The sequence below is a fragment of the Opisthocomus hoazin genome, chromosome 4, assembly GCF_030867145.1.
Source record: "Opisthocomus hoazin isolate bOpiHoa1 chromosome 4, bOpiHoa1.hap1, whole genome shotgun sequence".
Taxonomy (NCBI): domain Eukaryota; kingdom Metazoa; phylum Chordata; class Aves; order Opisthocomiformes; family Opisthocomidae; genus Opisthocomus; species Opisthocomus hoazin.
Genome location: NC_134417.1, coordinates 17,384,233 through 17,441,465, shown reverse-complemented (window position 1 = coordinate 17,441,465; position 57,233 = coordinate 17,384,233). Strand labels below are relative to the sequence as shown.

The following is a 57,233-nucleotide window of genomic DNA, read 5'->3' as shown; positions in this document are numbered from 1 at the left end:
TCCATTGCCTTCTGGAAAAGCGCCCACCAACTTGACCAAAGCCCTAGAAGTTCAGAACACAACAAGTCAAGTCAGGCTGTTCCCCTGCCACTACATAAGATGTCCAAGATCAGTCACTGCCACTAGTGCAACACCTGCCCATGGATTTTACGTGTATGCTTCTATCCAAGTCACAGTGCTGGTGAACCTACATCAACCTTGAATGCAGCCTAGAAGTTCACATAATCCTACTGTAAACATAAGTTCTGATGAACAAACTGACACTTCCTATTGAACTCCGGTGATCGTGTGTGTGTATAAGTGAGGAATACAGTCTCAAACAGCCAATTTCAGCCAAGGGTATTATTTAGTGTAGGGCCACCTCCACTCAGGGAGCACTGGCAGGAGACACTTGCTCAACTGCGACAAAGGACACCACATATCTCAGGTTCCTGGGATCCATCCCAACAACAGGATGGAGACAGGGCTCCGACTGGTAGCCAGAAGCGGCAGAATGCCAGAAGGCAAAGCAGCACAAACTCCTGCCCTGCCAAAACACTTCCAGTCGCAACAGCTATATTCTTTACCACTTTAGGAAGGCAATTTTGGACAGTCTCCCAGAGCAGCCAAGAGCAACCCTCCAAATGAATTTCAGTAACTTTTCCAGTTTGGATTTCTCTAGACAGCAAGCTTATCTGACAGGTAAACCGCAACTGATTTACTTGAGCATTTCTTCCTGAAAATATGCTTGAAAAAGCTTTGCAAGTCAGCGACTAGTCGGCCCGGGCTGGGAGAGGCGCTGAGGCCCGGAGCACGCAACCCGAGTGTGCCCTCGCGCAGCGCTGCCAGGAACCCGCTGGGAACAGGTCCCTGGGCAAAGCCTTTCACCCGGCCCCCAGGGCCACGCCGAGCCGCTTCACAGCTGGGATCTCGGCAGCATGAGCGGATTTTATTTGGAGATCAAACGTTAACAGCGGCCATCCTCTCACTTCGCCTCTCCTTTAGAACAGGAGTACCCGCAGGCGAACCCCTGCAGCTCCAGAAGCTTTTTCCCAGGGACAGCCCGGGGCCCATGCTCCCCGCGGCAGGCGGACAGGCGCATGGCGGCTCTCCCAGCAGCCAGAGCAGCCAGCCCCGGGGCAGCGCCAGCGCGGCGACCCCGCAGCTCGCAGGGTCCCCCCACCCCCTTACGGCCCGCACCCCCCCCAGCCCGCGGGGAGAGCCCGCGCTCCCGGCGCCTCACGTGGAGGGGACTTCCCCTCCTCCCGCCCGCCAGGCGGCCAGCAACCCCCCATCCCTCAAAAAGAAGGTGAAGAGAGGGGAAAAATATTGAAACAACAGGATAAAGGAGCATAGGGTAGCCACGCGAGGGGTCGAGCTGCCCCGGTACGGCGGGCAGGGCCCGGCTGCGGGCCGCCAGATAAGCGGGCCGGGCGATAGGCGGCCCGCCGAGCGCACGTCTCCCCTCAGCCCGGGCCTGCAGCCGCATCGCCGCCCGCCCCGCCGGGCTGCCCCCGCGGCGCAGTCCTACCCGCACTCAAGGTCAGGCGGTCATGGCAGCCTGCGCCGCGGGCGTGCGTGCGGGCGTGCGTGCGTGCGCGCCAACCGGGGCGGCGGCTGCTGCTGCTGCTGGCGGTGCTACTGCTGGTGCTGCTCCTGCTGCTGCGCCGGCAGCGCAGCGCGGCCCGCCCGGCGCCTGCGCCCCCCATCCCACGCGCGCGCGGCCGCCTCGCCTCAGGGCGGCGCTCCCGCCCTCACGCGCCCCGCGCCGCTCACCCGCCGCGCCTCCTCTCGCCGCGCCGGCGCCCGACTGCCGCCCCGGCAGCCGCAGCGCCGTTCTACCTCGCCTCGCCCCGCCCCGCCGCGGCCGCAGCCAATGGCCCGCGGGGGGGGGGCGGGGCGGAGGGGCCTGGCGCCGCCGGGCGTGCGGACGGGGGCCCGTCGGGGGCGCGGGGCGGTTGCGGGTCCCGGGAAGGAGCGATCCCGGCATCACCGTCGCCACCCTCTCAGCGTTTTGAGGGAAGAGGGCAGGGTAAATATTTTCCTCCCCGGGTGGCGCAGGCCGGACACAGGGCTCGCTCTGGCCGCGCTGGGCACCTTCAGGTCCCTGCAAGTCGTGTGTGGTCGCGGCTGCCGGTGGAGTTGAGCGAGCGGCGGCACCGGGACGCCTGTCCTGCGTGTTGGGCTGCTCCAGGTGGCCGCTTGATCTGTACCATGAGAAGCATGGCAGGCCCCAACAAGAGCCAGCCCCAGCAGTGCATAAACGCAAGAAGCACGGATGGCCCGCGTCAGGCCGCAGGCTGCTCGTGGCCCGCAGAGCAGTGTCTGTGGCCACCCAGGCTGTGCCAGCGGAAGATCTGTCTGATGGACACTGTGGGATCGCTCCAGCTCTGAACTACCTGGTCCTCAGCCCAGCCACCTCCATGGGGCAGGTGGAGTGGCCCCATGGCGCGGTGGGAGCTGCTCGGATGAAGGGCTCGGTTGCTAAAAGCCAGCAGGTGCAGGGCACTGAGGTTCCCTGTTCTGTTTCTCAGGAGCTTGAAGGAGAAGTAGGACATACTTGACGAAACAAAGTTCTAACACGCAGCTTTCACTATGCTTCATGAGATGAGGGAACGTGTAAGGACGCAGCTCAGTGGGTTTAGAGTGAAGGTGCTGATGTACTGGGAGGGCACTCAGGGAATCCATAAGCCACCCATGCCCTTGGCAGGTCTCCCTGCAGTTGTCAGTGTGATGCCAGACACCGGGTGGGGTTGCGAAGGGAGCTCCCCCGCTGTGCCACCGCTTCCCAAGAAGTGCCGGGGCTGCGGTGTTTGCTCCGCTTCCTCTGAGCTGATGGCTAATCTCATACAGACCCCAGCTGCGTGGACCCTGCAGAACACCTCACCCTCCTCGAGCACCTGCTGATGTTTGCTGTCCCCAGAATTGCCCACACTCATGAGTGGGCCCTGCCTGCGGCCGCAGCCTCCTCCGCACTGCTGCTCTGGGCTCCAGTGCGAGCCAGCCTCAGTACTTCAGCTCGGGGCATCCCTCAAAGGCGTGCCAGAACCAGGGAATGCTTCCAGGTTTGGGTGTGCGCAGGTTCTACAGTGCTGTGCTCTTTTGTCCCTTGCTCATTAAATAAATAAATTGGTAGGCCTGGATTATTGCCTCAAATCCTCTCCCGGGAAAGAAGGACAGGAGCAGAAAGTTTGTAGTTTGGCAGAACACATGATTGCAAAGAGGATTACGTTTTGTGAAAAGCAATACATTCCTGCGCTGATAAAGGGGGGATTAACGAGAACTGAAACCCGCCGCAGCTGTCGGGAGGCAAGCCTCCTGCAACGCGGCTCCCAGGCAGGGAGTGCTGGTGGACACGCCGGCTCCGTGAGCTGGAGAAGGTCTGAGCCGGGCTCCAGTGCCGAGGCTCTCCGTTCTCCAGCTCCATCCGTCTCCGGGTGTGGTGATGCCAGTCATGGGGGGACACCGCTGTCACTCGGGGATGCACTGCTGCCGGGTGCCGCGGTGGGAGCCGAAGGAGTGAGAGGGTTCAGAAAAGGATCAGATCGGTCCTGTGGGCTGGATCGTCCCATCGTTTCCCAACGCAATGGTCTGGATGCAGCCTGCAGCTCAGGAAAGTATAACACAGGGAAAACAGTCCTGCCCTGGTTTTTGTGTTCCTCCTGGGCTCCCCGCTCCAAGCCTTCTCCTCCCGGCAGTGCTGGTGCCGGTGCATGCTGGCTGAGCACGCCGTGCCGGGCACAGGGCTGCGGTCACCGCCGCCGAGCAGCGCAGTGTGTCCTCACCAAAGTCCCGCCGGAGGAGGGACACCTGCAACAGGGCTCCGACTCGGGACGTTCCCGTGAGCGATGCCGAAATGCGAGCCAGGAAAGGGCCAGTCTGGTTTATTTCTCCCTGTGGCGTCCGTGCTCTGTGCCTCCCTTCCAGCTAGCAGAGGAGGTGCCGTGCGCCCCGCGTGCCAGCCCCGACGTGCCCTGGCAGATGCTCACTCCAGCTGTCTGCTGTTCCCTCTCTCAACACATTGGACCATGTGCTGAGCAGTTCCCCATTTCTACAGCTGCCAGGAAAAAGAGAAGAAAGCTGACATTTTAGAAACTCAGATATTTTTTGCAGCCAGCATTGGCAGTGAAATACCTTGAAATGAGGGTTCTTCAAGTGCAGGGTGGTACCTGCGTGCAGTTGAGGGCCCTTTAGCTTGCACTGGGTGTGGGCGGGGAGCAGGATTCGGCTGCTACCGGCCGTCAACCACCTCCCCCAGGCATGGCACCTGCGTTGTTCGCCCAGCGGTGCCTGTACTGCCGGTGATGCTGAGCCCTGGTGCTCAGGCTGCCCAGCTCAGACAAAAATTTTTGCAAGAAGCCAAAATAGCCAAAACTGGGAAATGGCTAAAGAGTGAAGGGGATGTAGGATTGGTGACTGCTGACTTCTGATCCCTCGTCCCAGCAAGATGGATGGTGTCTGCGTGCATGATTTTTGCATGGTCCAGGTCCATAAAAATCAAGAGCCATCGCCATCCACCTGGAGATCTCCGTCTGGTTCCCACTGACCAGGAGCATTTGAGCTCTGGAGCTGGCTGCAGCTGACTGCTGTTGGAGCCCTGCTGCGCCACGCTGTAGGTATCTGCAGCTTGCACCAAGCTCCTGCTTGCTTCTGCCCGCCCTGCTCCCTGCCTGGCCCCGCTCCCTCCTGCGGTTCGGTGCAGGAGCCTGCGTGCTTGTCCAGACACCTCGCTTTAGCCTGGCTTCCACCGGGGCGTTCCTCCTTGTTGCAGCTTGGCCCTGGTATTTTAGGAGATGTTTGTCCCCGTTCCCTCTGAAGTCCCGAGGGGCTGGTGAGTCCCCTGACGCAGACTCAGATGACCCCGCATTCCTTTGTGCGATACCCCATGATGTGACAGTGTACCTCCAGCAGGATTAATGCCAAAACATGAGACCAAAATTTGGGAAGGAAAATACAGTTTCACTTCAATTTTGCAGCATGGCTGACCCTCGCATGACTGGCTGTCCTACCCACATTTTGGGAAGGCAGTTAAAAGCAGAGGGAAAACAAGAGCTGCAGATATAAACAGGCTGGGAAAGATGCCCCGTGCTTTGTGAGCAGCTTATCAAAAACAACATTGGGAGGTGACTTCAGCGCTTTTATGGCAAGACGTGCTGGGACTAACATGACTCTTCAGTCTGGGAGGGATGGAAAAGCCAGGAACCGAGTGCTGGAGCGTGGTGCCCAGTCAGAGGTGCCACAGCCAAATGCACGCTGTCGGGCTGAGGCTGAAGGTCGCAGGAGATGCCATGGCTCATGGGGAGGGAGGTTGGACGGGGTGGTCAAAGGGCTCCCGCAGGCTATGAGCTCTGCAAAACACGGGTTCCTCTAGCTGTGAGGCACCCCATAGCGCAGGGTCGGGCAGAGAACAGGCACCTGGGGACAAACGGAAGGCTTTGGTCTTCTGCCCTGTGCGTCAGCCGCTCCCTCTGCATCGCAGCCACTCGGAGAAGCGGCAGTGCCAGCTCCTGCCTTCCTGGCCTGGCTCTCCTCTTTGTCCACAGCCAGCCCGGTGCTCCCGGCTGTCAGCTGCAGAGGAGCCGGAAAGCACCGAGCACCAGGGGGAGAGGTGTGGGGCTGGAGACGGCACGGTTGCTCTTTCCTATGAACGTGCAGACCTGGGTTATCCCATGTACCCCCTTCTCAGAGACCTCTGGGGGAGTTTTGAGGACGCTCATCTTCCCACCTCGCCCACCACACCAGGAGAGAAGTGGACGTGGTGGTGCTCGTCACCACTGCTGTGCTTGCCAGGGACTGGCACTGAGGTCCAGCAGAGACGCTCACACTTGGACACTGTGGGGTTAAAGCAGCCTGGCTCTTTTAACAGAGCTTGCTTGCTTGCAAAGACTGGGTTTCACTATGATTTTAACCCCCAAAGCCCTGGGGACCCCTCTGTGCTCCTTGCACCACAGGACCCTGCCAGCAGGGATGTGGCAGGCGGTTATCCCTGGTCTATCCCTGGTCTATCCCTGCTCGGAGGAGGCAGGGAGACGAGGCGATGATCAAAGAGCAAGGCTTGACCCTTGCTTCCCGCCTGGCAGTTACATCTCTTGGCAAGACACTGGCCCTCCCCAGGCGTGGCGGGGGGGGAGAGCAGCAGCACGGGGACAAATCCTCAGCGTGCGCGGGGCTGGTACGGCTCCTGCCAACAGACCAAGCGCCCTGGCAGCCGGGGCTGGTGGAGATCTAGCAAGAGCTGTTGTTGACCCTGGAGCCTTTAGCTGTGCGGGGTCAGCCCGGTAAAGCTCCCGCTATCTCAGCGGCTGCACCGCAGGACTGTGCCGCTTGTCGTTGCTCTGATAGCAACGCTGCCCAGTGAGCCTGGCTGCTTTTATCTGGCGGTCGGGGCGGCTGTCGCTGCGGCAGGGGGGCTGCGGGGCTGGGGGCCTCGGAGTAGTGTACAAACAAGCTCAGGATGCGAGCACAATAGCCAAGGACGGGCCTTTGAAAAGCAGGGGGACGCAGCGCGGCCACCCTGGGGCACATCAAATGTCCATCTCCCAAAAAAGCCGGTGCGTGTGATGGCTACCTGTGGACCTGTCCCCAGCATTGCGGCGGAACGAGGGGCAGAGGGTTTGGGCTGTGGGAAGTGGAAAGGGAAAAGACGGCAGCAGGGAGAGGGCCCACGCGGGAGCTGGGACGCAGCCCCGAGGGTCTCTGCCTCCGGATCATGGGTTGCTCACGAGCTCCTCGGACCTGCTTTGTTCTGGCCCTCGCTGATCTGTATCTGGAGCGCAGCACACAGCCCCTCTCTTTGCTCCTTCAGTGCACCTCCAGGCAGGCATTTCAGACCATTTTTGCAAAGTGATTTGTGTGCAGTTTTTCAAGCGCTTTTCTTGAATCATGAATTGCTACAGCTGGGGTCGGTTGGGACTTTTCCCTTCCAGACTTGGCAGTCTGAATCCTAGAAAGCCGGGGGTGCCACCCACCATTCGTGGTGTTTCGCTCGAGAAGCCCATGTAGCTGGAAGGAAAGTGACTGTTACCCAACAGCGTCGGAAAGCCGAGCTCTGAGCGATGCCTGGGTGGAGGCACGAAAGGACATGAAGAGGTGATGCGAGGGGTCTGCTTTCTGCACTGGACACGCACCTGCCCTGCGAGGTCCTGCAGTACCTGCTGGGCCTCTCCAGCAGGACCAGTCATGCGAGAATCCCTCTCTGCTCACTCCTCTGCTCCCAAAAGGGCCTGGGAAGCCTGGGAAGGGCCTGGAAAGCCCGGGAAAGTTTTGCCTCTGATTTGCTCTGCAGCACGTGCACACGCTGCAGCCTTTGGATGAAGAACAGTCCAAGCCTGCTTGGTGGGAACCACCCTCCACGATAAAGGCACATGTTGACTCAGGAGATTAGACCTGTCCACTGCGTGGTGTTTTTATAAAGTGCATTTATTGGCAAAGGAGCAGCCCAAAGGACAAAGGGGAAAAAAAATCTAAATACCAACATAAAGAAGCAGCCAGCACCCTGTGCAGCATTGCAGGCTCTGCAGGAAAAAAGTGTCCCCGGGAGGGCTGGATGGTGGTTCTGCTTGTGGGAGATGGTTGAAACCTGCAGGCGCTGGCCCCAGGCTCCCAGGAGCAGCAGGCTGAGCCAGTGCCTCCTCTGTGGGTTTTTGATTGCAGGGTTCTGCTGGACTCGGTGGCTTTTCTGCTTTTGAAGCCATTGTCAGGGTAATTGAAAGCTCCCAGGCAGGTGCCGGAGCCTTTTGCAACCCAAGATTTGGCTTTGTCTCGTCCGCCTGCTGGAAATGCCTTGTTTTATGGCGGATTAATCTCTCACAGCAATATCTGAAAGCAAAGAGGGGCCTTTAATTGGAGTGGGATTAACGCAGCCGGCCTGAGCAGGGAGAGCAGGGAGCTTTCTCCCTACCTGCTAATTGCCCCTTATCTGTGCTGGCAGCGGCTGGGACACCTGCCCCTGGGTGCCTGCATGCCAGCTTTGTGCCAGCTTCGTGCCGTGGGGGCCCAGGCGATGTCGTGGGGCCCCAGGCAGTGCCATGTGCCTTGCAGGTTTAGTCCCAGGGCGGAGGGCGAGGTGTGGTGCTCAGACCAGGGCAGCTCGGTCCGGCTCCGGCAGCCAGAGGGCTCGGGATGCTTTTGGCACTCTGGTGCCTGGCGTGGCCCTGGGGTCCCTTGGGCTGTCACAGGGTCCCGGGGGGTGAGCTGAAACCCACGGGGTGCAGTGTGCAGCCACCCCTGCTCCCTGGCACAGGTAGGCAGCAGGCACAGATGGTTTCAACCTGAGCCCGTAACCACGTGAGCCCCTGGTGCGGTTTTCCCTGGGGACACATGAAGCAGGTCAGCGCCTCAAGGGTAAATCTCCCCGGATGCCTGTGTGCCCGGAGAAGGGCTATGACTCTCCCAGCTCTCGGAAACAAGAGATAAGCAGCCCCGTGCCTCAGCCAAATTGCTGGCCTTCCCATCCCTGCTGGTCTGCCCTGCGGCAGCCTCCCGCCCCGGGCAGGCACCGTCCCCACGTGTCCCCTTCCAAGGGATGGGGTGCCAAAGGCACGTTAGTCTGTGGTGGACTGTGTGGAGGCACAATCTTGCCTGTCCCCCCTGTTTCGGCAGGTGTCACAGAATCACAGAATCACAGAATGGTGGGGGTAGGAAGGGACCTCTGTGGGTCACCCAGTCCAACCACCCTGCTGAAGCAGGGTCACCTACAGCAGGCTGCACAGGATCTTGTCCAGGCGGGTCTTGAATATCTCTAGAGAAGGAGACTCCACAGCCTCCCTGGGCAGCCTGTTCCAGTGCTCCATCACCCTCAGAGGGAAGAAGTTCTTCCTCATGTTCAGACGGGACTTCCTGTGCTTCAGTTTGTGCCCATTGCCCCTTGTCCTGTCACTGGGCACCACTGAAAAGAGTCTGGCCCCATCCTCCTGACACCCACCCTTCAGATATTTATAAGCATTTATAAAGTTTCAGAAGTCCTTTGGGATGCACGCATGGCAGGGCCGGGCCTGTGCTTGGTGGGAAAACTGACTTTATCCTTGAGGAAAAAATAATGTCAGTTTGTATTTTTGTCTCGATGTGGCCTGAAAGCTGAAGTCTTTCCTGCAGCTAAAAAAACCTCGCTGGTCAAGCCAATGGAAACATCCTCTCCTGCTCGCTTCCCCACTTCCCCAGTGAAGAGCAGGCTAGTGTTTGGTCTTACCTCCTGACTTTTAGTCATCCTTGGTCTGTAAAGGACTGGTCAGCAGGGACCGTTTCCAGCACCAGCCTCTCCTTTAGCTCTGCTTGGCTCAGCCTGCCCACAAGAACTGCCCGGGGGGCTGCTGAGCCCACTGTGCCGGCGCAGGCACCTGCCCTGGCTCCCTCCTTGGCCGGGTGCAGGCGTGGGTTTTGTTGGGTGCTATTACCCCTCTGGAGAAAGCGCCTTTCTTTGCGTGTGCATGTCCCAGTGGCTTTTACGGCTTCCTCCAGATGTGAATTTGGAGGTTTTATTTCTTACCTCATGATGCAAAGGGGCACAGGGATGTGTGGTGATGCGCACCTCTCCAGAGGAACTGGTGCTGCCCCAGCCTTCCCTCCCCTTCTCCTCCTCCCCATTGGGGCCTGGGTGTGAAACGCCTCGTCGCTTCCCTTCAGCAGGGACCTGGGAGCAGAAGTGAGACCCAGGAAAGCGGCTTGGCCAGGGCTGAGCGCTGCTTTGGTGTCGTTGAACACAAGCTGGTGACGCTGGGACCCTGCCACGCTCTGCCCCGGCTCCCCGCATGCCGTGGGGTGCCAGGCTCGCAGGCGCGGATGTCGGCCGAAACCACACGCACCCACACACCTGCGTTCTGCAAGCGCGGGCGCACACATGCACGTACGTCCATGCGTCTGCCCCTATGCACACACACCTCCGACATGGGCACCCACGCGGGCACCCACACCTCTCCAGGCACATCCCCCCCTCCTGCCCCTCTGCCTGCCTGCCAAAGCGAGAGGGAGCGGGTGGCTTGCCCGACGCCCTGGCGTGGGTCCGGCACCGACGGAGGTAGCTGGAGGGGAAGGGAGGTGTTTTTCTTGGTTCCCGCTATGCTGCACTCGGGATGCTTTCCACCTCCCACCTGCGATGGGAAGCAGCATCACCCAAGGGCAGCCTTGACCTGCTGAAGAAGACCCACCAAGGGCCGCTTTCCCCCGGGACTGCTCCCCGTGCCCGACCCACAGCAGGTGTCCCCGTGGGGTGGCCGAGGCCGGCGGGTGGGTGTCATGGAGCCGGGAGGGCTTGGGGCCGTCAGGGAAGCAGCACCCCCCTTCTGCAAACCTCCGGCGTCTCTGCTGCTCTCTGCAAAAATATTTGTCGGTCTGAGGCCGGGCTTTTTAAAAGTCTCAGCATTTTCACCTGCGAGCTTCTGGAGGAGGCAGACGAGTACGAAAACAAAACTCCCCACCAAAGCAAATGCCTGCAGCCCACACCGAGTGTGTTTTTACCTCCTCATTCTCAAAAAAGCAAACATCAGCAGTGACGTGCAATATTTTAGGTGGCCGTGGCAGAAAAAAGCCCCTCTGTTTTTCAGACAAGGTGCCTTTTCATTCGGAGGTTGGCGGCGGCTCTCAGAAACCGTCGGCGTTTCACCGGGATGCCCGCTGGCAGTGCCGGCATTGCCTTACGGCAGCGCAGCGCTGCTTTGCCCCCGACGCCTGGGCGCAGGGAGGGAGCGGCGGCCGAGGGTGTTGACGGCGGTGTTTCCGCAGGATCCCCCCAGCCGGGCTGGAGACCGCCGGCCGTTTGTTCGTCCCCTTTGAAGGAGACAAAGGCCCCGCCACGCCGAGCCCCACGGCATGGTGGCTTCCGCTCCGGCTGAGCGCAGCACCATCGGACGTGGAGCTGCTGGGGAGGAAAAGCAAACAGAGAGGAGGCCAGAAAAGCTGGGGAGAAGATGGAGGTGTTATCGGGTGCCCCAGCTGCGAGGCTCTGTTCAAGAGGGAGGAGAAGGCTGGAGGCATCAAAGCTGCTCCGATGGCCTCAGTCCAGACAGGGGAAGGGTTTCATCCAGCTTCTGCTGGGTTTCTTCCTGCTCACGGTGGGCTCGCCTTCCTCCCATGCCAGGGTCAAGCCCCACCATCCTCCTCCTCTCCTCCAGCTGGGAGATAGACCCTCGGCGTGACAATAACGGGATAGTGGGCATGGCGAAGGGCAGCACCCTGCCCTGGGCATCCCCTCCGGTCACCTTTGGGGCCGGGGGGACCCTTGGGCAGGAGCAGCAGGGCCAATCCCCTGGGGGCACTGGTTTGGAAGCCTGATTGGGGCTGTGGCTCGGGCGATACGCAAGCCCGTAAGGGCGAGATGTTCCACTCCTGAGGGCACACCCTTCCCAGCTCATTGCCACTTATATACACCATGTAAGATCCTATACAATATATAAAATCATAAACACACATATGTGCTTGTGTGTATACGTGTGTGTGGCTTTTCCATGAATATATCTATATATGGTCAAACAGTCTCAGCAGTTTTGGGAAAAGGTATTTTGCTGACATGAATTGCAGGTCTTGTCCTGCTGTCGCTGCCCCATGGCCACCCCACGCCTGTGGCCGGGCAGGGGGCTCGGGGCTGCAGAGGGGGCTTGCCTGGGGTGTCTGGTGGGAATGATCCTTACCCCTCGTGCTGGGAGAAGGGGGATTTTTCCTGTCCAGGAGGGGAGGCTGAGGTCAGCGTTTGTCCCGGTGACCTTGAGGCGGAGGCTGGAGGCAGCCGGCTGGCTCCAAGGGCAGCGTGTCCCCGTCTGAAATGCCAGCTCGGTCTATAAATAACAGCTGGCACGGGTCTCTCCCTGGGCATCGGAGCGATGAGAGCCCTCGCGCCGCAGGGCTCTTGCCCCATTGTACAGAAATTAAACAGGAAACTGAGGCATGGTGGGGTCCTTGACCTGGCCTCGCAGCGAGCCCGTGGTGCAGCCCTGTGGGTTTGTGGGGCACTGGGAGATGTTTCCCAGCGGCAGAGGAACTGCTCCTCGCTGGGAAGGAGAGGGTCTGAGGGGGGCTATTGCTTTGCCAGGGGGTCCGCACCTTCTGCCACCTCAACAGTGCTCCCAGGGGAGCCAGGGAGCCTTCCCCTGCCCGGAGAAGGGCACACCCCTGCAGCAGCCCCCTGCCCGCCTGGCTCGCTGCTCCCTCCCGGCCATATCTCCCACGGATGGCGGCTCCCGCCCCACCGGCTGCCTCCCGGGGCAATCAGTGGGGAGCACCGGCCCTTATCGGTGGGCCAGCCACGGGCAGGGCTCCCTGCCATCCCTATCGGCTCCAGACCCGCGGCCGAGGGGAGCCAGCCCCGTCCCTGCCACACTGGGGCCAGGGCTGGGGGCACTGCCACGGCCCCGCGCTGACCGCTGCAGGGGGATGCTCAAGGGACCCCCACTCCAGTCACACTGCCGGATTCGCAGGGGTCCAGCCGAGGCCATCGCGCTGGTCGGTTGTGTGTCGTGGTGGGGCGTGTGAGAGCGGATGCTGGCGGCGGCCCTGAGTGACCGCCAGCAGGATCCGGCCCCCCCCGTCCACTTCCACCCAACTCTCAGCAGTGGTTTCCTCACTGGGGCGATGCTTGCGGGGGCCAGACGGGGCCAGCGCCCTGGGAAAGGCTTTCCTGTCCTTTCACAAGTCTGATTGACCTCCGTGTTTTATTTGTTTCTGTTGAGTTGTGCCTACCCTGCTGCTTCCAGCGGCTCGGCGGGGTGCTGGCGGGACACCAGCTAGGTGGGGATGCCGCCTCTCCCCTAAACTCTGGGGTGGGGGGTACCAGGGTCATCTGTGGCCATGCAGAGCATGGGCATCCCTATCATGAGGGGCCTGCGGAGTGTGGTTTCCCCAAAAGGTGGGTGCTAGGCATTCCCCCCCTCCACGGGGTCCCATTGCTCTTGGGGTGCTGGTCCTGCCTGGCACAGGGACTGGGCAGAGCAAGGGATGTCCCTTGGGAGAGGGAGCATCCTGGCTGCTCCATCCCACTGAGCGGGGTCCGTCCCTCTGTGTCCTGGGATAGCAGTGACCACAGATCACCAAAACCTCGGGTAGAAGATCTTTATTGTCCGCTTGTCCAGATGAACCACACCTGAGCTGGGTGTGAGGTTCTCACTCCTTGGCGTCCCCACCATCCACCATGGCCCCAGGCTCTGGGTAGGAGAGGAAAGCATGGGGAGGAACGTGTTTTGGCCTCCTACCAGCTCCTACCAAGGCTTTGAGCAAGGCTTTTCCTTTCCAGCTGTGTCCTGGCCATGGGGAAGCTTGTGATGGTCGGCTGGGATCCCGCTGTGCCCACCAAGGTTGGTCTCTCTGGCCCTAACCGCAGGGATTTAGAGACGGGTGGAAAACTGTCTAAAAACCCATGCAAATATTTGCATTTCGAGTGCTTTTCCAAGTATTGGGGGAACGCTGACAAAGCAGCAGCGTGGGTGATACAGGCACGCCAGGAGGGCCTGTTTGATTTTGTCTTTGGGGCAGGATTTCAACGGTCAAACAGTTTTGTTTAAAATAAAAGAGCTAATGGAGCGAATGGGGAGATTTTCCAGCGCTGCTGCTGGCCCCACCGCCAGCGGCTCGGGGTAAAACAGCCACCCCGATGCCAAAGGGGCTGTCAGCCTTCAAGCCACCCCTGCCCTGGGCCAGTGGGTGCACGGCTCGTGCCTTGGTTCTCCATTTTCCTTCTCTGCTGAAGGGGTTTTTGGCAGGAGACGGGCTCCCCGTGCCCAGTGCTGCTCTGCCCTGGAGCATGCTGGGGATCTGCAGCCCAGTTTGAGCCAACGGGACTTGCCTGAAGCTCTGCCTGGCCGCCCTGTCCTGCCCGTGCCAGGAGAGGCTCACCTGCCGTTGGCTCCTGCCTGTCCTGCCAGCTTTTGCTGGTGGTAGCAGCCCATGTGAAGAAGGAAGGCTGAGGGAGAAGGGTAGCCATGGACCCTGGTGGCCCCAGGACAGCAAATCCTGAGCATGGGCAGGGGCTGGAAAAAGGGTAGAAACTGGGGGGACCCTGGGCTCCGCCATCCTGCTGCATTTCCCCTCTCCACATCCATCTCTGCCAGCTCCCCGCAGGTCGGCGCGAGCAAGTCGCAGGCACCTCCCGTCCCAGCGGCGCAGGGAGGGCTCAGGGCCGTGGGCTGCAGGGGCGAGAGCCCTCCGTGTCCCTGGGGGGCAGCTCTGGGGTGGTGACCCCCCGCCCCGCAGCGTGCTGTCCACAGCAGGACGGTGCGACGGATGTGTCCTGGCCCCAGCGGGGTGGGCTTGGGCATGGTGATGGGGCTGGGGGCTCAGTGCGGGTGGAGGTGGGTCTGTGCTGCCGGCTGTCACCGGTGCATCCGGCACCGGGAGGGGACAGAGGGGGGAGTGCGTGCAGCGATGGAACCCCCGGCGTGTGTGTGCGTGTGTGTGGTGGGACCAGCTCATGCAGAGCATCGATACGTGGGGCTGCCCTCCTGCTCTGGGCTTGGGGTCCGGCCATGTCCTGCAGCCCTCTCCCGGGCTGGTGGGGTGCCCCGTGTCCCGCAGCCATGCCTGGCACCTTGGGGTGTGCTGTGCTTGGGGGCACAGGGGACCCAGGACTCAGTCAGGCTCGGGTAGATGGTGGTGAGGAGGGTCGTCCTGACACTGGAGTGGGGACAAAGAGACACAGGTGTGCCGGGGACCAGCCGTGCAGTGGGCACCCGTGGGTGCTGCTGGCCCCAGGGCTACGTGTAGGCAGGGGAATAGGCTCCCGCACGCGATAGCCCGGGCAGTGCAGCACGTGTGCGAGCATGCTGGGGCAGGGCTCTGCCTCCCCGGGCTGAGGAGACGTGCAGATCACTGCCCTGGTGATGGACCACAGTGGGACGAGCGCCAGGTAGGTGAAGCAGGACGGCCATGCCATAGCCCGCGGTGACCGTCGCGAAGAGGCAGACGCAGCGGATGTTGTAGGAGCTGACGCGTTTCTTCAGCCGCAGGCAATGCTGCCGTAGCTGGTGCAGCACAGGGGTGCTGGGCAGAGGGGGGACCCCACAGGTCCCGTGCGCCCCGTGGGGCTGGGGGCACCCGGGGCTGTGGCCGCTCTCTGCACAGTGCTGCATGCAGGGGCCCCGTGTGCACGGGGGATGCTCGTGCAGGGGGGGGGGGGGGGGGTAAGCATGTCTGTGTGTGCAAGGGGTGTGCAAGGGTCTCTGAGCACACAGGGTACAGGCAGGGCTACAGGGTGCAACACAGACAGCTGTGTGTGCTGGGCGCGATGTGTTGGGCTGGGTGTAGGGTACGGTGCATAGGGGCTGCGGGGAGTAGGACTGGGTGTAGGGTACGGTGTGTAGGGGCTGCGAGGAGTAGGGCTGGGTGTAGGGTACGGTGCGTAGGGGCTGCGAGGAGTAGGGCTGGGTGTAGGGTACGGTGCATAGGGGCTGCGGGGAGTAGGACTGGGTGTAGGGTACGGTGTGTAGGGGCTGCGAGGAGTAGGGCTGGGTGTAGGGTACGGTGCGTAGGGGCTGCGAGGAGTAGGGCTGGGTGTAGGGTACGGTGCGTAGGGGCTGCGGGGAGTAGGGCTGGGTGTGCGAGGTGTAACGTGCAGGCATGGGTGTATATGGGGTGCAGCGTGTAGGGCTGAGCACACAAGTTACAGTAGGGTTTATGGGGTGCCGTGTGCCAGGTTAGGTGTGGGGGCACAGTATGTAGGGCAGGAGGGAGGGGTGCCGAGTGTGCAGGTAAAGGGGTACAGGGCTTGGTTAATGGGGCTGTGGTGGGTAGGGCCAGGTGTGCAGAGCACCTCGGACACACGCAGAGCCCCCCGGTCACTCCGCGTCCCTCAACTCCACGGAGCAGTTGCAGTGGGGGCAGCGGAGGACGCATGGTCAACCATGATGGTGGCACCCATGCGGGCATCGCTGTCTCGCTGTGATGCAGAGCTCCTGCTTCAGCCCGTGCTCCCGGGCCACTGCTACGGTAGACACGAGGGGAGATTGTGTCCCCCCCACCACGAAGCAGCCCCTGCTCCCCGTCACCCCACCGAGCTGCAGGAGCCCCAGGCTGACTACGCTGAGCAGGAGCAAGCTGGCGGAGCCAGGAGGAGGAGGAGGACGGTGGTGGAGAGCCAGTCAGCCATGCTGGTGAGTAGGGGTATGGGGAGGACGGGGCCGGGGTCAGGGCCTGGGGCTGCCATGGGAAAGGTGGAGAGCGGGCAGCGAGCCTTGGGGTGCTCAGCCCCAGGGGCTGCTGGAGCTGGGGGGTGGTGGGGAAGAGGACGTTCGAGCTGGTGCCGGGCTCTGACGTCTGGAGGATCTTGGTGTGAAGCAGCAGCTCTGCTGCCCCGCATCCCTGGGATGGGGCTTGGCCCGCGGTACAGGGTGGCTTGGAGAAAGGAGACCAACGAGCCCAGATAGATGAGGGTGCCGAAATGAAGCGGGACGAGGAGCTCTGTGGTGGGCCGGGCAGCCGCAGGGCCCTGGCCTCGCAGGATGTGTCCCACTCCCACGGCAACCACAGCATCCCCCTCCTCCCCCCATCCCATTCCCATGGCAACTGCAGCATCCCCCCCCCCCACCTGTACCCCGTTCCCACAACAGCTGCAGCATCCCGCTCCCACGGCAGGGTGCTGGGGACCCTTCTGGGGTGCCGGTGCCACGCTGGCTTCAGCAGGAGCCCACTGCCGGAGGGGCAAAGCGTGGGGGCTCAGAGGTCCCTGCGGACCCAGCGCGACCCAGTGCTCATTTTCCTTGGGGCTGCTGGGACTGGGACCAGCGAGGCCTCTGGGATCCGCCTAGGACGTGGACACACGCTGCCCCGCACGCCTGAGACCCCGGCTCCGCGCTCGGCTGTGCCCCGCCAGCCACTGCCCCGGGCCTGGGGATGCTTCTGCCTGGGGTGGCCGGGCCCTGGGGAGCCCCGGGCCGGCGCTGCCCTCTAGCGTCGTGGGAGCGGCGGTCACAGAGAATCACAGAATGTTCGGGGTTGGAAGGGACCTCTGAGGGTCATCCAGTCCAACCCTCCTGCCGAAGCAGGGTCACCCAGAGCAGGCTGCACAGGACCTTGTCCAGGCGGGGCTTGAATATTTCCAGAGAAGGAGACTCCACAACCTCCCTGGGCAGCCTGTTCCAGTGCTCCGTCACCCTCAGAGGGAAGAAGTTCTTCCTCATGTTCAGACGGAACTTCCTGTGCTTCAGTTTGTGCCCATTGCCCCTTGTCCTGTCGCTGGGCACCACCAAAAAGAGTTTGGCCCCGTCCTCCTGACACCCACCCTTAAGATATTTATAGGCATTTACAAGGCCTCCTCTCAGCCTTCTCCAGGCTGAACAAGCCCAGCTCCCTCAACCTTTCCTCACAGGACAGATGCTCCAGTCACCTCATCATCCTCGTAGCCCTCCGCTGGACTCTCTCCAGTAGCTCCTCATCTTTCTTGAAGTGGGGAGCCCAGAACTGGACAGAGTACTCCAGATGGGGCCTCACCAGGGCAGAGTAGAGGGGGAGGAGAACCTCCCTCGACCTGCTGGCCACACTCCTCCTAATGCACCCCAGGATCCCATTAGCTTTCTTGGCAAACAGAGCACACTTCTGGCTCATGGTCAACCTGTCATCCCCCAGCACTCCCAGGTCCCTCTCCACAGAGCTGCTCTCCAGCAGGTCAGCCCCAAGCTTGTATTGATGCATGGGGTTGCTCCTGCCCAGATACAGGACCCTTGCACTTGCCCTTGCTGAACCTCATCAGGTTCCTCTCTGCCCAGCTCTCCAGCCTGTCCAGGTCTCGCTCAATGGCAGCCCAGCCTGCCGGGGTACCCACCACTCCTGCCAGCTTGGTGCCACCAGCGAACCTGCTGCGGGTGCCCTCTAACTCTCCACTCAGGTCATTGATGAAGTTGAACGAGACCGGGCCGAGTCCTGACCCCGGGCTCACCACCAGTTCCCGGCCTGGGGTCGGCCGGGCTCAGCCCCGGCCCGGCGGGAGCGGCCCCGTCCCCGCCTGGTCCCGCAGAGTCGTGCGGGGCCGCCAGGCACCCCGGGGCCCCGCGGCACCCGGCCGCTCCCCGGGCGCGGGGGTAACCCCCCCCCCCCCGGCACCCCGGGTCGGTAACCGGGCGGCCGGGGCCGGGCCGGGCCGGGGCTCGCCAATGGGCGCCGGCCGCGGCGGGAGAGGGCGGGGAGCGGCCGCCCGTCCCCGGTCCCTGCCCCGGGGACTCTGACCCGCGGGTGGTGCGGGACGGAGCGGAGCGGGATGGAGCCGGCCATGGAGCTGGCAGAGGACCCCAGGTGGGCGCCGGGGACCCCCGCGCTGCTCCGCGGTCGGGCAGACCCAGCTCTCCGGAGCGGGATCTGGGGTCGCTGGGCTCTGCGAAGGGAGGGAGGCAGCCGAGGGGAGCCGGGGTCCCCCCGTATCCCCCCGTGTCTCCGCCGGCCCCACGCAGCATCTCCCCTTCTTCTCCGCAGGTTTCCCCGGCCGGTGGTGGAGATGCTGATCAGGAACTTCAGCGTGCCGGCAGCCTGCTTCTCCCTGCCGCCCACCTCCCGGCAGCTGCTGCGGCGTAGGTGGGGGGACCGGGTGGGGGGACCCTGCTCCGGGCACCGGGATGGGGGAGGGAGGGTGGCTGCGGGGGGTCTCAGCCTCCCACCCCACCGCCCTGCCTGCGGGGATGGGGCAGCTCAGGGAGGGCCAGTAAACGGGCAGGTGACAGGGGACACTGGAGCCGTGGGGCAGGAGCACCAGCTCTGGCATGGCCGGACGCGCTGAGGACACGGCCAGGGGCTTCCCAAGCCTGTGGGGTGGTGGGTCCGGTGGCAGTTCCCTGCCATGGTGGCCCCAGGGGGAACAGGACCAGATGCAGCCGGCTTCTCCCCCCTCCCCGGCAGAGCTGGACATGGCCCAACTCGCCATCATGGGCCTCTCCACCATCATGACACTGCTGTCCGTCGCGATCTTCGTGGAAGAGGCTTTGTACCTCACCCGTAAGATCCGCTGCCCCATCAAGATGAAGACCCTTTGCTGGAGCAGCTCAGCCCCTACGGTGAGCTGGGGTGTCGGGGGCATCGCTTCGGGGGGCCAGGGCCACCCGAGGGGTGCCAGCCCCTGGGAGGGGGGAGCAGCAGTGTGCCAAGCTCGCATCTCTCCCAGGTTGTGTGTGTGATCAGCTGCTTCGGGCTGTGGATCCCACGCTCCATGATGGTGGTGGAGATGGTTACCGTAATGTGAGTATTGCCTACCCCGGGGGCAGGGACACTGGGGAGCCCACGGGGCCCGACCTGCTGCCTTCCTCCTCAGGTACTTCGCCATCTGCTTCTACCTCCTGATGCTGGTCATGGTGGAGGGCTTTGGGGGGAAGGAGGCAGTGCTCAGCACCCTGAAGGATGTGCCCATGATGATCAACACTGGGCCCTGCTGCTGCTGCTGCCCCTGCCTGCCCCGAATCTCCATGAACAAGTGAGGGAGAGACGGGGTAACGCCCTGTCCCTGGGGAAGGCTTTCTGCCCTGCTTCTGCTGGGGTGGAAGAGAAGTCCCTGGGAAGGGGCTTGGAGACCTCGGGGTGCTAGCAGTCTCTCTCGCTGTGCCAGGAGAAAGCTTCAACTGCTGATGCTGGGGACCTTCCAGTATGCCTTCTGCAGGGTGGTCGCCGTCTTCCTGGGGCTGGTCCTGGCCACCGATGGGAACTACAACCCTGCTGACGTGAGTGCCAGGGCATGGCGATGGACAGGGTGACGTCCTGGATGGGGAGTGTCCACCGGCGCTCGCCTTGCCCAGCAGCTTTGCCAGCCCAGGTTTGTTTGCTGTGTGTCCCCAGATCTCGGCGGAGAGCGTGGCCCTCTGGATCAACACCGTGGTTGGCGCCTCCACCCTCTTCGGGCTGTGGGCCCTGGGCATCCTCTTCCGGCAGGCCCGGCTGCACCTGACGGAGCAGAACATCAAGGCCAAGTTCTTCTGCTTCCAGGTGAGCACCTGTCCTGCCCAGCTCCTCCCTAGGTGAGGGGTCCTCCAGCACGACGGGATGAGGCAGCATAGGGCCGGGACGGTGGGGCAGGAGCCTGGCAGCAGGATGGTCCCCACCGCTTTGGGTGTTGGTGGTTGCAGGTCCTCCTCATCCTGACAGCACTGCAGCCCGCCATCTTCAGCATCCTGGCCAACAACGGCAACATCGCCTGCTCGCCGCCCTTCTCCTCCAAGGCCAGGTCGCAGCGTAAGTCAGGAGGCAGGGAAGCAGCATCGCCTGCTCCTGGCCGAGCCCCTTCATCGCACGGTGTGGGGTGAGGAATGGGCATGGTGGATGATGACCCTTCTCCTCTTCCAGAGATGAACACGCAGCTGTTGATCCCGCAAACCTTCATCCTGGCAGTGGTGACGCGGATGTACTACCGCAAGCAGGACGACAAGCCAGGCTACCAGCCCGTCAGCTTCGCGCCCGCAGGCACCGATGTCACGGCATGAGCAGGAGGGAGCAACTGGGGTGCCAAAGGGCAGAGCGAGGTGAGGGGCTGCGCTGGTCGCCCTGTACAACCATCTCCTCCTCCTTCTCCAGCCCTGGGGAAAGGGCATCTCGGCGTGGGGTGAAAGGGTCTGAAACCCAAAAGCCACAAGCCCAAGTGATCTGTGAAGCTGCCTCCAGCCCGGGAGGCTCCTGTCTGGCACTGAATAAAGAGAAATTTGTGTCCGAGTCTTGCATTGGTGACTGGGCTCAGATGGCCTCCTGCCCAGGCTGGGTGGGAGATGACTCCACACAGGGGGAGGAAGACGGAGCCCAGACCAGCACGGCCATGGCACGGGGCTGTCATGGGGTGCCCAACACCCAGCAGTGGCACTGACCTCCTGGTGCTGCTGGCTGGGGTCCGAGGGCCAAGGCAATGCCAGAGCAGCAGCCTTTTCTCCCAAGACCTCTGGATGAGTCTGGGCCATCCCTGGGGCACATCCTCCACAGCAGTGGCTGCTCCCGAGAGCACAGTGGGAGCACCCACACCCTGGGGCCAGGCAAAGGAAGGAGCCTTGAAGCACCTTCGTAACACATGCAATTAATTAACGCTGCTCTAACCAGCCTCGCCAGGGATCTGCTCCAGTAGCAGTGTCTGCCTTACACCTACAACCCAGGTGAGGACACGCAACAGGAGCGATGATGTCTGCAGAAACCACTGGGTAATCTTTTGACCCTCACTGAAGCAACTTCTCATTCAAACCGCTGCTAAGATGGCAGGTGAGGAAACCATGACGGGAGCTGGCTGTGCTAAGACGCAGAAGGGATCTGGCACACACCGAGTAAAATGACATTGCATTTATTTGGCTAAACATAAAAGCCAAAAACGCAACTCCAGAACAAGCCAGTAAAACACATGGTGTGCACACCGGCCCGTACAGAGAAACCAGCACAGCAAACGCCGACCGGGAAGAGCCAGCGCGAAGCAGCCGCTGCTGCGGGGCTGGAGGTGACAGCAGGGCTGGGTGATGCAGGGCGGCTGGAGATGGGCAGCAGATGCCAGATCATCAGCGCCAAGACCAGAACCTGCAGCCAGGCACCACCGAAGCCTCCCCTGAGCTGCACCCTGGTGCCCTCCCACTGTAGTACCTCTGCCCAGCGTGACACGTTGGGGAAGCAGAGTCAGAAAGCCAAAGCTCCCAATTATTTCATTGATTCATTTTGTGGGAAAAAAAAGCAAGTTTTCTGTCCGCTGAGGAGGGGGGAAAAGTGACTTAGAGCTTTTGCAGGTGGCTGTGTTCAAAGCGAAACCGCTCAGCTGGAAGAGGCACCGGTGATTTGTGATGAGTTGCCAAATTTGACAGGCTCCTGGCAACACTACACGGCCATTGCCAACACCGGGAGAAGCGCTGGGACCCACCAATCTCATGGTTTTGCCAAGAAGCAACACCCAGGCAAGCAGCAAAATACGGACCCCGTCCCCTGCCGTCAGCCAGCCAGACCCAGGTCCTCACCTGCGGCAGGCAGGGAACCCCCACCCTTATGCCAGGGGACCCTTGGCAGCGAGAAGCCCACCCCGAGGGCAGGGGGCAAGACCCAGGGTCTGTCCCACCAAGGTCACCGCTGCTGCCACGTATATTTGCTGCCCCAGCGCCTGCTTCCAGTTACAAGAACCGGACCCCACAATAAAGTCCCGACCCTCTATAAAACGTACAAAATCATGTCAGCGCAGGTGCCTGCCGTAATTTCCTCAAGAGATTACAAACCTCCGCCTGCAGCCCTAACCAGCATGCCATTAAGTGCCACACGCATCACACCTTGCTCCTGCCAGCATCCTTGGCGCCGTTCAGCTTTACCCTGCTGCTGCTCTCTGCCATGAGAAAATCCTCTCCCAGGGGCTGGCTGCCGGTGCCCGCAGCCTCGCACCCCCGATCCACAGAGGAACCGAGGTAGGGCTGTCTCGCGCGAGTCAATGCCTCTGGGTTTAGCAGCATCAAAGTCCACGTGTTCTTCAATGCATGCTAGTAAAGTTTTATTTTTCCACTCTACCTCTTACTTCACGCTTAATTCAAGCATGCCTCTTTCAGACGCTTCTGTTGAAGAGCGTGGGGTGGGTTAGGGGTGTGCAGGACAGCCCCCAAGCAGCAGCACTGGGTGTATCTCCAGGGAACAAGAAGTTCCTGAAGAACTTGGTTCAAACCTCTTGCCCAAAGCTCAAGCTCTGTCCTGTTCCCGATAGGACAGGGCAGCACTGGAGATGAGGCTGGTCCAGCGATTCAGGAGGAAACAGAAAAACAAAGGAGAAAAGAAAAAAAAAGACCAGTCTGGGATTCGAGTGTCCATTTTAATTTAAGTGCAAGGAGGAAGCAAGGATTATTGGTTACAAGAAACAGCTCTCTTCTTCCCAGCGACATGTAAATGCGTGGCTGGCTTCTTACCAAGCACCCAGGTTTTGCAGAGAGATGAAGAAATACGTTACGGTCTCTGCAGAACAAACCACCATCCAAAACACCATTGTTCTCCAAAATTACACAACACTGCTGCACAACTTGTGTTTAAAACAGTAGTAAGGCTTTAAAGCAGCTTGGCTTTTGTGATCTGGCTCGGGAAAGCAACAAAACACCCACGCTGAGGGAAGGGTGAGGAAGGGAAGGTGGGGAGGATGAGGGAAGCGAGAACGTGGGTGATATAAAGTAAATGCTCTACCACCCATACACCAGGGGATTAACAACAGGCTTGTACCAAGTGACCGTTATTTGCTCCTTACAGCTTAAAACCCACAGCAGCCAGCCACCCTCCCAGCACTGTGCACGTCTCTGCTGAGAGGCCGAAGAGGCAGATGAGGAATCCTCAGGACAGCCTTTCCCATGCCGGCTCTGGCCTCAACAGCAGCACAGAGCCTCCGTCAAGCCCTTTGAGCAGCGTGACAAAGGATCAGCAAGATGAAAGCTGGCAAGAAGCGGCAGCCTGCTCCTACCACAGGGCCCCTGCGGCCCTGGGAAGCGTCGCACCGCGCAGAGCCTGCCGCAGCACCTGACGACTCGCCTCCTTGCACCCGATGCTCCTCAAGCCCCATGCCCCGCTCTGCAGACCGCCCTGCAGCGCTGCTGACGGGCTCCGAGCTGTCCTCTGCTCCCAGCATCACAGCAGGACGCAGGCAGGTCAGCCCAGAGACAACGGATATCGCAGGCAAACCCGAACAGCAAAGCAAGCGGGAGCTTCCCAGCGATGCCGCAGACAGCCCAGTCCCTCCAGTGCTGGCTGCTGGGACAGAGTGCCCCGACCTGCTCTGTACACGGGCAAGCAGCACGGCGAGGGCAACGGCCCGCGGGAAGTTGCAAGCGACACAGCTCAGTGTTTATGACAGACACAACAGCAGGCACGACTTGGACCGTGGTTTCCAACGAGCAGGTTACATGTTTAAAAACTTAAAAAGCTGCAGTGCTCTCTGACGCTCCTTCCGGCCCACTTCAAGGGGCGGAGTAAGCGGGCACAGCTTTGTGCATTTATCGCGCAAGCCAGGTAACCGTCAGAGGGGACTGGGACCCTTCACTGGGGTAAAACGTGCCCTTCATCGTCCAGCTGCACGCCCCGGCACGGACAGCACACGGGCTGTACGAATTCACGCTTTGTCCTCGTAGCAGCGACTTCACGGCACCAGTGTAAAGGACTGCTCCAGCCCCTGGAGCGCAGCAACTGAAACACAGACAGACACGCACAGAGCACGGTGTTGAGGGGCTGTTTGGACACACAGTAAAACTCACTACACACCGGAGACTGGGACAGGGAACTTCTCAAAGGAGTACACACATTCATTTCCTATCCGGGCTCTCACACACTCAAGGAAACGCAGACAGCAAGTGCCCCGAAGCGAAGATTCACTCTCTTCTCTCCAACAGCAGCGGAGGGCTGAACCTTAGCTCAAGTTTTGTTCAGATCAGCTGGAAAGGCCTTTCCCCGGCAGCCCCGGCACACGCTTGGAGCCGCGAATGCCGCGGGTGTGCGACTCTGTGGTGCTGCGACTTCTTCCAGGGTGCAACTCCTGCGTGCTCAGCCGGCAGTGCCCTCCCAGCATGTCCTCACTGCGACACGCTGGGAAGCTCAGCAAAGAGGCGCGGAGCACTACAGGGTCTGCCGGACAGATTCCTGTCGGCTCCAGCGCAGCGGAGATGTCTGTCTTTCCTAGAAGCCTCCGTGCACCACCGCTCTGCTCCCTGTGTGCTCTCGAGGTCACGCTGGTTGAGGAACCGAGGGGGCCTTTCGTTTGGCAGCGGCACGGATACTGCCTGGGGGTGGGGGGAATAAGACAGAGGAGCTGAAGGGAAGAAGAGACAGATGGGTCTTCCCACTCTCCCTCTTGCCTGGAGGTTTAGCAGGGGAAAAGAAACCAAAACAAAAGCCACGCTTGAGTGCTATTCTTTGAGCTTTGAAAGAGCATTTTCTTAAAATGTAAAAACCTTCTTCCCTCTGGAAACCACTAGAACGTAAACAATAAAAAGGGGATTTGGGGAGAAGGGAGAGGAGGTTTGACTGTGCTTCCAGGCAGCAGCCCTTGCTAAGAGCAACGGGCGCCTCCAAGGCCCTGTGCTCACCGCCAGCCCTGTTCCTTTGGCGCTCTCGCTCATTTAGAGTTCCCCAGTGGGTCTGGACTTAGGATTCGGTGATTAGCGGTTCGCAGCAAATCCTGGCTGGTAGCTTAATCTTCTTCATCCTCACTGATGTCATAGGTGACTGCAGACTTGTTCCTGGAGCGGTTGGCCGGCGAGGAAGGAGGAGTCTTGGTCGAAAAGGGCCAGCGGAAGGAGGGAGACGGGGAGCGGTCATGCGTGGGGCTACTGCTGGGACTCTGCTTCGGGCTGATGGCCTGCAGCATCCGGCCCTTGCCCTCCTTCAGCATGTGTTTCTAACGATGGAAGCAGGAAGACAGTTAGCATGGCTCAAACAGCGACAGACATGGACACTACTCACAGCTTGCGCAGCATTTGGGGTTGTTGTGTCCCTTCAATGTTTCATGCAATGTAAGAGTAGAAAAAGCCTGACCACCGCTCAAGGCTTTGGGAGCCACGCAGTGTAATCATCACCCATTTTCAAGCACCTCTAACATCAGGTGCCTGTGATATTTACAGCACAGGAGAGCCTGGCAAAACCAAGTAGCTTCCAACTCATCCCAGGCCAGTGACAAAGTGACAGCCAACCTCTCGGCTGCTCAGTGGCCTGCAGGACACAAGCCGGAGCTTACAGGCCAGCTTGTGGGACATGGGGGCTTTCCACCCTACAGCCATAACTGGTGTTATCCAGTTGGCAAGGGTGAGGGCTCCCTGTAAACAGGCTGCCCAAGCCTGGGACGACTTATCTGGAGACTGGTAGCACACCGAGCACTGCAACAAACCGTAAACCTCTGCTCTGCAGACTGTGGGCTCCAGAAGCCCTACAATGACTGCTGAACTCTCCAAAATCCCCTTTCCCCTTTTCCCAGAGAGGTTCCTTACCAATGCGCCTTCTGGGCCAAACATCTCCAGGAAATTGCCGATGAACTCCCGGGACTTCTCTTCCCACTTCTGAATGAGATCAATGCTCTTCTCCTCCACTTTCTGGACAAATTCCTTTGACTTCTCCTCTACATCCTTCACCCTTTTTTTCACCTTATCCACGCGCTCCTGGAGGTGGTATTTCTTCTCCTGTACAGTAAGCGGTGGATAGGAATACAGCTCACCAGATCTGAGTGGCGACCACCTCTGCTCTGTATTACACTGAACTGCTGCTTAAGACTCAGCATCTCCATTAGTCTTGTGACACTCCTCCTTCACTTCAGTGACACTTCTTCCCTAGACTAAATGGCAGACACAGTGGGACTGTGAGATGCTTTGTGGCAGGCACTGGCGCAGTACACAGAGCAAGACTAAACCCAGAGATAAGCACTATCTAATAGGAGCGCATAGAAGAGGGAAATATTTATACAATATACAGATTAGATGGGAGTGACCTGCTGTAGGTCTCTGCATATCACGATAGCACAAGTCTTTTTGCTGGGTGTTTTTAAACAGAGGGAGAGCTACATGCCAAAGAGAGGCCAAGCAGTCGTTACCTCTCCTGTTTCTTTTCTGTATTTGATTGTATTTAAAAAAATATGCATAGTATCTGGGTGATAAAAAAAAAAAAAGCGTTTACTACTTTACTTCAAACATCAGAAATGCTTTCTGCCATGTACTCTGCTTGTGGGCTAGAGCTGCTCAGCACAGGATCAGAGCATGGTCCTTCTCTCCTACCCAAGCACTGCTGGTCCTGCAGCTCCAGGAAGGGAACAGTACTGTGAGAACAGTATCAGATTTTATACTAACAAATAACTCCAGCTTAAGAAGGTGGCTGAGGGAAGAGGAGAGAGATGAGAAACAGCAGCTGCTGTCAAGAACAACCCACGCTTCATTCAATTCAAGACACACGTTTTGCCACACACCCTGTCTCCAGCTCTTTCAACAGGTAAAATGTCACCAAGACATATCTGACAATGGAGCAGTATTAGCAAAACCCCAGTTCCTCTGGGTGGGTCCCAGAGGCAGTTTCAGGGGCAGAAGTAATCTAGTTTCTACTCCAAGGACACTGGTTTGGTGTAACTGCTTAGCTCTGCAGACTGGCCTTTTACTGGCACACGGCAGGACCGTACTCTACATCTCCACACTGTGTAAGATTCTGCTTCATGCAGCTGGTGGTGAGACAGGCTTCAACTCACATTTATGAAGCTGACGTTGAGCTCTTTAGCTGTGTAGCCCCGCTGCAGGTTCCGTCTGGCATAAACATCGTAGTCCCGCACAATCCGGGTGATGATATCTGACGTTGAGATCCCCTCAGTCCTCTGAGTTGGCGCAAACATGCCTAGAGGTGGGGAACAGGACCCAGGACAGCTGTAGCAAGACACACGGCAAAAAGCTGCTGCCACCTCTATTAGGAAACAATCTCTCCTGTCAAGAGCTCATTTTCTAACTGTCCTCACACCGCCATGTCTTTGTCCTTGAATGCACAACACCAGGGTCTTCCCTTCTGGGACTATGAGGAAGACCCAAGTAAGACCAAAGCATGCCATAATGCCATGTGGAGGCCCCATCCCTGGAAACATTCAAGGCCAGGCTGCACGGAGCTCTGAGCAACCTGATTGAATTGAAGATGTCCCTGCTCACTGCAGGGGAGTTGGGCTAGATGGCCTCCAAATGTCCCTTCCAACCCAAAGCATTCTATGAGTCACGTCAAAATACCATGTCCTCTAAGGAAAAGCTCTTGTTTTTAGCTAGTTTAAAGACCATTGACTACAATCCACTGCATATAGAATAGTGTGGTGACAAGGACAGGACAAGGGGTCCTACAAATTAGTGGGCAGAAGTATAACAACCTCTGATGGCTGGGTTTGCATAGATTTAAATAAGCTGCACCCCCACTGAGTTCTACAGTAAACAGCTAGAGGAGCCACTTTGCTAAGTTTGTGAGAGTCTCCATTTGTGAGAAACTGTAAGCCAAACCGCAGTATTTTTACAAAAGGTGGATGTTAGCTCAATTAGAATAACTAGATTGGAAGTAGGAATTAATGCTGGGCAATGCTTGGCCTGGGACATGTAACAGTCCTAGCCTTAAGAAGTATGGCCAAAAGCTGGGATTCTTCCAGCCCTGGCTTGTTCCCAGAGGGCCACTGCTCCAGGTGTAACCCTGCCGTACTGGGCACAGGAGAAACTACAGCAGATCTTTGACAGGAAGCCCTGGAGAATCTGACCCAGACCCACCTGCTTCTTTTATATGCTTATACACATCATCGCTGCCAGCAGAAGAATAGGGGATGTCATCGTGTGCAACAAAATCAATCTGAAAATTAAGGAAGCAGTGCCAGTCAACATTTTATCTCAAACGTGCAGGTCTTTGTCAAAGGATGGTAAGTTTTTGCTCAACACCTCCACGCAGGGGCGTGACAGAGAACAGCAAGACACTTTCCTCTTAAAAAGCAACACAGAACAGTCCCAAGTTCTCACTGGCAATTGCGCATCAATTGTAAGCACACACCAGAGAGAAAAGGCTGGGACTAAGGACACAACTGTTTCAAGCTCCACAGAGAAATGGCTTGTTAAAGGCAACAAGGTAAAACTAAGCAAACTCGCCTGGAGACTCCCTCACCCCCCAAAGCAGTTCAACAGATGTTAAGAGATTCCTTTCACTTAATCTTACCAACTTATAGAACACTCACAAGGGAGCTTGTCTGGTCTCCTGCTGCAGGGAAGCTGATGTAGACCTAAGCAGCTCCTGCTGTAAGCAGGGAACTGGACCAGATGCCCTCCAGAAAACCCTTTTAACCCACATTATCCTCTCCCTACTGTGTTTCACATCAGTCTGTAATCAGCACCAACTTCTCCTGAAACAGCGAGAACCCTCTCAGGCTTTTTCACCATCGCAATCTCTACCTTATTTTAACATTACCTGCGAGCTCAGCAAATGCTTCTAGTTTCCCAAGAAACCCACTCGATTCCCATAACCTAGTTCATTCTATGTTTAAGGAGTTTCAGCAGAAATGGGTTGCTCAGGCAGAGGTCACCCCATGGACGAATTCTTGCTGTAAATAGCAAGCACAGACAGGGGCTAATCAAAATTCAGAACAGATCAGATGTCACAAATTACCCTGTGCTCTGCCAGGAACTCGGGGGTGAGCGTCCACGGCGCATTTCTCACCACTTCGTCCACATAGCGACAGTGCTGCACAGCGTCATACCGCTCATTTTCATTCATGACTGTGAAGCCCTTGAAGTTATGGGTTAGCTCATCGCTGCAGACTGAAGAAAGAGGCACAGAGCAGAGTGAGCCTGAGGTACTTACCCCAACGCTTTCCAGCAACAGGACCTTGCGCACACCGCTGCTAAGACAGGCCGTTCCCGCTGCCGAGGGAGGCTGGCGCTGGCACTTTGAAACCCAGCTCCTCCAGCCACAAAGCACCGGGAACAGCAAGTGGTGCAAGGCACCAAACTCCTGAGCAATTCTAGGGAGCCTGTATGGGGTCTTTCTGCCCAAGCCAGGGACCTGCACCCCAGGCCCTCAAGATTTCCAGAGCCTACAATGATTACCAAGAAAACCAGCCAATACAGAAGACAACTCTTCTGTATGAAATGGCACCTGCGGCTCCATCAGGCAGAAACCTGCTCATGAACCTATGAAAGTCTCAGGCTTGGAAACTAAAGCCCATGAAAAAAACCCACATTCCCTATGCTCCTTGTTTCACAAAGTGCCATACCACAGTCTAGTCCTTGGAAAGCTGTATTAAAACAAAAGGTGAGTTCACAGCAAATCAAGTTAGTTTAATTATTATGTTCTATGGGAAAGTAAATGAACAACTCTTCATAATCTGCAGTGTAAGACACTGAGAAGGAGGAAGTTTTATTTGGTTATCAGACTCAAAAGTAAACCAAGGCATTACCAGTCTCACTGGTATTAGATGTATTTATGTTGTAGACAAACAGATGATAAAGAGCGGGTGAGACTGCTCCCAGCTTGGAGCTTATGTCCACTGGGGCTGTGGCCTCTTGTCTCTCGGTTCCTGGTGCAAGGGGAGCAGATCACTGCCCTCCGCCTCCTCACCAGTTAGACAGCACGGTTACACACCTCGCTACATTAACATGTTAATAGTTTGACCTGAAGTTATTGTCCTGTCTGATGTATGTGGGGATGTCTTTTTGACTGCAAGATGTCTAAGCTCAGAGCGTTTTGTAGGTTGGAGCAACTATTGTAGCTCTCCTCCTTCCCTTCCCCTCCCCCAAACTACTGCAGCACACACAAAAAATACAGAACTACCACTACAAAAATACCCTCAGCAGTGACTGTGACAAGGAAACAAACCACAAAAGACGTTACGATGGCCCTACTGCAGGATCAGTTTTGCTTTGCTTCAGGAAGCTAACGGTAGTTCAGAAAACTAATTAAAAGGTGTTCTCAGCTCTGATATTTAACATCATTATGCAGCCTGATCAGAGGTCACCTCCTGACAGACAACGTGCACAGCCTGACACGTCTTGAAGGTGGGTGAAGACACAGGCGCAGAGGCACTGTGTGGACAGAGGCCAGCGTATTACAGCAGCCAGAAGAAAGGGTTTCTTCTTCCCCGTTATATTCTTGAAGGATGCCTGGCTGAAACGCCTCTGCTAGATCTTCTCAGGCAGTCAACAGGATATTCCTGGCATCATCTCAAGACCATTTAACCTAACAAACAAAACAGGGAACTTCTGTTTGCAGAAATGGGGTCTCACTGACTTCCATGTGGCCAGGCACCATGCCCATGGAACTGCCGTTCTCCCCACACTCGTAGCGGAACCCATTTGGGATTTACCATAAGCAACTCCCAGCAGAGAGCTGGAGTGGGGGCGCGACGTGCAGGGCAATACAGGTGACACAAAGCTCAACCAGCCACGGAGGGACTGCTCCTCATTCGTTAACTGTCTCGTTCAAGCGGCAGATCCTCAACTGGCCCTAACATATTTTGACACTCAGACATGCAACTCACCTGTATCTGTCTCAAAATAGAGGGGTTAAATTAGAACAGCCTGATCAGAAATCTCTTCCTCAAGCACTCATTTGATACAGGACATCTTTCTGCAGACATACTAACTCTCAATATATTGCAGTAAACTTCAAGAACATTTGGGATGCAGTGAGAGCTACTAAGGCCATGAAGACAAAACCCCTGCTATGCCATCTGTATGCACAACCACGGACGGAGGTAAGCTGTACTGCAACAGCCAAAGTCAACAAGGTCACTCCTTACCTCCAACAATGAGGTATGTGTTTGGGAAAAGGTTCTTCGCCTGCATCAAGGCCCGGGCATGTCCGGAGTGAAACAAGTCAAATATTCCATCGGCATAAACTCTGACAGGGCGATCCACTGTGCCAAAGAGACAGAGACACATTTGTGAAGATGCCTTCCTGGAGAAGCAGCTGCTGCTCATGTCTGCATTTGGGACCTTCTAAAACTCACGAGGGTGTTGCAGAAAACTGGCAGAATGCAGAGCCACAGCCAGGAAAGATTTGTGAAGAGAAATGGTTGGCTCTCTGCCTTCCCCCGTGGAAACAAACGCAGCAGTGCACGGAGCTGAAATGCAACCATGTTCAAAGACAGGCTCAAAACCTACCTCATATCCACCAAAACAAGATGAAGGGAGACCAAGGGGAAAGCAAACCCTGGACATCTCCCTCCTGTGGAAATCCAAATGCAGCACTAACTTTGCACAGCAGTGAGCTACCAGAGGAGAACTGGCCAAAATGTTTCATAGGTGCCCTATTTCCCCCTGTCAGCCAGGACAACATCTCCAGACCTTTTGAGGCTCCTCCTCTGCAGCCCACTGCCGCAGCTACCAGCCTGGCTGAGGGACTAGACTGTTCTGATTCCCCATCAGCATCATTGGCCCTTTCCATGAAGTGTGTGGCTGTGTCGAAAAACCCAGCTGGAACAAAACTTTCCTCAGGCCACCTCTGCCAGAGGAAAATGTAGCTCTTCTCTTTGAGGCCAGCACAGAGGTAAAGTGACGTAGTCTGGCACTGCCACATAATAGCAGGAGGCTCCCTGACTTCGGGTCTCCTGGGACTATACAGGACCCGGTAACAGAAAGCCACATATTCTTGGTATCCAACACACCTGGGAATGGCCTGCTGCTCTCGAGCCCAATTCAGGCAGACTCACTCAGAGGAGCAGTGCGAGCAGAGACACACCAAAGCTGCACCAACCCCAAGGGTCGGGGCAGGGCCCTGAAGGTACTTAAGAGACAAAGCCTGGGAAGTAGCAAGAGGAGTTGATGCAAAGCTAGGGTTGTTAAATTCCAGCTAAGTAGAGGAGTCAGTTTGAGGACAGACTCTTACAATCACTTTTCAGCAAATCCACCTCAGTCTGAAGATGCCAGGAGGCTCTTGAGAGCCAAGGATTGGGAGATCTGAGACTGCAAGAGCTTTCTGTATGCCAGAAGAGGGCTGGTCTTGGCAGGCCTTTATTAAAGTGCAATTGTGTTCTGGAAATTGGCTGGGATATCCTTCTCGTTTCCTCCGTACCTGCAGCAGCTACAGTTCCTGAGCACAGAAATAAAAAGCAACAAGGAAGCATGCAGTGTATTTTAGTCTTAGCAGGCAGGAAAGCCATCACTGTTGAAATCAGTGACCTTTGTGTAGGCTCCGGAGACTTTCAGCTGGAGAATTAATGGGGACTGTGAAAAGCATCGGATTTCCAGAACCTCCTGCAGGAAACCACTGCCAGGTCTCAATCTGAGCTGGCTCATCTCTCGGCAGCAGCCAGGTAGGTAGAAGTGAAGCAGTTTTATTGTCTCGGTTTCCGTACCAGAGAGGCTGAGTAAGACAGCACTGGCTACACGCTCTGGCAAAAGAGGGCAGCCATCCTTCAGGAGTCTGTCCTGCCTCTGCCTCCCCTTTGGACTTGCAAAGAGAACAGCGTTTCTCCTGCCTGGTTTTGAGAATAAAAGGACATGTTCTTGTTGTGGGGCTGGCCTACTGTGTTTAATGTGACTTTAATTCGAATCCAGGCTAGAATGGGACATTCTGGGCAAAGGCGTATGTTGGTTTTACTTGCCCATTTCAAGTTTCAGAAGAGGTAACTTAAAGTGCTTAACTTTAAGCTGCCTCAGACAAAGTACAGAAAAATGTTTAATTCTGATACTACTTTATAGCTGTCAGTGGCACAGGAAGAGCTAAAACACAAATATCCACTTGCTTCAAATACTCCTACTGGTGAAGGTACAGCTCTTCACACACACAAGCTCCAACTTCAGTTGTAATGACAGGCCCATTTTCACATGGGAACAGTCATCTTATCATCAAAGCATTAACTAAGTCATTGACTGCAAACCTGGTCTGACACACAAGGTTGGTTCGGTCTCAGAGATATTAAAACCATACCCATCCCTCCCCAGCCAACATTCATACAACCCTTCCCGTCTGTTGTTTTACTTACAAGGGGTCCCTCTCATCGCTTCTTCGTATGTTACCCTGATGTATGGCTTGCTGTAATCGATTTCCACTTCATCTGAAAATGGAGCCGGTTCTCTCAGTCCCTAAACCACCAGAGAAGATTAGCTGTGAGAATGCAAAGGTGAGGGCATTACGTAGCGGCAGCACTGTGACTGCAGTGTCCCAGTCACGGAGTGACTCACTGTCTCCGCACGACTCAAACACATGCACCGAAAGACTAATTAGTGTTAAACCTCAAAACAACCCTGCAGGGTGATTACTCTGAGTTTAGAGAGGAAGAGAGAGAGAAAAGTTAAGAAGGTGGTAGTCATACTGGACCCAAGAAAACTGGAGGCTTAGATGTGCAGCTGGTAAAAACAGACTTTTGACAAACAGCAGTTCACAGCAGCACAAGCCAAGCTTCATCAAACCTCACTGTCGCAGCCCCAGCTATGCCTACCCAGGCAAGATCATCCCTCTGCTGTGCCTGAGTGTTTGTGCTGTGACGTACAAATTGTAACAGCTCCTCAATTTGAGTATATGAACAAGCAGAAGAGCAATACCAACAGCAGCACATATTCCCAGGGTACGTGTGTATCGTCACCCCTTTACGAGCCATACACTGTGAGAACTGACCTCAACCTGCGGCACAGTATCTCCAATGGCTGCAGGAAAACACCTCTAATCTGCTAGCTTGACCACATCAGTATGTTTAATCAGCAGCTGAAGTCCAGGTATCATTTCTGGTCTCCTCAGAATGGGAACAAAACATCTGCCCTTCCCATAACAGAACAAATAGCTCAATTTCCTTCTAGCCAGAAGGTGTGGGCCAGCAATGGACGTCTCTTTCCTCAGTCAGAAGACTAGGAAACAAGCTTGCAGATGATCACTGTGATACCTTCAAGCTGCAAAAAGCTAATCAGCGGTTTCCTCTCTGGCTCTCTGTCCCATTGCAGCATCCTGCCACGGTGCCCAGCACCACTGCAACCAGAAAGACCACTGTTATTATTGCTATTGTCATTCCTTATTAGAGCTCTCAAAGTGAAGCGCACAGGAAAGCAACCACTGACCAGGACATTCAAGCAAACCTATCCTGCCTAAAATCTCCTTTAACCTACCAAGGCTCCAGTACCCACGTTTCACCCACCACCTCCTCTACCAGGATCCTTACTGTCAGGTTAAGGCCTGCAGGTCTCTCTTTTCATCACTGCCATCATATCTGGGACTTGAGAATAAAACCAGATTCTTCGCAATTTGGTTGTCACATACCTGATACGAAACTAGGAATAAGAGTACTAAAACCTATCAAAATTCTCAGAAGATCACAGAGAAATGCCCTCAAAAGCTCCTGCCACAGTCTTACCCTTCCTCTGCAGTGCCTACGAGGGTCAGGACTCAATGTGATGTGCACAGTACAACAGGCTTGTGCGTCAGCAGGCTTGGTACTACCATCTGCTGTTGAGCCCTGCTGCTTTAGGGGAACGCTCTGCCAGCCAGTTGTTTAGCTGGGAGCAGTAAAAGCTTCAAGGTAATGTCACAGTCAGGCAACACTATTACTCTTGCTACAATAAATAAATCTTTCACAAAAGGAAGAAAAAACCAAATCTTTCATCAGGACGTCTGCTTTAGCCCTGTGGCTGAAGAACAGCCAGGAAGTTCAGGAAGTGGCTAGGTGTTATTTGTCTTGTGCTGTTCATAGACAAATGCTTTATTTCTAACACAGGACAGACACCAACTTGAAAAGCAAGTGATTCCCATGGATTAACCTGCACAATTCTCTTTCCTTACCGAAATACGTGAGGTCTTTAAGAGGGACAGGGTGGGTTTTAACCACGATCAAGGATATTAAGGTTCTGTAAGATAAGACACGGAACAGCTCAAGCCTCCATTCCCCAAGCTTGCCTCCCCAGTTCTCACTGCTGGTGCTGCTCTTACTTCCTTACCATCTGTCCAATGCCCTGGGACAGGACTGAAGAGCTCCTGAAGAGCACAACGTTGTTACCAAAGGAGAAAGCTGCAACTCATCACGGTATTTTGCCAAGGACTATGACCCCAATATGACGTGGCAGGGATGGTAGCTGGCATTTGACAGAGATAAGGAAAGAGCAACTACAGCACAGGTGATATGCAAGACAGCTCCAGGAACAGGGCAGAGAAGAAATGTAAAAAGCCCATCATTGCAATACTGTGGCAAGGACAAGTTAAAGTCAGCTCTTCACACTGGCATTAACTGGCACAGTTAATTTTCTCCCTTGAGAAGAGACTCCACTAGTTTGTTACAGCTGTCCCAAGGCTGATCCATAAGGAGGAATTTTTTTTTCCCTCTCAAATGAATACTCCTGAAGTATCAGCAACATAAACGAGCAGGAGAATCAAACGAACAGTCACCTTCCCAGTGTTTCAGAGCACGGATTCAATAGCTTCCTTCTGCAGGTGCTTACAGACTTCAGACCCTCCTGCAGCTCCCTGATTTGAACACAACCACTTTCTGTTAGATGCATGAGTTGTTACATGCTTGTTTGGAGTATTCCTCCCTCCCACTGGGTCACTTAAGCAAACCCACCTGTGGGAAACGAATGCTTACTTCTCCACGGGTATCTACATGCATGCCTGTTCAGGTACATCTTTAGTGATACGAACAAGCTGGACACACCACAAAAGCAGCTTAGTGATGCTTGCCTCAGACCTAATTTAAGCCCACGTTGTAAGTATGTTATTAGTATGAACACAGGAAGATTTTAAACTGGCTTTGCAAGAAGGGCAGCAACTGTCATTTGCTTCTCCGCCCCCCCCTTGTTTTCTGTGTCCACAGAAAAGCCATCACATTTATCTTTCTGCTGTTACGGCCCAGTCTCACAGGCACCTACAGCTCCTATCTCTGCTTACTTACAAATGAGCGTCGGCACATTTTTGGAGGGATTCCATCCAGCTCTGTGGCCCCATTGGGGCCAGATCCATCTTTTCTTCTCTTTCGGGAATTGAGCCTGGAGGAGGTTGGCGGCTCCATCTTGCCAAGCACGTCCAGTAAGAACTGGAACAAAATGAAGCAGAGGGGAATAAAAGCAAGCAAGAAAAAAAAAAAAAAAAGTATATATTTCTCAGCTCTTCCAAAGCAGAATCAGTCAACAGCAGGCACAGCGTACAGAAGGTCAGCGCAAAGGCACAGCCACCTAACAAGGGGCTTAGCCAGTTGTATTTGGCACCAGCTGCCAAGGCTTGACAAACAGTGCCTGGTGGGAATACTGAATCGTTTAATACAACTCGGAGCTCTTCTGCAGAGAAGCGTGCAGCAGTCAGCTGCCTGGAGAGAAACTTGAACAAGAGTTGCAATGCAAGTTATAAATCCTTACTACAAGGCTAATTATGCTATTTTAGCATCTGAAAAGCAACCTAAGGATTAAGGCATGCCCAATCCGCATTCAGCCCTCCCCCAGCTCTCATTTTGATGAATGCAAACGCTCTTCTACCTTTCTGCACGCCCCCCATCACCCACCAAGACAGGTGGTGGGGTGTGCTGCATCCCTGTACAATCCTGAAGAGAGGAAGGAGCAGGTTTAAGCAGAGGAACAAGGGTGAGGGAAGGGGTACAAGCCATGGTCATAGCTTAAATAACCAGCTGGCTTGTTGTTTGCTTTGCTGTTTGCGCAAGCCCAAGCTGCAGCTCCCCAGTGGGGACAGCTCACCTTGGGATGTCTGCCACCATGCTCCCCTCTCGTCCCTTGTCCCCACTGCAGTGGTGACTCAGCCAACAGCAAAGCAGCTGCTGACACCACATTAGGGCACACTTACTGCTGGCACTTTATGTACCAGGTTGTAATTAGTGGTGGTTCAGTTGAATCGCTGCTGTGGTAAACAGACAGACATACAGACTACCAGACTGGGACAGAAATCGTGACAGCTACCTGGAAGTAAGCTATCCTTGCTTTTGATCTGGAGTCACCGGTCCCTTCCCAAAAGGGCCCTGTAGCATTAGGAAGCCCAGCACTTCACAGAGCTGAGCAAAGCTAGGGACTCAGGGAAAGGCATGGCAGCAAACATCCCCTCATCAGCTGCTGCAGGAGTTAGAAATGGGTGCTAGATTTGCAAAGTTTGTAACTATGGAGCAGCATTATCTCTTTTGCTAACTTGAAGTGTGCAGCTCTCCAGTGCAGCAAATAGCACTTCTGACCCACCGTTTCTGAGAGCAGCATGATCCCTCTGCCCAGGAATGATGCTTATGTGCATGCCTCAACACCCTAATAATAAGAGCCGTGTGGAATTCGAAATGTCTCCCCACCCATGTGCAGTGGGTGTGCTGGAACACGTTAGATGGGGCAAGTGCGAGTGTGACAACGGGCAGATGCCCCTTGGAACACCACCCCTCCCCTTGGCAGAGGGTCTCTGCCCAGCGTTCCTGCTCAGGAGAAGCTGGGATTGTCCTCAGGAAGGGCTGCCGGGCCAAGCTCTGCTGTTCAAAAACCAAGAAACATGGGCTTTGTGAAAGAGCTGTTAAGAAGCAGTTTTAGTGATTGGACTCACTCAGGCACTAATGACTCCAAGTTAAGGAATGTTCCAAAGTAAGGAGTCAAACACAGATTAATAACACGCGAACATACTGCTCTCCCGACCCAGCATCAACAAGATGAGACCTGACGAACGGCATCAGGGCCAAACACAGCTGAACTGGCTCTGGGCTACACGCATATGGGTACCGCAGACTGCTCTGCCAGACCTAACACAATGCACTGAGAACAGGAAAAAATAATCTTAGCTGAGTAGGGACCCAAAAAAATATTGGGGAGAAGACAAAAGTGACAGTGAAGAGCAGCTGCAAGGACATTTCAGAACCACATGAGACATCCTGCACTCACTCCGCAATGCCTGTGAGACAAGTTTGCCCAGTTTCCCTCATTTCAGTAATTAATTTACTACTTCCAAACAACAAGCAAACATATGGGAGTGCGCAAAACCAATCTCAGGCAAAAAGAGTTTGCAGCCCTGAGCTCCAACTCTTCAAACACTTGAGCAAACAATTAACTTTCAGGCAAGATCTGTGCTATAAATGCAGCAGCTTCCAGAGTGCCTCTGTGAAGATGCAGGGTATGACACAAGTAATTCTTAGTCTTGCAAGGTGCCAGCTTGCAAACACACTCCGTACCAGTTATCTACTTCACCACCATCGCCCTAGCAGAAACGATCCAGCTCACAAAAGGCAGCAGACCTCCGTCTCTGGTTCAAGTAACCCCAGCGTTCACGGAAACAGCAGCAGATTTTCTTGTTATTTGGTCAAAATAATTCCACTGTGCTTCAAGTCATCTGCGGGTCTCTGATCACTCGCTTTCCTTCCCTTCAGTGGGAATTCAAAGGCCCGTTAATGTGCTGAACACAGCCATTCTGAGCCGCTGCCCAGCAAAACGTTATAAAGCATGGGCAGAGGCTTCAGTGCTGAAGTACGGACGCAGCAGCCTCCACGCACCAGCAGGTACAGCCCTCCCCAAGTCCGCTTGGCCCATCAGAGCAAACAGACTTCTCTGCGCACAAGTGCACTCTCTGCTGAGTTATCGCCAGCGTCCTGCCGCTGGGGTGGAGCTGACGGCCAGCCAAAGAACTGCAGGCCACAGCACAGGGCAACGCCGCGCTTCACCCTGATGCACAGCAGCACTGTCCGAGCCCAGGAGAAATCGCCAACAGCTTCTTCCGACCCCTCGTACACCTCACCATCCGCCTTCCTCCACCTTAACTCACTTTTCCACTTCTCAGGGAATATGTAGTCAGATGATGGCAAACAATAGCTTAAGCAAATGGATTTGCTTTGCCTTGAAGCAGCAGCAGTGGTCAGACAGCACCAGCCACCCCGCAGCAGTAGCGGCTGTACCTGATGTACGAAGGGAGAAACCAGCTTCACCGACGCCGTAAACACGCTCTATCTGCTCCAACGTTACACGTTAGGTGCTGCTGAAGGAGCCTGTGCAGTGCCCAGGTGACTGGGCTGGGCACCTCATGAGTGATGCAGCTCTGCTAATGACTCAAATTAATGCAGAAATTAAACAATAATTTTACCTCTCTCCAGAGCTTTAAAACCTCTATCCTGTGGCTACTGCGCTTCTGGGAAATCCTCCCAGCACCAAACTCTTCTTCATTAAAAACTGGGAACACGCTGTTTTTAAAAACAAACCATACCTTTCTGCGATAAAGCTACTGATCTCAGAATGCTTCGTTTTGACCCAAATGACTGAAATAGCATCCCAACCAACTCCTTACTAACAACAGCATCCAGTATCCGTAGCTGAGCTTAACACGAGCACACAGCTTTGCTTCCCCCAATACATAAAACACGGACTGTTCTAAAATGAATTACCTTTGCAGCAGATAGGGCAGGGGGAAGAGAAGATAGCTCTCAAAGCTCATTCTGAAAAACTCCAAGACAAAAACCTAGGCATAACCACAAGAAAGTCCCCTGCTGTTAAATATTAGCATTGTTCTGTTTTGTCTAAGGCATCACCCTCCTGCATTACTGAGAATATGAGCAACTGCTCACCAGGAGCAAAGTTAGGAAGTGCCCCATTTGGGAAAGCCATGGGCAAATCACAGTCTCTGCGCCACCTTACAAAACACTCCAGTCTTTGCTTCTGAAACTTCTTTTTTTGGTGCACGCTCTGTATCAAAGAAGCGCTTTGCATCACCGGCCAGCTAGCTCACAGAGAGAGAGAGTGAGAGATTTGTACGGGCTCTGCGAGGAGCTGCTGACTGCCAGATGGGAGAAGAGTTCTTTCCCCATCAGGGAATCACTTCTCTTAGTTCCCAAGTGCAGATATTGAATGAAGGAAGGGAAACAGTCGAAGGCAGATACAGGAATTTTCTTTAAACTGTGGCAGTAACAGCCTTCAGAAATCACCCAGAACGTTGCTGAAAGTAATATTACAAAACTCAAAGTCATCTCCCACTGAAACGCAGCCACTTCTGGGAGGGAAGAAGGGTAAGCATTGATCACCACAAAGAAAAAAAGTATAGGCAGGGAAGGAATTTAAAACTTCTCCCTTAGTGTGAGTTAACTACACCATCACCCAAGCTGGAATTTAACCACAACACCAAAGTTAACACCTCCGGCAGATGGAGAAGGTCAGAACAGGCGCAGCAAATCTTCTTGCTTAGCCAAAGCCTTATCTCGCTGTCTGCATCTTCCTGGACAGTACCGATGTTTTGTTTAGCCTTGGTGTTGTTGGAGCACTGCCCGCCTCACACTACACTGCAAGTGGATCAGATATTTCTGTGCCCTAAGCATACCAATGGCATGAGTACCTGGCCCCTCTGCATTCTTCGTGTTTTGGTGTCCCGAGGAATTTCTTGAAGAATATTATCTGCAGATCTACAGGCAGTCACAGGATTTCTTCTGCCCCTTCCAGTGCTTTTCAACAAATCCTGTTACTTAAACTCGAAGCCTGTGCAAAACAAGAGCTTACTGCAACAACTCGGTAAGAGCTCCAGCCCAAAGCTGCTATGTTCCCCACTAGGGATCCGAGTCAGTGCAAGGCTGGCACACGGGACCAGCAAGGCCCCTCTGGCACCCACAGCTCCCAGGCTCCCTGTCGTCCCTCTGAACTTGGCAGGCGCTGGCACGGTCAGATGTGACTGACATGTGCTGCTTTGCCTACAAGATCATTCCACTTCACAGGAGCAAGCTATTTCTCTTCTGCTGACTCATCTGCAGGCGAATACCACTAAACTTTGCGCTCTGCCAGCTGTCTGCAGAGGAGAATTGCCTTGACACATGAACTGTACACAAGCGAGAGTCTCAGGGAAAAGGAAGCAGTTCTGTCGCTTCAGATAAATCCCCTGCCAGGCTGTAAAGTACCAAAGCGACCCTGCGTTCCTCAGTCATGGGGAGAAGAGCATCCTTTTCCCGCCGTTCTCCCCTACCTCCAACCCCCAGTTTACAATTAACCTTACTGGTGTGCGTCCCTGTAGAGATCTGTTGTAGACACAAAGACTCAGCAGAGGTTAATGACAGAACGCTCGTCACAGACTTCTCGAGAAACTGATGAAAGCCTGTTTACGAGATGAGGGTTAACCTGTCACATAATTACTGGGACAGATCAGGATCTCTCTTCAATCCGTGCTTAAAAATCTTGCCCAATCTCCAAGGCAACTTCACGCCCAGCCCAGGCTTGCCAGGCCCAGCTCTGCCCTGATCTCCAGACTGACAGCATCTGCTTAAAAACCAAGCACGGACGGGTGCGACCCAGCCTGCTCATCTCCACAGAAGACCGCGACTCTCCCCACAGACAGCACCTCTCTATCTAGACCATCTAAGCCCTCAAGCCCCCATGAAGGTTACTGCAGGATCTGCCAGGCAGAGGCCTGTCTACACTCAGAGCAGAGGCTGCTTCAGCTGCTCCGGCTGGGCAGAAGCAGCTGTCCCGCAGCGCGTTAGTAGCCACACGGATGTACAAAAGGGATTCCAGTTCAGGCAGTGCCACGCACTGGTCCACCAGCACCCAGACCTTCGCTATACCGGCTAAATCAACCCCCCAAGCCTTGCAGCCCCCGCTGCTCCAGGCAGGCTGGTAACGTTTCCTCAAGCAGAGCCCCAGCACGCTGAAGATCTGGTATCCGTGTCCTGCAATCGATGAAAAGATGCTCCTTTTCACCAACAAAGTCCCAAATGGCTCAAGACAATTCTAACACCACTGCGACTGAAAGCAGTACAGCGTGACCACCTGGGCAGCGCTGCTATGAAACACTCACACAGAAAGAAACAAACTGCTGGCAAGACCTTCTGGGTGAATTCACGGCCCTCATGGGTACGCCACAGCCCCGAAGCACCGAGCGTCCTGGTGTGAGACAAAGTCTCTGCTGTGGCAGGCAAAGCAGCAAGAGTCAGGTTGACGCAGAATATCAGAGGAGCCTGCCCAGGGACAATGAAGTATAGGGATGAGTGGGTGTTCTGTCCCGACTTCTGTGCTGCGTTGCAGCATGTTTCGTTCTCAGAGCTCAACAACTGAGCCCACTGAGACTTCAGGAGGGGACCTCCTTCAGCAGGTCTACAAATCAATACTAAACGCTTGCTTCAAAAATTATTGTTTGTGGCTCACCTCACAGTAATTTCAAGACAACTACAATCCAGATCTTGGACCAAGAAACTTCCAAGTCACGAATTTTAATAATTCTGTACATACAGGGAATTTCTGTAGGAAATAAAACGTGGATATTTGCCATCCGAGTTTCAGAAGCCAATACGGTGGCTGCCCTCAGGCCTTGCAGATGGAACCCCACCTGCACCTCCTCCCGACCACCCCAGCCTTCGCCAGCCGCAGGCCAGGGACCCCGGGTGGGGACCCGGGAGGGAAGGCCACCCGCAGCGCCCTGCGCCTCCCTCCACAGCCAGCGAGGGCTTCGCCGCTCTCGGAATCCCTGCAGGCTTCCACGACACAACCCTCACCGAGCGCAGCCGGGGCTCTGGCGGGCACAGAACGGGGGCAGGGAGGACGCCTGCCCGCGCAGCAGCTGGGTCACCCCTGCCCTCTCCGCATCCAGGGCCGCCGCCTCGCTGTTCTCCTCTCCCCCCAGGCCTCGGCTGTGTCCCCCTGGGTGGGGGGGGAGGGGCGTGGTGTGTCCCCCAGAACCCCCACGCTCCGTGGCCTGGGGGGGGCACCCCAAAACCCCCCCCAAAGCCTCCGCTGCCGCCTCCTCTCCCCAGGCCTCGCCGGGGGTGAGCAGAGCCCCGGGCCCCCCCAGCAGACACCGCCCCCGCCCGAAGCCAAGCGCCCACGACCCCGCCGCCCAGAGCCCCCCGCCGCGCCCGGGCCCACTGGAGGAGGGGTGTCCCCCCCCCGAGCCGCCTCCAGCCGCCGCGCCCCGGTGCCAGCCCCCCCGGAGCCCCGCTCCCCCCTACCTTCCGCCGCCGGCCGCCCGCGCAGCCCGGCCCGGCCCAGCCCCGCCCCGCTCCCGCCAACGCCAACGGGGCGGCGGGCGGGGCCGCTGCGTCTCGGGCCGGGGCCTGCAGGAAGGGACCGGCCGCGCCCCGGGAAACCGCGCCCGGAACCTCCGTTCCGGCTCGAAACGGGTCCGTCCCCGTCCACCCCCGCCCAGGGGCTCCGCGCCCGGACCGGCGGCCAGCGGCGGGGGAAGGGCGGTGGTGGGGGAACAGCGGGCCGCCGTGTCGCAGCAGCGGGCTGGGGCTTCCTCCGGGGACGGCACAGCACCTGCTACCCAGCACGGGCCACGGCTCAAGCCTGCTTCGTACAGCGCCTGTGCGGAGCAGCAGATAAAAACCTCCCAAACCAGAGCAACCGCAAGGTTAAAAGCCGTGATTTAATTGCCGTGGCTCGATAAAGGTGTCAGAGCAAGAGTCCGAGGGCATGTGCGGTCTCCTGGGAAGTGGAGGGATGCACTGTTCCCCCAGGCTTGCCCTCCCTCCGCAGTTCCCTCAAGGAGCGGCCACCACGGGTCGGCACCACGAGTTGGAGGGGTCACCCTCTGTTTCCCACCAGAGGACAAGGAGAGGAGGCCACCTTCAAACAAACACAACGGAGCAACGGAGCGTGCTGCCTTTGCAGCCAAAAGCGATTCTAGAAGACGCATCGAAACCCGTCACTTGCCCGCTCTCCACGAGCTGCACGGGCAGAGCGCGTCCCACTCTAACAACCAGCGACGGCAGGGTTCAGGATTCACCTCGCCCAGCTCCAGCGCTCCAAGAGCCATCCATGCCACCAAAACTGCTCCGCTGTGTTTGCTCCTCAGCCAGCACAGAGCGCACGGGCATCACCACACAGCACCTCATCCCATCTTCCGACGGGCACCTGAGGTGCGCTCTGGTGGCACCCAATCTCTCGGGAACCAACTCGGTCCTCTCACTTTTGGGGAGACAAAAGGCTTTAGCACTCCCTTTCTGTTCTACAGCAGCCTTTTCTACTGCTGCTTTCTGAGGCTGGACTCCTAACAAGTCTGGGCTCCAACCATCCACGCTCACATCCCAAAGCAATTACAGAGGGGCAACGACTGAGAAAGCCCTGCAGTATCTGCTGAAGAGGGCAATGAGCAGTGATTACTCACAGTGTCCACGGGTGCCAAACTGCACCAAACCAATGAGGAGTTCCAGCAGGGAGGAGTTTCAGCAGTCAGTGGGGTGTGCAGGCTGCTGGCCTGACCTCATGTCCTAAATACCTTGTCTTCCCGTCAGTTAATACCATCTCATGTGACACTTAGCTGGGATTCACAGCCCAGTTGTTATGGGAGTCACAGGAACATAGCTGGGCAACCAGAATACAAGGTCGGCTTTACGGGTTAATTTGCAAAGATTCCTCAGAAAATGCTCCTCTGAGAAGCACAGACAAGCAGTCACGGCTGGTGCATCTTATATAGCGGAGGAAAAGGGCAAACGGTGGAAGTGGCAAGGGTCAACCCACAGGAGAGGAAATTAAATTAAATACATAGATTTATTATGTTACATTTCTTATAAATATTCATTTCAGAAAATTAACAAAAATAAAGGCAACAGAACCCTTTCAAGATGAAAGTTGAGTTTGCCTCAGAAACAATGGCTATTGGGAATACACTTTTTCAGGACAAAACAAACACACTATATAAAAACAAAGAGCAATTTAAATTAAAAAGGACATAATAATACTGTGCTTAAAGCTGTACCTATATCCACAAGGAAGAAGGAATGTTGTAGTGCGTAGGAATGTGTTTTGTGGAGCTCTTATTTTGTTAGGTACTAAAGGAAGAACACGATGCTTTTGTGCACTTCAACAAAATACACCCTGAAGTGTTTGCCCCCACCTCTGTCCTTCTGAGCAGTGTTTACCATCTTCAGTAGTAGAAGCAGCCAAACGCAGCTACCACACAAAACAGGCTGTCCTGGGGAAAACAGAGGAAGGCTCCGTGTTAGTAAAGGCACGCTCTTTGCTAGCCTAACTGAAAAGGCTAACCCAAGGGAAGATTTAGACCAGAGCATAACCTTATATTGCAAATACATTGTAGTTCTCTGTCTTTTAGTTAGCTGCTTGTTCACCTCACCTGTGGTGTAACCCAGGTCAGTGTGTCTGAACACCAGAAGTGCCTCAATTTACTCCACACACGCACCCGTAGGTGGCTAGGTGTCAGTTTAAACTAAACTAAAAATAAAATAATAATGAAATAAACCCTTGACTTTTGCTTGGTCCTGGATTCCAGCCATACTCCTTGACAGCAATTCAGCAAAGCATATAAGAAAAGACTTTCTCTCTTGTGCTTCCTCTCCCCACCTGTAAAATGGTGTGACTATGATGACTTTTGTACAGAACTGTATGACCTACTCAGCAAATAAGCTTTACTATGTTGGATATTACATCTAAGTATGTTTTGTGAGTGAGGACATAGATCATAATGTTTCAACAGAGTCTTGGTTCCTTCTAGTGGCTGTTTTTTTCTGCTCCGTATTTAAGGTCACTCTGCCTCTCACACAAAAGCAACCAGCTTTATGCTTCCCGGTGGTTAAACAGCCCATACTTACATTCATGAACACATCGTGAGCATAGCTGTCAGTGTCAGCGTCCCAGAAACATCGCGCAGCCATACTAGACAAAGGAGACAGAGCGCAGCCATTACCCACAGAGTTCATGTGTAAAGACCTAAGTGATCACAGATCCTTTCCTTGAAAAGCAAACTGGGCTTCCTCTAAAGATAAAGGAAATGGGAAGCATTCTCCTGAATCTGGAGCCTAGATCCTGACTGCTGAATTCCACCACATGCTGTAACCACCTCCGTTTGTGTATCAAGCTCCATCTTCAAACTCCTTGACCCTGCCACCTCCACTGTGCAGCAGGGCTTGAAACCTCATTGCTATGGTGCTTAAAGAAGCTTTGACTTCTGGCCTATGTGTATTGGTGGCTAATTTAGCTTATTTGTTCTTGTCCTTCACCTCCTGCACCCTCGTGGTACATACTCTCAATTTATTTATAGGGAGCTATCATATTCCTTGGCAGATGACGTGTTACTAGACCATGAGCTAAGCTCTTCTAGTCCTTTTGTATCTATACTCTCTGTTCCCCAGCCATCCTGCTAGCCTTTTTCTACACCTGCTTCAGTCCAAGACTTACCTTGAAGGCAAGCAGCCAGACCATAACAGGATATTACAGACGAGACCTCACCGCTGTCTTGTCTAATGTCATTGACACTCCCCTTTCTCTCCTGCAAATGCCCAGCTCCCTGCCTGCCCCAGTCAGTCTCAGCTGACAGGATCCCTGTTTGTGGCACAGTGTGTTGTTCCTAGTCCGTACAGGTATGACTTACTGTTATAAGATTGTTGTATTTCATCCTTTTTTCCCATTACCTTAGCCCTCAGGTTGATTCTGTTGTTTTTTTTTTTCAGTCCAGTATTCCACTCTGCCTCTGGAACACCCTGGTGACCCAGCATTTGGCATTGAGAATGTTAGCCATCATGCTCCAGTCTCGCCTCCTGCCTGTTGCAAACCAGAGAATTTCCCCAATTGCTGTGTCAGTCTGCATTGCTGGGCTTCACGTTTCAGATCAGACCACCTCACTGAACTGTTCACCCTGGTAAGGTGCTTCTGGAGCAGTCTGCCTGCAGACAGACATTCCTGACAAAAGCCTGAGCACCAGGTACAGATTTTTCTTCCTGACCTCCAGAACACTGAGGCAGCAGATCTGATTACAGCTCTGCTGTGCTTATCTCCTCCTGAAGTACCAGGCACAACAATAAAGATAAGCCCAGCAGATAAAGCAGGTAAACCTTGTGGGCTGTTCTCTTTCGTCTCCTCCCTGCTCACCGGCAGTGGAAAGCTACAACCCACTACCGCAGCCAAGAGGAATTCTTTTGTCTGATTGCAGGCATCTGGAGCTAGAATGCAAGTGCTCAGCACCCACAGTCCAGGTTCGATTCCCGTGACAGTGTTGCATGGGGATTACAGAAATTTAAACTTCTGAAAAATGCCTACCTGGGGGGATTAAATGCACATCAAGTACTAACAGAAATCTGGTTTTAGACAGAAGCGAGCTACCATGGCTCTTGTGCTCCAACAGGGCCTTGAGAATGGACTGGGTGTGTGCTCTAATTCATCATGAATAAAATGTTTTTAAAATGCCTTTCTGCAACACCCCTCGCAAATGGTTTTCAGCATTTCAGCTTTCTAAGAACCACCATACAGCCAATTATCACAAGGTAATTCAAACAGCCACAATCCAAGCCCTCACTTGCCCCTTAAGGAGAAAAGAAAGTGCTTTACGCTTTATCATCTGCAGAGCGATCTTTGTACCTAGGGAAGCTGGAAGGAACTTCCAAAGAAAAAATAAATCACCCAAGCCCAACAGAAATTACAGAAATACAATTAGAAGATGCAAAACTTACTTCACTCCTTCTCCTCTCTGCTCTCCAATCACAACTTGCACCACCATTTTGTACCTGTCAAATCCCTCCTCTGAAGAGAAAGAAAAAAGTAACAGTGAGAGCCACAACTTGTTTAAAATATGAGCCCAGAACAGGACCCAGAAAACTAAAGATTTCTGTTTATAAAGCACGTATCCTGCACAAGTCCACGCAGCTGGCAAAGTGGACAGACTGCCCTGCGGCTTCATTTTCCTAGGTACAGAGTATCATGGTCTTATTGGAGTTAAAGGGTGAACAGGGTATTTGGCATCTGTCAAAAGATGCATCCAAGGCAGAAGACACCCCTGAACAGCCACACTATATGTCAGCATTCTACTTTGACAGCTTTCAAGAACTGAACACATGGGAAGAATGTAAATAAGGCTGCCGGTGGACAAAATCCAACTTGAAAAAAACTGGCTTATTTTAAAACTGTTCTGATACAAAGGTATTGTAGAGATTCTTCTGCCACATAGGTGTTTCCTTTGCTTTTGAGCTGAGATAAAAGGCCACATAAAAGCACATGCGGGTCTACGTTCTGTGTCTGCAAAGGCAGACAGTTGTTTTACAACAGTAAAGAAATACCTTTAGGGCACAGGCCAGATCCAATCAGGCCATGGCAATGTTCCAGAAGCCAAATCAGAACAAGCATGTTTAAAATAAAATATAGATCCTAATGCCTGTCTTCAACAAAGCAGTGTCCTGGGAAGGCTCTGGCGCACTGTTTCCACTGGAGAATTGAACCACAACATGCTGGCTCTAGTAACATCCACCATGTCAATGCTTATCAGATGCCAGCTAATACAACGGCCACAGCAGGCCAGTCTCTCTCCAGGCCACTGCAAGTGTGTTTGCAGGTTACTGATGCCAAGCCCTGTGCATATTAGTGCGGCATCAAGACGTGCTGGGACTACAGCTGCTGCCGGTTTTAAAGCAGATGCCTAACTCTGGGAGAAGCGTAAATCCACGACTCCTGCCAAGGGTGACGGTACGGCCGTGTCACCGCGTCAGGGCAGCCCCGCAGATGGAGCACGAGCCCGTCCCCAGGAAGAAGGCAAAAAACCAGTGACCGTGCCAACACACATCTATGATACTTATTCCAGCACTGAATGCAGGAAACACCTGCTGGAGCCTGAATTTTCATACTTCAATTCAAAAATGTTGGAGGACATCCTGCACAGCACCACCACCAGCTTTTCCCAGTGCTGTACGGCTGCAGTCACACCCCGCCTCGGCTGACTGTGCTCCTAACTACCCCTTCGCTGCTCCCACCGGGCCTTGTTCTGATCTCCCTGGTATTCCACTCTGACCCAACTCTGATCTAACTTGCAGCAGGCAAAAAGCAGGAATGGTTCTGTTTATTGAAACAAGCAGCAAAGAAGAACCACTTCTCCTTTCTCTCTAATGCAGCTTCTTATCCCCTTCAGCCCCTCCAAGGCTGACATCCCACACCAGCCAGCCTAAGTGAAAAAAAATCTTGTCTGCTTGAATTAGGTTTCTAGTTCCACAGGTGAGGAACGTACGTATATAGGCCAGAATGTTCCATAACAGTAGACTCTAGTCAGTCAACAGGGAAGAAATAGATTTCAAGAATAAAGGAGGAATGAGGGATTTTGTCAAAGGAAGAGGACATAGCAAGAAAAGAAATGACTTCCCCAGCAAACCTCCTTACCTTTCAGTCTGTCTTTTATTGTCTCCGACAAAGACTTTGTAAGCTGAGGCATTTCTTCTGGGATGTACTGCACATTGGCCAGCTTCTCTTTCAGTATCGTGCGGATGCATTCTTTTACTGTGGATGATTTAAATCTATCAGGGCAAAAAAACAGCAACAGAAGGCTCAGAAAGTTCACACAACGTGTCGAAATGCACATAATGCCACCTGGGAAAATTCAGCTTTCACATATTAAAGAAAAATGACAAATTAAAAACCCTGGGGAAAATAAAGCCCAGCTAAGTTGGAGATACTTAACCAGCCCTGCCAAAAGCCAAACATCCATAAACAGAGGTGCGAAACCATCGGAGGCTGCCCCTCCAGTGGCACCTCCCACCCGTGCTCCCCTCGCCTCCCCACCCGCATCCACCTACACCTCATGTCAGAGTTGCTCTGGGAGCCCAGTGCCCCCCCAGTCCCCAAGCCCGGGGTCTCCCCCATGCCCAACACTCTCAGCCAGCCCCCACAGCCCCATGCCAACCCCCCATGCCCAGAGACCCCCTTTCCAGCAGTCCCACCGCAGCTCCCACATCCCCAGGGCTGCCATGCCACCCCAGATACAGGCATCCCCCCTCCCTCCCTGGAGCCTCCAGGACCAGCACCAGCACTGCCACCAGCACCACCAGCGCTGCCACTACCACCAGCGCCGCCACTGCCAACACCAGCACCCCCAGCACTGTCAGTACCAGCACCGCCACCGCCACCGCCACCCCCACCAGCACCCCCAGCACCGCCGCCATCACCCTCTCCCAGCCCCCCGGCTGACCGGCGCTGGAGGCTGGGCCGCAGGCTATAGGTGTTCCCAGCGCCATCCTCCGGGCCCAGCTCGCCCATGACCGCCGCGCCCCGCAGGCCGCCCCGGCGTTGGTTACCCCGGCAACCCCCGCCACTTCCGCCTCCCGCCTGCTTGCGTCACGGGGCGCTGCCGGGCGTCACGGCGCCGCGCCCCGCCCCGGAACTTGCCGGGGGGCGGGGCCTGTGCGTGGGCGTGGTGTGCGGGCCGCGGCGGGGCGGTGTGTTTTTGTCATTTCTCATAAAATTGTTTATTCTGACGTTTTTTACGATTAAAAAATTTATACAATAAAATAATTGGTAAATAAATGGTAAATAAATGGTAAATAATTGCACTGATGACTGTGATGGTAAATACTGGGTTTGACGAGCCTGCTGCCCGGGAGCTGAGGGAGGTCTCATGGGGACAGGGAGGCTCCTCGGCTGCGGGTCGGGAGCGCAGGGTGGGGTGGGGTGGGAGGGACCTCACAGACCCCATGCCACGGGCAGGGACCCTTCCACCAGAGCAGGATGCTCAGAGCCCCATCCAACCTGGCCTTGGATGCTGCCAGGGAGGGGGCATGCACAGCTTCTCTGGGCAACCTGTGCCAGTGCCTCACCACCCTCATGGTGAAGAACTTCTTCCTAATATCTAATCCACATCTCCCCTCCTTCAGTTTGAAGCCATCACCCCTTGTCCTATCACTCCAGGCCCTTGTAAACGTCCCTCTCCAGCTTTCTTGCAGGCCACTTCAGTCACTGGCAGGCTGCCATGAGGTCTCCCCGCAGCCTCCTCTTCCCCAGGCTGAACAGCCCCGACAGCCTCACGTTGCTGGGTGCTTCCCCAGTGCCCCCCTCGCCCCTCGAATCGGCTGTCAGCCGTAACCGGCGCCCCTGCCCACTCCCTTGCCCAGAGCTCAGTGCGCTGCAGCGGTGGTGGACATGGCACCCACGTGCCCCAGGTGCCCGCAGGGCAGAGGGCTCCCCGTGTGCAGAGACGTCTTTGCAAGCCCACTGCGTCAGCTGGAGTGGGGCTGTGTTGGTGTCCCCAGGCGCCGGCTCCTGTCCCCAGCTGCCATCTGTCCCAAGGAAGGCTGGCGAACGACGGCCCGCGTGTGCCGCAGCCCCCTCCCGAGGCGCTGACATCCTGCTTCCTCCGCTGTTTATCTCGACGCAGCAATCTCCACAATCGTGTTTCCTACGTGCAGCGGGTGACGCTGCCGAGAAAGGTCCCAGCTTCACCCAGCTTCGAATGGAAACAGCGTGCAGGCGCAGCCGGTGCCGGGGCGGAGCATGCTGCTGCTGGGGATGAGGGCCTGGGGGGGCCATCATGGGCGGCAGGGCCGCGGGATGCCGGGGACGGGGGCTCTGCGGGCAGGGTGCTGCCTGGAGGTGCCCCTCGGGTGCCGGGAGGGTGCGAGGTTCCACCAGGAGGCAGGAGGTGCCTCCTTCTCTGGAGATATTCAAGCCCCGCCTGGACAAGGCCCTGTGCAGCCTGCTCTGGGTGACCCTGCTTCGGCAGGAGGGTTGGACTGGGTGACCCACAGAGGTCCCTGCCAGTCCCGACCATTCTGTGATTCTGTGCCTGTGCTGGGGTTTCACTCGGGATGCACAGACACATCCCAGCTCCTGCCCCACGCCGCTCTGAGCGTGGGCAGGTTACTGAGACCCCGAGCAGCAGCAGCAGCAGCTCCTGATCTGCAGGGGCTTTAGCAGCACCAATCTCTAGGGATGGTCCATCGGAGCCCTTGGTGCTGCCGGGGCGGGCACCAGCTCTGTCTCCAGCAGGAACAGCACCCTGCTGCCGCGCTGAAGGTGGCAGTGGCCCCGTGCCCGTACCCGAGTGGCCCCTTCTCTTTGCAGTTACCATGGCCCTGCCCAGGCCCCGCAGATTTCTGCTCGCTAAAGGAACAGTTTCGTGTCTCCGCTCCATCCCTCCGCTTACTGGCTGCTTACTCACCCCCCGGGGCCGCTGCCTTTCCCCTCAGGGTCTTCTTGCTCATGCACATTGTTTGCAGGGGCTGTCCTGATTTCTGAGAAGTATCTGAAAGACCCCAATGTCCTCCATGTTTACGTGCAAACACTAATAATAATTTTCTTTTCCTCCCTGTTTATTTTCAAACACTGATAACCATTTTCTTTTTTTGTCCCAGCCACGTCGCCTCCTGCCTGGGTCAGACCCACAGATTTGAATTCAGTTAAACCAACAGGGGAGGGATCTCTGGGATCCTGTGGGTTTCTCACAATCTTTCTGTGGCAATTTCTGTTCCCCATCTCATTTGGGAAGCTTTGCTTTCCCTGGGATTTGAGGACATTCAGCTCTGGGCTTCATTTGGCTCCATCTGAGGTGTTCAGTCATTGCTTTCTTCTTCATCTTCCAATTTTCCAGTGCTCCTTAAATATTTTAAGCCATTTTGGGACTGACCCTTGATCATTGGGTGATAGCTGTGTGCCCCGACACTGATGGCTGCAGGAGACCGGGGCCTTGTCTGAGTCCCAGTGGCATTGTTGGGACCCTCGCTGACACATTGGACCAGCTTCTTGTTGGGGAAAAAAAAAGACATTTGTGCTTCAATGAAGTGGTGTCACATGTCCTTGCTGAAGTTCCTGTCTCTTGATTTTGAAGCACAAGACTGTTTTCTCACTTCTTCCTCTTTCTCCTGCCTTTTTATCCCTTCCTTTGCTCTTCTGGTGGTTAAATAGAAGAGGACCGCCCTATGCAATGTGCTATATTCCAGCTCAGAGGAAGAGAATTATTTTTCTTGAAGTACCAAAGGACCTTTTTGAGGCCCCCCTCAGCTAACACTAATATTTTCCATCCACCTGGTTTGGGCTGGAGGGAATTCACCAGCACGAGCAGGAGCCGCAGCACAGCTGGAGCCAGGCTGTTTCCTTTGGTGCTGGAGAAGCTGGTGCAAGAGCCAGCGGGAGCTGTGTTGGTCTGGCAGGGTGCAGGCAGGGTGCAGGCAGAGCACAAAGCCTGCCCGAAGCCTGGGGGCTGCTGCAGGGCTGGGGCCAGGCTCCTCCACGGTGCCGGTACCTGGGGCACATGCTGGGCTGGGGCACGGCACCGCTGCTCACCTTGCCTTCCCCTGCAGCAGCTTCCTAGCAGTGAGACCGATCTTTTCTTTTATTCTTTTCACACTTTTTATTTTTTTTCAGCAAAAAAGGGGAAAAAAACCCCTGTTCTCTGTTTTGTGGTGGAACAAGCCTTCCATCAGCGTGCTGCTGGAGTGCTCCCAGCTCGCCCTCCCCTGTAGTTTCTGCTACGCGTGCTGCAGCTCTGCGAGCTCCCCATCGCTTCCTGGCCGCACACGGCGTCATCCTGCACCCCAGGCAGCCCGGACGGGCTCCGGTGTTGGTGCCAGTCCCTAGCTTCCCGGGAACAGGAGTAGGGAGTGCTGGGGTGTGGGTTTCCGAAGGAACCTGAGCATCCGAAAACATCGCCGTACGGTCGGCATCTAGCCACCACGGGTTTCTAGTGAACACGGCAGCCTCCCTGTCCCGGGTACCAACTTACACCCCATTTCAAGCATGCGTTGGAAAGTTTGAGCAATTCGTGCTACGATTTTAATCAGAGCCCTCGGCTGCCGCACGGGGCGGGGAGGATGAGCCAGTTTTTCCTGCTGATCCCTGGCTTAGTGAGTTGCGATCTCGGCAGTGATACCCATCACATCTTCCGCCTCTAGAAACCAAAACATGTTGCAAGTGCCAAACAAACCTCCCCACACCTGGCCCGGGTGCCTGGTGTCACCATCTGGGGACACAAAACCTCAGGGTGGAAAAGCCTCCTTGCTGTGAGCTTCCTTATTTTCTGGAATTCAGCGTAGTTTAGTTTAGTTAGAAGTTTTTTTAATGAGAGTGCAGGAAATTGCGAAGGAAGAGGTGATGTCCACCTTGGAGCCCATCAGCACCTTTGCACGTGGTGGAGAGCGCTCCCCTTGCCACCCTGCCAGGTGGTGGGCTCTGGCCAGGTGGCATGGAAAGGTGACAAGGACAGGACAGCCCCCCAGGCTTGCTCTGTGGCACAAACAGGGCCAGAGGCTCATGAGAAAGGAGTGATGCTGCAATGCCAAGGGGAGAATGGAAAAGAGGACCCAGGACAGGCTGGATTGAGCTGCCAGCCTGGGGTGAGCACTGTCTGCCCCAGCTCAGAACACCCTCCTTGGCCATCCCAAATTAGAGCTGGCTCCTCCAACCCACCCGCTTGCCAGGGCCGTGTCTGAAAGCGAGAGGTGAGCAAGCCCCAGCCCCGCAGCTCATTTCTGAAAGCCCAGAAGATAATGAAATCATCATGAGAATTGCATCCTTCACCCCGATTATTAATTTTCCCCTGACGCTTTCCAAAATTGCAGAGCAGTGAGGCTGTGTTTGAGAGAAGCGGAGGAGTCAGCCACGGTGTGCTTTCACCTTTGGTTATTTCCTATGCGAGTATTAGTCACTGAGGTGAGCGGGGAGCATCACCAGTGGAGAAATTAAAGACGTCTGCTGCAAAGGTCACCCCAATAACAGCACCCTGGCTGAAGGAACCTGCCCCTGCTCTTTGCAAATCTGTGGAGAAACACATCTAAGGAGACGAAACTCCTTCTCCTTCGTTTTCTCCATCTCTTCCTTCTCCATCTCCTCCTTTTTCTTCTCCTTTTCCTTCTGTCTCCTTCCCCTTCTCCTCCTCCTTCTCCATCTCCTCCTTCTCCTTGTCCCCCTTCTCGTTCGCCATCTCCTCCTTCTCCATTTCCTCCTTCTCCTTCTTTCTCCATCTCCTTCTCCTTCTCCTTCTCCTTCTCCTTCTCCTTCTCCTTCTCCTTCTCCTTCTCCTTCTCCTCCTTTTCAATTCTCCTTCCCCTTCTCCTTTTCCTCCTTCTCCATCTCTTCCTTCTCCTTGTCCCTCTCCCTCCTCTCCCATCCCTTCCTGGTGGGAGCAGCCTGCCAACAGACACTGAGAGTGCCCCATGGCTGCTCGGACCCTGCCCAGCTGCCCACTGCCACATGCCATGGGCACCCAGCAGAAGCACCCATGGGTGCTCCAGAGCCCGAGACAGCCCTTTAGTCATGAGCCAGGCTTGGAGCCGAGGACATGTCCCCTGTGGGACCTCTCCCAAAAAGGGTGGGGATTTAGCAGCACCCATCCCAATCGCTCAGTGGCTGGGTGCCTGCGTGGGAGGGGAAGGGGCCAGGCTCAGCTCAGCTGATCCCTGCCTCCGCCAAGAGGAAGCTGGGGGCGGGAGGCAGCCCGGGTTTCCCTCTGGGGCAGAGATGGGTACGTTACATTTCCACCCCAGCCCCTGCCATGCTAGTCAGAGAGCAAGCTGCCGCTGCGGGGTAGGAAGCACGGAGAGAACCAGGGGCAGTGTGGCACGGCACAGCACGGCACGGCACGTCTGACCGCCTCGCCATGGCTCCGGGTGCTTTGAAGATGATGTGGGGCAGCGTGGAAATGGCCCTGACCGGCTTCTGCGCCATCCTGCTCTGCTGTGTCCCAGTGCTGGCTGGCTTCCGCCGGGGTAGGTACCGGAGCCCGGCGCGCTTGCTGGTGTAGCCCGTGTCGTTTGCAGCCGGTGGAAAGTGTTGAAGGGCTGGGAGCTTTGTAGTTAAAAATAGCTCTGGCATCAAGAACGCAAAAAACCCAAAGCTTTTGGGTATGCACCGCTGAAGCAAGGGAAATGGGGAATCTCGGGGTAGAAAGGGGGTTAAAGGATGGAGAAGGGGACAGGTTCCCAGCCTGTGCTGCCGGCACCAGAGCCACATTGTGGGTACATTGGCCGCGGTCGGGATTTGGTGTTGAGCCTTTGGGTTTGCCAGCGCCATGCGGGGTCTGGGGTTTTCTGCTCTGGGTCTCACAGCTGTGGGCTGCACCTCCTGCTTTGGACTGGACCCTGAGAGAGCCAGGGTCACAGAATCACAGAATCACAGAATGTATGGGGTTGGAAGGGACCTCTGTGGGTCATCTAGGCCAACCCCCCTGCTGAAGCAGGGTCCTGTGTGCGGTTTTTCTTGGGGTGAAATCTGGGGGATGAGGGGAGATGAAAGGGAAGGGGGTGAGTCCGGGCAGAGGGAGCGAGAGCCCTGATGAAGCTGTGTGTCCCCTTCCTCACAGCCCAGCTCTTTCTTTCGTGGCTTTGGGTGTTTTCTGCCCCGAGGGTGGGCGCAGGGCTGGGCATCCCTTGGAGCGGATCTTACCTCTGATGCTGGGACGATGCGGGGAAACATGTAAACCCAGTTTCTGCTTTCAGAAGTCTTCCAAGCTTCATTCATTTCTGGCAGCGGCACTGGGTAGAAAGCAAAGGCCCGAGCCGGGTGAATATTTCCTGTTAAACACAAGAGACCCATAACACTGCAAGAATTACATCTCTCGGTGTGGGCACCGCCACAGCTAGTGCTGTCTTCAGGAGCTGGAGCAGCTCCCTCCCTCCCTCCTCATCCCTCATTTCTCAGCCCAGTTTTCCAGCTAAGCCTGTATCTATTCAAGGAATCAGCCTGGTTCCTTTTTCTGGTTAGTGATGCTGAGGTCGTGGTCCTATGGCCTCAGGCCAGTGCTGGAGGGATGGAAGGGACTTTCTAACTCTGCCTGCAAGTCCTGGGGCTACTACCGGTGGCGATTTCTGGAAAGGGAAGAAAAATTTCTTAATGGCAGAGACTTTTTAAAGCATTGGTGGTTTGAATTGCTTGGTCAGATAACTTGTGTGAAGAATGCTTCTTCCTGATTCTTATTGCTCCAAACAAAAGTTAATGCAGCAGCTGCCTCTTCCCACTGGATGGGGCTGGCTGAGTCGGGGAGTTGTGAGCCGTGTTCACAGCATCCCCGCTGCTGTGAAGGGAAGAACCCGCTGGGGTCACGGACAGGGAAATGTGGTGAAGCAACAGGGCTGGTGCCACGGGCTGGGGGGCTGCGGCCGTGGCTGGCTGCCCTCTGTGCTGGGAGCAGCCTGGCAAGCCTGGCCAGGACCCCCCTGGGTGGGTGCCTGGCTGCCCACGTACACACGAGGAGGGGACAGGCGGCTGGGAAGGGATGGCATCGTAAGCTCCAGGTCTCTCTGCCCTGTCAGATGGTCTCAGACTGGAGATGGCAAATGCCGTGCCCTGGGCAGCCCCTGCCCACCCAATGCTCCCAGCGTGGGGCAGGGG

The 57,233-nt window shown here is 55.7% G+C and overlaps 5 protein-coding genes across 8 annotated transcripts in view; 2 read left to right on the top strand and 3 right to left on the bottom strand.

The window, feature by feature from the left end:
• Positions 1 to 1,836, bottom strand: part of TFRC (transferrin receptor) — a 16,242-nt gene extending 14,406 nt beyond the window's left edge. Inside the window, exons 1-2 of one of the 2 annotated variants that reach the window (XM_075418103.1) lie at positions 1,756 to 1,836; positions 1 to 43 (exon numbers count right to left, since the gene is read on the bottom strand). The exon at positions 1 to 43 is cut by the window's left edge and continues 28 nt beyond it. In XM_075418103.1, the coding sequence (XP_075274218.1) occupies positions 1 to 5 (5 nt within the window). In that variant the 5' untranslated portion in view covers positions 6 to 43; positions 1,756 to 1,836. Of the gene's footprint in view, positions 44 to 1,510; positions 1,609 to 1,755 lie in introns of those variants that run through there. The other variant, XM_075418104.1, reaches the window with a different exon arrangement.
• A 16,257-nt stretch (positions 1,837 to 18,093) lies between these two features.
• SLC51A (solute carrier family 51 member A) lies at positions 18,094 to 20,571 on the top strand. The gene is made up of 9 exons (XM_075418102.1): positions 18,094 to 18,180; positions 18,358 to 18,452; positions 18,778 to 18,932; positions 19,040 to 19,113; positions 19,187 to 19,345; positions 19,478 to 19,589; positions 19,705 to 19,851; positions 19,992 to 20,097; positions 20,209 to 20,571. The coding sequence occupies exons 1-9, from the start codon at positions 18,146 to 18,148 to the stop codon at positions 20,343 to 20,345; spliced, it is 1,020 nt and encodes a 339-aa protein (XP_075274217.1). The 5' UTR covers positions 18,094 to 18,145; the 3' UTR covers positions 20,346 to 20,571.
• A 2,076-nt stretch (positions 20,572 to 22,647) lies between these two features.
• Positions 22,648 to 43,231, bottom strand: PCYT1A (phosphate cytidylyltransferase 1A, choline). Of its 3 annotated transcripts, none has more exons than XR_012763651.1 (10): positions 43,157 to 43,231; positions 36,176 to 36,316; positions 33,290 to 33,389; positions 31,103 to 31,219; positions 28,972 to 29,123; positions 28,089 to 28,167; positions 27,050 to 27,192; positions 25,812 to 26,000; positions 24,133 to 25,225; positions 22,648 to 24,018 (listed from the first exon to the last, which is right to left on the bottom strand). XR_012763651.1 is itself a non-coding variant. In XM_075418101.1 (9 exons), the coding sequence occupies exons 2-9, from the start codon at positions 36,290 to 36,292 to the stop codon at positions 25,019 to 25,021; spliced, it is 1,104 nt and encodes a 367-aa protein (XP_075274216.1). In that variant the 5' UTR covers positions 36,293 to 36,316; positions 43,157 to 43,231; the 3' UTR covers positions 22,648 to 25,018. The 3 variants fall into 3 exon arrangements, 1 of the variants encoding a protein (XP_075274216.1); XR_012763652.1 differs by having other exon boundaries at positions 24,915 to 25,225; XM_075418101.1 differs by having other exon boundaries at positions 22,648 to 25,225.
• A 1,449-nt stretch (positions 43,232 to 44,680) lies between these two features.
• Positions 44,681 to 50,253, bottom strand: DYNLT2B (dynein light chain Tctex-type 2B). Its single transcript, XM_075417349.1, has 5 exons — positions 50,107 to 50,253; positions 49,302 to 49,435; positions 47,612 to 47,681; positions 45,758 to 45,821; positions 44,681 to 45,123 (listed from the first exon to the last, which is right to left on the bottom strand). The coding sequence occupies exons 1-5, from the start codon at positions 50,172 to 50,174 to the stop codon at positions 45,076 to 45,078; spliced, it is 384 nt and encodes a 127-aa protein (XP_075273464.1). The 5' UTR covers positions 50,175 to 50,253; the 3' UTR covers positions 44,681 to 45,075.
• Positions 50,254 to 55,331: 5,078 nt separating this feature from the next.
• The window catches only part of PDCD1 (programmed cell death 1), a 6,528-nt gene continuing 4,626 nt past the window's right edge, over positions 55,332 to 57,233 (top strand). Inside the window, exon 1 of the mRNA XM_009931684.2 lies at positions 55,332 to 55,612. Within this exon, the coding sequence (XP_009929986.2) occupies positions 55,504 to 55,612 (109 nt within the window). The 5' untranslated portion in view covers positions 55,332 to 55,503. The remainder of the gene's footprint in view (positions 55,613 to 57,233) is intronic.

Coding starts and splice junctions, on each gene's coding strand:
- SLC51A (XM_075418102.1), top strand. CDS start 18,146: ATGGAGCCGGCCATGGAGCTGGCAGAGGACCCCAG. Junction 18,181..18,357: donor GAGCTGGCAGAGGACCCCAG/GTGGGCGCCGGG, acceptor TCTTCTCCGCAG/GTTTCCCCGGCCGGTGGTGG. Junction 19,590..19,704: donor GGAACTACAACCCTGCTGAC/GTGAGTGCCAGG, acceptor GTGTGTCCCCAG/ATCTCGGCGGAGAGCGTGGC.
- PCYT1A (XM_075418101.1), bottom strand. CDS start 36,292: ATGGAGCCGCCAACCTCCTCCAGGCTCAATTCCCGAAAGAGAAGAAAA. Junction 29,124..31,102: donor CACATACCTCATTGTTGGAG/GTAAGGAGTGAC, acceptor CTCTTTCTTCAG/TCTGCAGCGATGAGCTAACC. Junction 26,001..27,049: donor TCAACGTCAGCTTCATAAAT/GTGAGTTGAAGC, acceptor CTTACTGTACAG/GAGAAGAAATACCACCTCCA.
- DYNLT2B (XM_075417349.1), bottom strand. CDS start 50,174: ATGGGCGAGCTGGGCCCGGAGGATGGCGCTGGGAACACCTATAGCCTG. Junction 49,436..50,106: donor CGGCCCAGCCTCCAGCGCCG/GTCAGCCGGGGG, acceptor TTGCCCTGATAG/ATTTAAATCATCCACAGTAA. Junction 45,124..45,757: donor CTCACGATGTGTTCATGAAT/GTAAGTATGGGC, acceptor TGTTTTCCCCAG/GACAGCCTGTTTTGTGTGGT.